Below are 60,948 nucleotides of genomic sequence, written 5' to 3'. Positions count from 1 at the left end.
CTGGACCATGACTCATGATTCCCTGCCTCCAGAGACTAGTATATTCTGACCTTTCCACCTGGAACCCCCTTCTTCCCTTCTCCACATCTCAAAATCGTCTCCATTTGTGCTAGGCAGAAAAAAAAAGTGTCCCCTCCCCAAAGATATATTCATTTCCTAATCCCCAGAACGTTTGAATATTACCTTACATGGCAAAAGTGGTTGAGGTAAGCATCTTGAGAGGCGATTATCCTGGATTATCTAGGGGGTCCTGAGTGCCATCACACGTATCGTTGTAAGAGGGGACAAGGGAGAGTAGGCAGACACACACAGAGAAGGCAACGTGAAGGCGGAGATAGAGATTGGAATGATGAAGCCCCAAACTAAGAAACACCGAGGATTGCCGGCAGCCACCAGAAGGTAGAAGAGACACGGAACCGATTCTACCCTGGACATGCCTGGGTTGTGAAATCTTTAAGCAGGCATGAAGGCTTATGCACCAAAGCATTTCATTTAAATTCACATGTTAAGTATTTAGCATGAGCCAGGTTGTGTTCCAGAGACCAAGCCCTCAGACTGGAACACACATATTTTTCCAGTTTTTAATTTTGTAAGTAGTTCATTTGATCAACAAATATTTATTGAACAGTTACTCTGTGCCAAACACTGTTCGGGGCTCCAGGAATACAATGGTTAACAAAATACACATCCCTTAGTCCTTGATATCCCCCCAAATAGTCTTTGTCCTCATGAAAGAGACAGAAAATAAACACATCTATATACATTTATATGTATTTCATGACAAGAAATGATAAATGTTATAAAGAATTTCATAAGTAATATATAAATACATGCTCATTATAAAAAAGAAATAGAAAAGATAAAGTAAAAAATGAAAGTACACTTCAGAACTGCCTCTAATTCCACACTGCTCCCAGAAGTAACCACCGTTAGCAGTGTGCATCCTTCCTAGCTTCTTTCTATACAGTTATATAAACCTTACAAATCACCTATATGGGTATTTTTTGCATAAACAGAATCATACTTTACGCGTTGCCCTGAATCTTGGCATAGAATTACACACAGAATAAATGTTTGCTCTGTAAAGGCTGATGAGTATTGAGTTTCTTAAACTACTCAAAAGGCCCACCCAACTAATGCTGAGGATCAGGGCCAGGTCCAAGGTCAGCAGCTGGTTCTCCGGCTTCTTCTGTTAGTGGGTGTGTGCTTTGGTGAGCTCCTTGGGTGCAGAGAAGAGATGTGAACAAAGCACTGTTTACCAGCCATGTGGAGGAGGTGGAGGTGACACCTCCCTGGGCACCAGAGTCCAATATGTGTGTAGACAGTCTTTCTGTTTCCAGCCCCAGTGTTACACCTTTTAGTTCTTTTTGGAGATGGAGAAAGGCCTCTTTGCGTTCAGAGTCTGCACTGAAGATTTGGGACAGCCACAAGCCAGATCCCTAACCCTGGTCTGAGAGGTATCTTTCATCCCTCAACAGACATTTTCAGAATAGACTTAAGTACCAGACAGGGTACCAGGCCCTGGCCATGACCACTTCCAGAATAATCCCAGGAATGGAGCGGAGTGGCAAATGCAGGTGCAGGAGTCTGCATCCCACTTGCCTCCTGGCTCCACCTGCCTCAGACAGACCCAAGAAAGAAAACAGTGGCTATGATGTCTGAGGCTGCTGCGATGGATGTGCTCATAGGTGAGTGGAAAACTTTTCTACTCTTAAGTCCAGCCCTGTTCCATGCTGTAGGAAAATTTTCTACTTCCACGTATGCCTTTTGTTCTCTCTTCTACCATTTGCCACAGGCCTGAACGATTACAGTCTGTGTGTGTGTGTGTGTGTGTGTCTGTGTGTGTGTCCTCTCCATATGTTCTGTGTTATCACACCTATTGTAAGATGGAAAGACAAAGACCCTGAAAAATCATTGAGTAGAAAAGGACACTCCAAAAAATGTTTCTCTGTCTCCAGGAAGCCTGTGTCTAAGTCATGGACAATAGCTGGGTGTTTTCCAGCTTTTAAATCTCTTCGAGGAAATTGGAACATGACTGATCCCATCCTGGACCAAATTTCAAAAGACATTTTTGCAGACAAATTAGCTTCCTAGTTGTGTCACCTGAATTACTACTAAACCACCCTGTCTCCTTCCATTGACCACATGGCCCCAAATAAGAGATTTTGCCCTCTCGTCATTACTGAAAAATTTTCAACTTTTCTTCCAATTCATTCCTCATATAGGACTTATTTATATTAGACATTTGACAATGCAATTTTAAAGGAGAATTACAAATCACTGTTGAAATGTATATGACATATTTATTGATTTTTGTTCAATTGTTATTTTAACAAGTTTGCAACTTTTTTTCCTTTTTTCTTCTGTGAAGTGGCACTCTGAAAGCCAGCTGATAGGCTTCTGAGTCAGCGTTGCTGTTTCTAATTATTGAATATCTAGAAGCAGCTCCAGACAACTGCTCAGCATTACGTTCCCACCAGCAAAACCTGAGAGACAGAATTCTTGGTTACAAAATGCTGGAGTTAAGGGTTGAAAGACAACTTCCATTATAACCTCCTGTTTTCACTCACTTAAAATTGCCAAAAATTGTCCTCTTGCTCCAAATCATTTCATGCTCTGTTTCCACCCCAAGGTTGAAATTGCTTGGAAAGTTTGAACAAAAGTGGTTTAGCCAGTTTGGATTCAGGCAATTTGGGGGAGAATATCCTTTTTCAACTGAAAAACAAATATTGTGTATCTCTGGCTATGGACAACCCCAAAGCAGCTGTTATCTTATAGCATCGGTTCTCTTGTGTGGGTGGTCAGATTTATCCAAGAAAGGAAGTGTCTGTGGATACAGTGGAAATCCAGAATCTCAAGGAAGAAATCAGAAGCAATGATGCTATGGAGTTGTGCTTTCTGTTCTACAATTTGGTTGCCGATGGGGAAGGGGGGCAGGAGGAGAAGGACTTACATTATATTATCTGCAGAATAAAGACTGTCCTCTTTTCCTAGAATTAACTGTTTTGTTTGCAATAGAATGCAGTGGCTAAAAGTATGGGATTTAAGTTAAGGCATTCCTGGGTTAGAGTTTGGATTCTGCCCATGACTAGCTATGTGACACAATTAATAATAAAACCTCCCTAAGCGTTGATATCCTCTCCATTAAAATGGGGATCATGATAGTAGCCACTTCATGGAAGTGCACTGAGGATAAAATAAGGTAATGCATATGAAATGCTTGGCCCAATGTCTGGAGTACCATGTGCAGGCAATGTAGGTTGCCTGGTAGTAGAGCAATGCTAGTAATAGAGAAATACACAGACATGGCTGCATGTTGAATCTGTCAGTTGTGTTGACATCTAGATTTTTCCTTTCTGGATCCATTTCTGGTGAGCACACCTCAGTTTTCATTTTAGGAAACCACTCCTTCCCAGGTTCCGCCCATGTGATTCAGATGTTGCTATCCCTCCCACCATTCTCACAGGTGTATCTGGGACCTAATTCCAACCAAGTAGAGCTTGTGAATATCTGCTCCGGGATTTCTGCTGGAATGTGGGCAAAGAGAAGATCTCTCCTCGTTTGGCTAGGGTCACTGGCCCACAAGGATGCCAACTTAGAGTTCCTGGAAGTCACTTTTTGTCAAGCTTATCAAGAATGACTCTAACAGAGAGAAATACAGACCCCAGAGACAGCAAGAGTCCTGAAGGTATCATCTGAGTGCCTGGGCCCTCTGTACCTGGAGCTGGTCCTGTCCTAAGACTTTCAGTTTTGTGAGACTTTTTTACTTAAACCAGATTGAGTTGCATCTGTATTATTTCCATTAGTCCTCTTCAAAAAAGAAGCTCAAGGCTAAAAGCATCCAGCAGTGAGGCAGAACTTTTCATGATGTTTGGAAAACATGTATTTTTTTCTGCCTCTACTTTGCTGGTAGCTTTGGACAAGTCCCTTTGCCTTGTGGGTCTCTAGGACCTCTATAGTTAGATCAGGCAGAAGTAAGAAGGGGCCACTGAAGTTGCAACATCCTGAGCATCTATGATGTGGAGGAAATAGAGAATAGGGGAAATCACAGTCTATACTTAGGTTTTTGGTGACAAGAAGAAATTAAGAGTTTGTGGTTAAAAGTTAGAGTCTGTCTCACTTTAGAGATTAATTTTGACTTTCAGCTTTACTACTTGCTGTGGGACCATGGGCAAGTGACTCAGCCTCTCTGAGACTCCTCTTCAATTGTAATATAAAGATATTAAGATTAGCTAGAGAAAGGAACTTTCTACTCTTCCTAATCTCACATACTCATTTTAGCTCAAAGATGAAGGGCTCCTGCTTTTCTACTGGACATAAAAGTCCTTGATGAAATCCTTTGGCTTCCCTGTCCACACTGTCACTTGCTCTTCCTCATAGGAGAGAGGTGACTAGTCAGATTGGTGAGATTAAGAAAAGCAGCCATTTGTTCAGCCATGTTTCTGCCTTGGGCAAGGTGGAGGGGTAAAATCTTGACCTGTTTCCTGGACCTGCATGTGTTGAAGTTCAGTGAGCCACGTGCTTCCAGGACCCAAGGGATGAATCCCTGAACAGGGGCACTCTCACCACAGAAGGTCCCCATTCTTCAGCTTCTCCACCTGGGAAAGCATAGGTAAGTCAGGTTGGCCCTGCACTGTGGACTTGGACATCTGTAATTCAGGAAGGGAAGAGGGTAGAAAAGCCTGTCATGTTCTCCAGTCCAGATCAGTCTCTTACAAAGCAAATACTTTGATCCCCACATGGCTCCTTGAGTCTGTTGTTAGGTTAATGAGAAAATGATTCTGGGACCTTCGGATGAAGGAGGTTCCTCCAACAAGACTCCAAAATTGCAAACCATAAAGTGAGAAACGGATGGATTTGACCACATCAATATTAAAGATTCTGCTGGAGTGAACAGATGGTATTAGATTGGGAAAAAGTACTTGTAACATTTCTGTTATAAAACAGCAGAAATTTCTCATAGTTCTGGAGACTCGGAAGTCCAAGATCAAAGGACTAGCAAGTCTGGTTTCTGATAAGGGCCCACTTCCTGGCTCATAGATGGCCAACTTCCGATTGTGTCCTCATGTGGTGGAAGGACAAAGGGATCTCTCTCGAGTCTCTTTTATAAGGGCACTAATCCCATTCTCTGCCTTCATGATCACCTATCAAAAGCCCCACCTCCCCCATTGCCTTAGGGGTTAAGATTTCAACATTTGAATTGGGGGGGAGGGACATAAACATTCAGTCCATTGCAATATATACTAAGCACTTGCCTCTTCTAGGCCAGGCCTAAATTGTAATTCTTTTAAGATAAGCAATAGAACACACATAAGAAATCTGAATGGCTAATAAGGAAAGAGGAGCTCAATCTTTCTAGTAATAAGAGAAAGACAAATCAGAGAAAGACTTGGTATGAAGCACACTGACAAAATTAGAAATTTGAACTATAACAAACGCTAAGAAGGATGTGTGGAAATGAGACCCTTATGCACTGGTGAGAGTATATACTATATATATATTGGTGCAAATGTTTGGAAAACAGTAGGAAAGTACAGTGAAACTGAGTATGTGGATACTCTGCAATTAGGCAAGTCCTACTTCTGGGTATACACCCCAGAGACACTCCCATACAGGTAAGCAAGGAGACGTATGCAAGAATGCCTGTCATGGTAAAGAGCTGTCAGCCATCTATGTGTTTACTGAAACACTGTGCAGCAATTAAAAGGAACCGGCCAGAGTTACACAGAGCATTGCTGATGGATGGCAAAGCGCAGTAACGAGAGAAACAAAGAAGAATGGATAAAATGAAACTGATACGAAAAAAGTCATTCATATACAGTTTTAAAACAACAAAATAATACCATATAGTTTCCATGGGTGTCATATGTAGAAATAAACCTGTGGAAGGTGAATTTTCAAGGACCTACTAGAAAAAAAATAGGAACTTGGAATCTTTGGGGAAGATTTGGATCTGAGATAGCAGATGACAGGAGAAGAATAAACAAAAGAAGTAACTTGGATGGTCTGTTTTGCCATCAACTGAGATAGATAAACTCAATTCTGCTCACCTGGGATTAGAAACCATCTTTATAAATCTATATCTTTTTTTTTTTTTTTTTGAGACAGGGTCTCACTCTGTCACCCAGAATGGAGTGCAGTGGAGCAATCATGGCTCACTGCAGCCTTGACCTCCTGGGCTCAAGAGATCCTCTCACTTCAACCTCCCGAGTAGCTGAGAATACAGGTGCACACCACCACACCTGGCTAATTTTGTTTTTTGTATTTTTTGTAGAGATGGGGTATCGCTATCTTGCCCAGCCTTATAAATTTATCCTTTAACAGCACACTAAACCCATAGCAGGTGTTCAACTCATAATTTAATAATTTTTTAATCTGTGTGTTTTATCCTTCAGATCCTGGGCTTTCTAAGGAATAGGATTTTTTCAGAGTTCTCTCTGAAACCGGTGCCCAGAGCTTAGGGTGAGCTCCTGCTTTCATGTAAGGTAATGAAGTAGAATGTCAATCTATCTCTAAAAGATATTATTGATCTGATGAGGTAGAAAGAACTTTAGAGATTATCTGGTTAGAATCTTTGATTTTACGGAAGAGAAAGCTGAAGGCCTGAGAGGTTTAGAGACATGCCTAGGTCAGACAACTCACCTGCCCTCTAACTCCCTGTCCCCTGGTCCTTCCACCAGGCCACCTGCTATCAGCATTGCTCCTCCTAAGAGCACTGCAACTTCAGCTTGCTGTGAATGCCCACATCTGCCTCTGCAAATTTGGGAAGGGCTGATCTGGCACTTTTGTACATTGCATGGCAACCAGGAAAAGAACAACAGAAAATTTCCCTAAAACATCTCGCCATTAAAAGCTCGCATTTAGCCATTCTCAAAAATCTCAAATTCTACCTGTGGGAAAGAGGTTTGACTGTCATGTTGCTGTGGGAACAATATTGTTGTACAGAGTGGTCACCAGCTTTGAAGAACCAGTCCTGATGTGGCATTAGCCTTCGCCTTTGTATGTGATGCCAGTGAATTGGCAGTTACAGACCTGTGTTCCCTTTAGATAGTGGTGTGGCTGACAGGTGAGGAGGAGGTTGTTCTTTCCCAGCCTGAACCCGACTCCTTTTCATGCATTCTCTATGGGATGCTCCAACCATTCCCCCTTGAGATTCGTCTTCTAAGCCCATTTCCCTAGTCTGAAGTAAACACTCCATTGAGTGAGTATCTGGCTAAGGGTACCCTTTCCTCTGAGTCTATTTGGGGTTCATTTCTCAAACTACTCTTTTTGTTTTCAATTTTTAAAATCCCTTCCCTCTCAGTCCTCCTGGAAGCTGCTTTCTCGGGGACGTGATGCCTTGAGCGGACAGCAGAGGGCGCCCATGCCTAACAATCTTCCCGCACAAAGTGTGCAGCCGGGAGGGGCAGGTTGCAAGCATCCCTCGCAGCTGCACAATCCAAGATGCCTCCCCTGGGAAGGCCGGGCCGGGCCAATTCTTCTGTGGTCTGTGGTCTGTGGTCAGAGATGGTTGTGTGCGCCAGCACTGTCACGGGAGACATTTCCATGGAGTTTTCTGTAGAGGAGGGTGAAAGCTGCTCTTCCTAGCTGGGAAAGAGTTTGGGTCTCCAGTTCTCTTAAACTCATAAACTAACAAACCTCTTATTCCAATCTGCCTTCCCTGCCTGCCTTCGGAGAAAAGGGGTTTGTGCCTTCCATTCCACGCCTCACTTAGCCCCTCCCAGTAACGCCTTAATTAATCGTGTAGCTGCCGCCCCAAGCTTTCTCCTAGTGGAAAGGCATTGTTGATTTATTGCCTGAAGCCTTGAGATCATTTGGCTCCAAGACCCAGTTCTTCCAGAGCCTGAGTCAGTTTTTTTAAATTACAGAAGTGGTGGCAAATTTTCATTCATAGAGGGTAGATTTGGTTTTTAAAAATAATCAAATGCCATTCAGTTCCAAATCTCTTGAACAATGTAGGAAATAAAGCTGAGAATATGAATGTGCCAGCCTGGGGCCTGGTGTATGCTGGGTTCCGGATTGATGAGCATGTTACATGAACCTGGACCAGGAGAGATGTTGTAGTTGTTGTTATTTAATAAGTCTTTACTATAGAATCATGAGATCATGTATCTTAGGTGGCCTTAAACCAGCTCTGAAGACAAACGTGAAAGGGAACTATCCAAGGAAAATATCACTGTAGTCAAACTCCTGAAGGAGATGTTAGCTAAATGTTGGTTTGTTTATCTAAGCTCCACATTTATTAAAAAACACCATCCCTTATTATTTTATGTTTGTTCTTCATGTATACCAATCCCTCAACCTACAAATATTTCATGGGCACAGAATATAAAAAGTTCACTGAGGGCCGGGCGTGGTGGCTCACGCCTGTAATCCCAGCACTCTGGGAGACTGAGGCAGGAGTTCAAGACCAGCCTGGCCAACACGGTGAAACCCCATCTTTACTGAAAATATAAAAATTAGCTGAGCATGGTGGCACATACCTGTAATCCCAGCTACTCGGGAGGCTGAGGCTGGAGAATTGCTTGAACTCAGGAGGCGGAGGTAGCAGTGAGCCGAGATTGCACCACTGCACTCCAGCCTGGGCTGAGACTCCATCTCAAAAAAAAAAAAACAAAACAAAACAAAGTTCACCACGGTATAGGCCCCAAGGTATTGAAGTTGAGTGGCACTGGCTCTGCATCTGCCGTGAGAGTAGCTGAGTTCCTCATGCTACCACCGTGTGTGTCCCAAGACAAGTCATTGAATCTCTAGAGTCTCAGTTTCTCATCTTTAACATGGAGACCTCAACAGCTCCCCTGCCCAGTGAAACCCCATCTTTACTGAAAATACAAAAATTAGCTAGGCATGGTGGCACACACCTGTAATCTCAGCTACTCAGGAGGCTGAGGCAAGAGAATTGCTTGAACCCAGGAGGCGGAGGTAGCAGTGAGCCGAGATCATGCCACTGCACTCCAGCCTGGGCTACACAGTAAGACTCCATCTCAAAAAAAAAAAAAAAAAAAAAAAAAAATTCACTGAGGATATAGGCCCAGAGGTCTTGGAGTCGAGTGGCACTGGCTCTGCATCTGCCGTGAGAGTAGTTGAGTTCCTCATGCTACCACCACATGTGTCCCAAGACAAGTCATTGAATCTCTAGAGTCTCAGTTTCTCATCTTTAACATGGAGACCTCAACAGCTCCCTTGCCTTCTTCTCCAAGGCCAGATTACCACCACAGATCTTCGCGTGTGCTTTGTGAACTTCAAAGTGCTGGAGGTGTATTGTTGCTTAGGATACCTTGATCCTTGTGCTTTCTGCTTTTTTCCATTGTAAGTTACCTGAAGGCAAAGAACATGCCTCAAGTTCTTGGGCCATTGCCCACTGTGCCCATGAAGAGTAACTTGGCAGGCAGTGGAGACCTCATACCTTATCTTAACATCCTACCCAGGACTGGTTTTCTGGTACAGGGCTCCAGTGGGGAGGCTCCTGGGCTTGCTATGGGAACACACCACTTTCAGTGGGCTGCCGTGTACTGGGAGTGAAAACAGAGGTGCCAATTGCACTAACATGTGTTGAATGCCAACTTTGGGCTGGGCACTCCATTCAAAGATGTTGTGGATATGCAGTTGAATCAGACATGATCTCCTGCTCTCAAGGAGTTTACAAGTAAAATTGACAGCATATACAACGAGTCAATAATGCAACGTGCAGTGCTGATAATGTTACGAAGATGGAGAGATCAGGAAGAGCTTCACAGAGATGTGGCCTTTGAACTGGTCTTAAAGGATACGTAGGACTTGGGTAGCTACAGCTGGTGAAGGAGTCATGCCAGGCAGAGAGAGATATCTGAGCAAAGACGTAGACAGCAGTTCATTTGAGAAATAGCTAAATCAGCTGGAGGTGTGTGTGATGTACAGAAGGAGAGAGCTGGGAACTTTTTCTTTGGGGCCTAGCTATGGACAGCCTTGATTGCCCTGATAAAAAGCTGGGGCTTATCTCAGAGGCAGAACTAAATCATAACAGCTGATGCTTTGGGCAGATGGGCTCAGACAAGCCATGTAGGCTATTCCAGGGGCAGAAGTGAAAATGATGTTGCTAAGTCTGAGAGACTGGTAACCAAAGAAGGCAAAGTCAAGCTGGTGCATGCCTGGGGCCTGGGTTTTTACTGGTGCACCTGGTATTGCAAAGCCTCTACAGTCAGTGAAATGCAAACAGTAAAGCTTTATTCTTTTCCAGCCAGTCTTCAAACCAGCTCTGTGCCATTCCCACTCCTTGCCTATTAACAGTACTTCAGGCAAAACCCAGAATATCTCACTTCAGTAGTCATAAAGTCTGGTCTTAACCAAGCTTAGTGGTCAATTCTTTCTCTCTGCTTCTACCTTCTTCCCCCTCCTTCCTTTTTTGGGTCTTCCTTCTCTCTCTCTCTACCAGGGAATTGGGCCCTGGAGAAAGGTTGAGAAGAGAGAGAAGTGCTCTTAAGCACGTGGTGCTGTTGATGCCTTCCATCTGGCAAGTACCAACAGGTGGCTCTTCTTAGTGCACATGGTGAGGTTTCGGGAAGCCCCATGGGGAACTCTGTGCTGCGAGCTAACAGGTATGGGCAGCGAATGCTCTGCTTGACCCCTTAGTTCCTGCCCACAGCAGTTCAACCCACAGCCTACTACTGCGGGAGTCTGCTTGCCTTGAGAGGCCACTCACTTGGCTTGGTACCTTCAGGGTACTCTAAACACAACTTTTTTCCAGGGAATTCACTTGGCCCACAGAAAATGCCACATCCTGGACAAGCAAAGTACAGGGAGGGGGGCGGTGGGATACACTGTATGTGCTCTCCCTTTCCTTCCGCACTTACACCCTCACAATGGGCCCCTGTCCTCAGAGGTCTCTATCAAGAAAAAACATCCATCTCGATGCTCACGGTAGCTCAGACCACTCCCAGCTCTCTCTCCCCACCCTCTGTGGCAAGGTGGGGCAGTGGGTTTCTGCTGCTAGGCAAGCATCAGCCAGGATGCCAGGTGCCAGCCTCCCCATTGTGTAGGTACCCACGCCCACTCAATAAGTGGCTCTTTTCTGCCCTCTTCATTTGCCACAGGAATGGGGATACCCCCTCTCACTGTATACCCTGAAGGGGTAGGGTAAAGCCATGACTCTACTCCCCAAATACTCCTTATTCTACGGACTTCTCTCCTTAAATTCCAATCTTCTATGAATATTGGCTCAAGAAGAGGAATAAGTCACAGAACCAGTTCATCTACCTTCATAAGTCCTTAGAACATGAGGGGACCTCATGACCTCACCTTGGGGCTTTAGCCAAAATTCCAAAACGACAGGAAAATACTATTTGGTATTTTATTCCATTAGTGACACTTTGTAAGAGAGTTTCACAATCTCAGTACTTTTGACATTTTGGGCCAGATAACTCTTTGCTGTGGGGCCATCCTGTGCATTATAGATGTTTAGCAGCATCCCCAGCCTCCATCTAGAAGAACTCCCCCGTCATGACCATCAAAAGTGTCTTCAGATATTGCCAAATGTCCCTGGGGGTGGGGAGGGACACGCTTGTTCCCTGGTGAGACTGTTTTTTTTTTTTTTTTTAGACCAAGTTTTACTCTTGTCACCCAGGCTGTAGTGCAATGGCGTGATCTCGGCTAACTGCAACCTCTGCCTCCCAGGTTCAAGTTATTCTCCTGCCTCAGCTTCCCAAGTAGCTGGGATTGCAGGTGCCTGCCACCATGCCCAGCTAATTTTTGTATTTTTAGAAGAGACGGGGTTTCACCATGTTGGCCAGGTTGGTCTTGAACTCCTGACCTCAGGTGATCCACCCGCCTCTGCCTCCCAAAGTGCTGGGATTACAGGCATGAGCCATCATGCCCAGCCTGAGACTGCTTAATAGACTAAAGGAAGTCATTGAAAGTTTTTGAACAAGAAAGCAGTATAAAATTATAAACAAATATTTGGTTGATTTCACTAAAGGATATGAAAAGAAATGGCAAAGGCCAAGAAATACTTACTGTGCAAATGACATCCTTTTCACAGTCTTTAATAGTGTACAAAGTGCTGTCATTAAATTATCTCACTTAACTTTCACGCCAACCATGTGAGGAAGGGCGGGCCCACACTGCACGGGTGAGTTGTCAGCGTGGAGGATGGGGGCTAAGGTGCGGAGAGCTCTCAGGTTAGGTAGGGTGTGGAGAAGGAGTTAGGTGTAGGGTGGGGCTTTTCCATGGAGTCTGGACTTTCTTTCCAGAGCAGGAATCCTGTAGAAGATATTTGGATGAATAATAATAATAATAATAATGGTGTACTAAAATTAATTGAGAGCTCACCACGTGCTGGACATAGCCCTGTGTATGGTTCATTGATCATCTCATCTGCTTCTCTCAACAGGCCCCTGTGGATAGGTACTATTATTTTTCACAGTTTACAAAGTAGAAAACTAAGGTCTAAAAGGTTAAATCACTTTCCCAGGGTTATTCAGTGATCAGATGAGATTTTAATTGAGGCCGACTGGGCTGACTCTGAGCCTGTGTTTGTAGCCATGGCCCCTTCCTGCTTGCATTTCCTCCAATCTGACTCATAGGCAGGCTCCACAGTCAGCAGCGCCCTGCACTCGCTTGGTCCCTGCAGCTCAAACAGGCTTTCCTGTTATCATCACTGTTTGTTAGGAAAATTGGTTGGTTCATTGCCATTTGCCTGCTGAAGATGTGACCTAGAATAAAAGTGTTAAACCAAAACTAGAAACTAGAAATTTTTTGTCCCTTTTACAGTATGTTGGATGATCCAAGCCAGGCTGTGGCATAGAATGTTCTGGCAATCTCCTTGAAACTCCAAGATTATGTTTTAATTGCAATCTCACTCTTCAGCAGAAAATAAATTAATATTTTTGCCCATCTTCCATGCCAGTCACAGCACTAAGAGCATTAGCTTATGTAATCCTCACAAGAATCCCATTTTACAGATTCGGTAATTGAGGCTCAGCGAGGTTTAAGTCCATCATGAATGACAAAGTCAGGACTCAGAACCCAAGTATGTCTTATGTACGTTCTCTTACACTAGGCTTTACGCATCCTTCAACTTTTTATCCTTATAAGGTGTGTATTATTATCTGACCTTTACAAATAAGAGAGGGAAATAAAAGGCAGAGAGGGTGAGTAACTTTCCCTAAATCCAAGACTACTGCTGGCAGAGCCAGGAGCCAGGCTCTGGCTGCCTAAGTCCAGAATGACAAGCTTTTCACCCCAGAGCCGTGAGCTCAGGCTCTTTGAGAATTTGTGGAAAACAAGGCTTCATTCCTCTGTTTTAAGTCATCTACGTAGTACAGGGTGTGGGACTCCAAAAACATTCGTCAGCCTTGACTGCACTGTCCCCTCACACAGCTGATTCCGCTTGTAGGTGAGGCATGTGGAATGAGGAAAGCTTTTGCTCTTCAGAGATGTGGGGCCCTAGAAGCTTGTCATGGCTTCTGTGGAGCCAGGCCTTCAGGAAGGTGAACCTCAATCCAGGTGGGGCTGAATATCCACTCAGTTGCTCTTCCTAGGGTATAAGGAGGACCAGCTCAGGAAGGAGGTGGCCTTTGAGGCCCTGAATCTCATGGGACCAGCCCATGCAATGAAGACACCCGGCTCCTGCCAAGCTTCTGTTCAGGCTCAGTGAGGCTCCCTAGCAGCAGTTCAGGAGACACTGCACCTGATGGATGTGCAGCACCTTGCTGGGCCCTGACCACCCTGTGTTTTGCTGCAGGCAAGAGCTAGGGTTGGCTGGAAAAGGGATCAAAGATTGGAATGGGGCCGGGTGCGGTAGCTCATGCCTATAATCTCAGCACTTAGGGAGGCCAAGGTGGGCAGAGGACTTGAGGTCAGGAGTTTGAGACCAGCCTGGCCAACATGCAGAAACCTCGTCTCTATTAAAAACAAAACAATTAGCTGGGCACGGTGGCACACATCTGTAGTCCCAGCTACTTGGGAGGCTGTGGCAGGAGAATGGCTCAGACCTGAGAGGTGGAGGTTGCAGTAAGCCAGGATCGCACCCCTGCACTCCAGCTTGGGCGACAGAGTGACAGTCCATCTAAAAAAAAAAAAAAAAAAAAAAAGGAATGGGACTCAAGTGACCACCAGCAGTGGCGGTGAAGTGAATTTTCCTGGAAGGCCCTTGTTACCTGTAAGGCAGTTGAATGTGTCCAGTGAATTATGCTGGCAGAGGGACGAGATCAAGAAAGCTACAATTAAATTTTAACACCCACCTCCAACCATTTTCATCATAGTTCACAGTAAATGCAGATACACAAGTTAACGGAAAGAACAGCAGAATTAAGATTTTCATTCCATTGCTTAATGTCCAAGGCTAAGAGATCCCTAGATTTTTCCTAGTAATAAAGCAATGTTAGTTTTTCTACAATTGTATGATCACTGAGGGATGTATTTGGACTGGAGAGTTAATCATGGGGATTTTGAGGGGACAAGTTATTGATGGGGAATGAGACAAATTTCATCCACATTGTCCTTAGGTGATTCTTTCTAGTTGTGTGGAACCCAATTCAACAACACAGATTACTGTGTGCTTTGTACACCAGGCCCTGGGTCAGGTTCTGGTGGTATAGAAAAGGTAAAGCAGGACTGCCATGTGCAGCTGTTCAGGCTGCACATTTACATTTACAACCCTAGGGGGTACCATGTAATTCATAGCATACATCGATTTGTGTATCTGTTAAGCCCTATTCCTGCAGATGGCAGGAACGTGAGTTGAAAACAGTGAGCTATATGGGCTGTCTCTGGTATCAGACACAGTCTATACCTTCAAGGAGCTCATTGTCCAGCCAATGATTGGGATTCAAAAACTAGGTAAATCTGGACATCCTAGACTAGAAGGTGGGAGAGGTTTTCTCTCTTTCCCTTTTAAGAACAGGCTGCACAGGGTTAGATAAGGTTAGAAAATAAATTTGGTGTACTCTAGTCTTTTGACTATCTTTGCTAGCTCATGATATAACAGAAAAATCTGTTCCTTTGTTACTGCCTTCCACCAACTCCCAGAACCTGAGATCTTCCACCAACTCCCAGGACAGAGAATATCTCTCCTTTGGCCTTACACTCAATTGCCTCCAATTAGAATAAGTCTTTTTCTGCTCATTATTCTTAGGAGAAAAACAAAAACAAAAAACCAAGTTGATTTTTGAAAGACAGCATCTCTTCCCAGTCTCCCCAGAATGTGCCCTGGGGCAAAGTTGGCTGTGCAGCAAAGCCTAGCTTAGATTCAAGCATTGTGCTCTGGGATTTATGGTCTCAGGACCCCAGCCCCAGCCTCGACCCCAGCCTCTGATATCCCTTCTCTGTGTCTGAGACGACTTCCCTGTAGCACAATAACACACCCCATGCTCCAGCAGTGCCAATTTCACATATATTATTTTATTACTCATTTGTTTGCTTTCCAGGGCAAGTGAAAAAATAATTTAAACCAATTGTATGTACAGAGGCTTGATTAGGTTTCCCAAGAACTTCCAGAAAGTCCCCCAGCCCTGTAGACAGCAAAGCGTATTACCTTTAACATCTATACAAAAGTCCACCTATAAAAGTCTCATGTGTAGAAAGGTTTTCTTTATTATAAGCATCACATTTTGGGGACAGGAAGGGGGTTAGGGTGGGAGGTGAAGAAAGTGCAGGGTGGGGGTCCACACACACCTGCCCAGGGGTCATCCTGGGTGGGGAGGCTGTGGCTGGTGGGGCTCAGGTGATCTGCAGCGGGGTCTCCAACATCTCCATGAGGAAGGTGTCAATGGGGGTGTCCCCGATGAGCTTGAAGAAGAAGAGGTGCTCCAGGCATTTCAAGCCAATGGAGCGCAGAGCTGGGAGGCGCAGCAGCAGCTTGGCAAACCTGCAGGGAAGCCAAGAGGCATCAGGGATAGGGAAGGGCATGCACTGCACACCTGCACCTGCTGGAGGGTCCACTTGGCCTTCTCGACCCATCTGTGATAAAAGAGCTGGAAGGGGAAGACAAGGGAGTCACAGAATCTCTAAGCCTAGAGAGCTTCAGAAACAGGCTAGAGGGCTTGTCAGCCTTAAAGGCAGAAGCTGGAGTGCATGACCCTTCAAGAATCTTGAATTCTGTAGCCATGTCCCAGGACTGCCCTCAGCTCCCCTCATTCACAGTGGAGAAGAGGAAGAACTAGATGACTGTGCCCACTCACGTTGCCGGCCATACTGGCTCCTCACATTCTCTGTGTCCCTCGGGTACCTGCACAGATCTGCTGAGGCACTTAGAGCCAAGTGTGAGACACTGAATGTGCTTAACCCATGGTAGCTGTCACCGTTAGATGACACGTTTGAGAACATTACTCTAGCCATCATGCCATCAATTTGCTTTAGTTTCCAGCCCCCACAAAAAATCTTTTTAAGAATGGGGTCTCACCATGTTACTCAGGCTGGACCTGAGTACCTAGGCTCAAGCAATCCTCTCGCCTCAGCCTCCCAAGTAGGTGGGACTACAGGCACATGCCTTGGGGTCCACAGTTACCAAATTTTTGTTGCCAATTTGTAACCAATTGTTACCAATTTTTTTTTTTTTTTTGAGACCGAGTTTCCCTCTTGTTGCCCAGGCTGGAGTGCAATGGCCCAGTCTCAGCTCACTGCAACCTCTGCCTCCCAGGTTCAAGTAATTCTCCTGCCTCAGCCTCCCAAGTAGCCGCGAATACAGGCTCCCACCACAAATGCCTGGCTAAATTTTTGTATTTTTAGTAGAGACAGGATTTTGCCATGTTGGCCAGGCTGGTCTCGAATTCCTGACCTCAGGTGATCCACCCACCTCAGCCTCCCAAAGTGCTGGGATTACAGGCGTGAGCCACCGCATCCGGCCAATTGTTACCAATTTTTATGATCAACTTATTAGTCTGTGCTTACCCTTAAATTAGGAAAAGAGGAGAGAGAAAATCATAGTCTCTGCCCTTGAGGAGTCTATGGTCTGTTTGGGGAGAGGATACATGCACACATGCATACACACTGACCCACACATTATCATACACAATCGCACATGCTTCACACCCATGTGCCTGCACACACATCCTCACCACTCACACACGCACACTCACACTCTTTTACACTGTCACATTCCCTTGCATACCTGCACTTACACACACACCCTGACACATACACACATGCCCACTCATGTACACTTTCACAGGAACTCACAACATGTGCCTGCACACACACCTTCACACACACTCATGCACACACATTCACACACTCTCATGCATACACACCTTCACACATACTTCACGTGTTTACACACGCATCCACACACTCATATGCTCTCACACTATATTCATGCATATTACACGCAATACACATACTCACACATGTGCACACACTCATTCTCACATATCTCATGCCTGTCGTCTCACATACATACACATGCACACTCTCACACACACGTGCATGCATGCACTCACACATACACACATGCAGACACACTCCACACTCACACTCTAACATGTTCTTACAACATGCACACACACATACCCTCACACACTCACTCATACACACCCTCACACACATTTTTCTATAACTGAGGACATTTGTTGTGAGGTTCACAAAAGGGAGAAAGACCAGTATGTGAAGGAATTCATCTCCCATCTGCATGTCCTTTCGGGCACCTCTCTCTGTGACATTTTTTACTCTGTCTGTGTGACCCTCTGCACACAGTGCAATGCCAGCTCATTTTTAACGTTATTAATGCTACTAGACATAAAGTCACTCTACTCACAACTTCCAGTAAAAAGCTCAAGGACCAAAATCACATTAGTCACTGTGGCCCTAAGTCAAGAGATTTCTGGTTCCAGATGAATCTTTACTGAGTGTCACAACATTATTTCATGAAAAAGTTACAAATCAGAATTTCAATGTTCCTTGAAAATGTGTATATTTCTATACTCATGCCACATGACATTTTAAATAAATGTAGCAATACAAGGAAAATAAAGTGGCACCATCTAAAAAAGTAGAAATTGCTTCCCTACATGGAAAAATTAAAGGTCTATGCCAATGCCACACATTACTTCAAAAGCCTCCAGTGGTAAAGCCCCTGAAAGCATTTGAGTGGCATCACCATTCAGGAAAGAGGTAGTTAGAGAATAAGGAGGCTGAACTCCCAGCCGTGCCTCTGCCGTTAAGCTTTATGGAAGTAGGCAAAGGAAACGGCTTCTCTGTAAGTGCAAAGTTAGACTGGGATTAACTTTAAAAAATTTTTTTAACTCTAAAAAGGCGAAGATTTCACAATATCTAAAATTCGAAGTATGCCGTCATACTATCCTCTTTGTTGTGTGACCTGGATTTAGGAACTGAGATCAAGGCTAATAGAAATAAACACACCCATGAATGTCACAGCACTCCTCGCCCACAGGTTAGCAGCAAGGGGCATTTATGCCTTTGAAGGTGTCTGCTGTGCGTGCAAGAGAGTGTGTGTGTGAGTTCTGTGACCTGACTTTTGATCTCCGCTTTCTGATCAGAGCGAAAGCAGAATGTGGCCCCTGTGACATGCACTTCTGAAATGTTTCCACAGAGTGGCAGCATTCTCCCGCTGAGAAATCTGCCTCTACCTGGCTGTGCCAGGATCCCCTTCAACCAGGTTCTGCGGACCAGAGGTGACCAGCCCTCAGCACACCCACATGCCTGGCCAGTGACACCCCTGATGTACCTACTGAGCCAACTATGAACACTTGATCAGGGCAGTCAGCCTCAGTCCAAGCTGTGATGGACAAACCCAGGGGACTCTGCCACCTCCCTGCAGAACTAGGGCAGGACTAGCTCTGCCCTAGTCCTGGCAACAAGTGTTGGCCTCTCTCCCCAGTGTGTGGAGGCAGCCCAGCCCCCTGCCAGCCATATTCTGGCAGAAGAGTCAAGTTCCAAAGTTTTCAAAGTGATATGAATTAGAAACAACCAAAATGTCAATCACGGGGCAATGACTAAATACATTAGGATATGTTCACACTGCAAAATATTACAAAACCATTGAAAATGATAATTTGTAGTTGTCAATAATTGAATAAAATTTCTAGAATAGCTAAGGGAAGAAAATAATACACCAAACTGTATAATTTCATATCTAGAAATGCATACACGACATGCTTAATACATAATAGATACACAAGGATACACACGAGACATAATAGATACACGACAATAATGGAAAGAAATATACCAAAATATTTACAATAAGTTCTTATTACCTGGGTTTTTTTTGTTGTTGTTGTTTTGATGGAGTTTCACTCTTGTCATCCAGGGGCTGGAGTGCAATGGCATGATCTCAGCTCACCACAACCTCCACCTCCCCGGTTCAAGCGATTCTCCTACCTCAGCCTCCTGAGTAGCTGGGATTATAAGTGCATGCCACCACACTTGGCTAATTTTTGTATTATTAGTAGAGACAGGGTTTCTACATGTTGGTCAGGCTGGTCTCGAACAACGGACCTCAGGTGATCCACCAGCCTCAGCCTCCCAAAGTGCTGGGATTACAGACGTGAGCCACCGCATATTTTTTAAAAATATTTTATAATTTTTTTTAACCAAAGCATGCATTGCTTTTATAGTTAGGAAAAAAGTGAGTTGGAGTTTTTTGTTGGTTTTTTAAGATAAACAGCAAGACAGAGACAATTTGAGGAAAATGATATGTATGACACTCATTATTTATAATGCCCTGCACACAATATGTGCTCAAAAAATGGAAGATTTGATAGAAATCATCCAACTCAGGGCTTCAATTAAGATGACTTGCCCAGGGCTCACACCTGACAGAGGCCAAGTTATTGCTGGCAGCCAGGTCCTGACCTCTTGGCCAGGGCTCTCTCAATCTCATCTATAGTGAACTACCAGGTTCACCAAAATCCAATCTTTTCTTCTGTTCTTTGGCATACAGCAGGATCCATTCTCCAGCCTCCTTTGTGGCCAGCTGGGCCACGTGACTTGGCATCAGCTAATGAAAGTGAATGAAAAGATGAGGGCCCTCTAAGACCCAGGTCTGGCCCATATGGCCTAGCCTCTCTGCTCCTCCACCTCTTCCCCCTTCCATCATCTGGATGCAAAACACAGTATGGCTCTGGGTCATGGTGGAGACACAAGAAAAAAGGAGTCTTGGTCCCTGAGTGATGGCATGCAAGACAACCACCTCTCTGAACTCACTGCCCACCCAGATTTGTGAGCAAGGAATAGATGTTTGTGATAAACTGGTGGCATCTGGTGGGTCTATTACAGCTTAATCTCACTAATATACTAGGCCCTGCCTATTCATTGCACCAAAGGGCCAAAACCCACCTACTCAAATTCATCCACAGCCTCCAACAAAAAACACAGCTCAGTCTCTTCTGGACAATTGCTAGAGGTAGGCTTATGATTCAGGATAAACAGCTAAGTAGATATTAGACTTCACAGAGGAATAGAAACCATTAGTGAGCATTGGGAGCATGTAAAATTAATCCCCCAAACAAAATTAATGTCTTTAAGACAGGCTTTTCCGTTTCATTTCCAATTTTCTATGAGATTTGAGGATCATATTTTCTCATTTTAACTGGCATTAGCAGAGAGGGAAAACTCTTTGGCTTAGCTGTACTTTGGAAGAAAGTTTTGAGAATATCTTTTAATAACTCAGAAATACCTATACTGCTAGATGGCCTCAGAGATCTGCTAGACCAACATCTACCTTTCCAAATGAGGAGCCCAGACTCAGACCCAGCACCTTCCCAGATGCCACACATGTGGAACCCTGGGGACCAGCATCCATGTCTTCTGGCTACCAAAGCCTGTACTTCCTACTGCATGGGGGTTTCTATGGGGGCAGACAAGAAAGCAATGCAGTCACACCTCAAACACAGGCTTTGTGAAATCACACGAACAGGGTTCACATCTCACCTCCACCGCGTGCTAGCATTATGGTCTTCAGCAAGTTGCTTAACATTTCTGAGGTTCTGTTTCTTGATAAAAATTGGAGATAATAATTCCCACATTTATTCATTTGTTTGCTATTCATCCTCCATTTAAAGATGTGTACTATGTGTCGGGCACTGTTTTACGTGTTGAGGCTAGAGGAGTGAATGGTGAGCAAGACAGATAAGGCCGCTAGCCCCATGGAATTAACATTTTTGTGGCTTTCAGCTTGTTATGAAGATTAAATAACATTTAAAAACACCTAAACAGTGCCTGCTGTACTTTAGGGTCTCAGTAGATGAAGAGTGGGAGTAGTTGCTGCTGTTACTACCATTCTGCCAGCACTGTCTCACCTGCCTGGCTGTTCTGGATACTTCTGCTTGGTGTAGGCCTCAAGGGTGGCATAAACCTTCTCTCGCAGAGTCTCCACTTCAGAGGGGTTGGACAGGCCCTTGGCATCTAAAAGACATGAGTGAGTTAGCCTTTGATTACACACCCTCCAGCAAAGGCTGTCCCCATTCCCTCTGGCCACCATCTCTAGAGTTACTAGAGACACCCTGGATGGGGACAAGTGTGAAATAAACAAAGCTGGTCATTCACACCCCCTTGCTCTTCTTTCTGTGCCCAATTTACCCAACAAATTCTTGGGGCAAAGATTTTAAACTCCATGAATAGGCAAATGTACCCACCACTGATTCTAAGGAGGAGAGTTTAATTTTATCCGGACCGTTCTCGAAATATTACCTGCACACATTTACCGAGTGCCTATTATGTGCTAAGCATGGACTGAGTGATAAGATGGGGCACAAAAGCTGAATTGGCACATGTCCTGCATTGATGAACTAACTGCCTAATTCTGGAGATAAAGCCTCTGCATGAATGACTACATAATTCTGAAGGTTCATCTTTCTTGACCACAGCAGGGTTTGCTGGAGCTGATCGCCTCCTTCTTGAAAGACTATTTTCCGTCAAGCCTCCAGGACACCACCCTTCTGATTCTGTCCCTATCTCACTGCCTGCCCCTTCTCATGTTCCTTTGCTAGCTCTCCCTTTTCTCCCTGACCTCTAAATGTTGGCATGCCCCAGGGCTCAGTCCCCAGCCATCTTCTCTGCTCTATCTCCCCAGATGATCTCACCCCAGTGTCACAGCCTTACACAGGCAGAGGCTGACAGCTCTCAGATGCACATGGCTTCTCCCATGAAGTCCAGACTCATATGAGCAGTTGCTTCCTGGGCAGCCACTCTTGGATATCTACTACCCATTTCCTATTTTAATGTCCAAAGACAAGATCCCAATTCCTACCCACCCACTGTCAGAACTAGCTCCTCATGGAGTTTTCCCCATCTCAGTGAATAAGAACTTCATTTTTCCCATTGTTCAGGAAAACAAAACTTAAAAAAAAAAAAAACCAGAGACTCATATATAACTCCTTTCTTTCTTTCTCATTCTATATTCAATCCATCAGCAAATCACAGTGGCTTTACCTAGAAATATATCCAGAATGTGATCGCTTTTTACCACCCACTTCACTGCCACCCTGGGCCACCGTCATCTTTCATCTTCCCCACTTGCCCCAGACATGTGCCTGCCACACTCATTCAAAACATTTTCCAAGATGGCTCTAGCTGACACTGTGAGCTCTCCTGGATTCCTGGCTCTGCCATCTGTGTCTCAGCTGAGATGGAGGACCAACAACATGGGAGCACTGGAGGCTGACCGTGGAAGAGGGCTGAACACGCACATCCCCTGGGGTTGAAGGGTGGTTACCTGGGTTAAAGAGCACAATGGCTCGCAGGCACCCCAGCTCTGACTTGTCCATCTGCATGTCTTTCATTTTGGAAACCAGCTCAGTTAGAACTCTGTTAACAGGAAACACGCAGGTAATGAGAAAACCATAAGTAACAGGCCAAGAGCCAATAAAATGAATTCAACCAAAATTTTTATATGCCCACTCTGTTTCCAGATGATGTACCAGTTACTAGGGGTACAGAAATGAAAAAGATGCAACCCCTCATTGCAAGGGGATTACAGTTTAACTAAAGAAACAGACATAAAAACTAGCAGCAGCATGACGCCCAGGAATATAACTGCCATAAGCAAAGTCCAAGTTGGTTCCAAAGAGGAAGCAATGAACTCCAAGCCGGGAAACGGAAAGGCATCATGGAAGTCTTGGAAATTAGAAATGCAACAGGCACAGCAAGGTAAGGGGATTGCATGTCTAGAAAAACACAGCAGAGGGCAGCATTCAGTGAACTGGTAGAAAGGTCCAGTCACCACGAAGGGGGATGAGTCATTCCAAACACCATGTTGGGCTCTACATGCAACATGTGGGAAAGGGCAGGGAAGTAGTAGAGACAGCTCAGTGGATGTGCACATGACCAAAGAAGACCATTTACGATGGAGGTAGAAAGGGATCACGGGGCCCTGGCATTGGACAGAGAGATTAATTTCAACTTAATTCTCCTCTTTATCAGTTCTCCATCCTCTCACTCTCAAGTCATTAACTACTCACTTTATTCAACTCCTTATCAGATGGCTTAATTTTTCTTTAGTATCATTTAAGGTACAGAATTTCTGTCAGTGTATCCCTGCCTGACGAAGATGGGTTTGCTCCTGCTGCAGGCCTCCTTCTGAGATCATCCAGAGCCCAGCATAAACAGTCCATCTTGCCTGGCCTCTTGAGGACAGATCCTGATCCATTTCCCATCCTTGGCCCCTAGGATAAACAGTTCACCCTCTCCACCCACAACTTACTAGTTGATGTCAAGATCTAATCTTTCCTTAGGAAATCCACTGGGAGAACAGGTTCTCCCATCTGCCTGGCAACTGTGCTGGCCTCTGAGTGGCTCCATCTTATTGTGATCTCAATCTTTCTTTTAATCTCTCCCTCATTCCCCAGGTTTATAGTTTCATGTGCCTAGTGGTCTCTGCATGGTCATGTGCAGCTAACTGTTTGGGCTGCCCATCCTCCATCCCAGCACTACCCAGAGGTTCATGCCCACGTGAGAATTCATGTATCTACACATGTGTATACACACACACACACACACATAATACACACAAATACTGGAAGCAGAAGAGAGACACCTGTCAAAGATGGAGCCGACCCCAGCACTATGGGCACTGCTCCTGTGGACATGTAAACCCGTGGCCAGAAGGATGCCATCCTGCACGGAAACTGAGCGGTGGGAGAAAGAGGCAATCAGCAATTCATTCCACCCTGCAAGGATAAGGAGGAGGTCTTGAGGGAAAACAGAACACATTCTTTCTTTACTTATAATCACCCAAGGCATGTACTATTATCCCACATAACACAAGCAGAATTGACAATCTAGGGAGGTTAAGAATTAGTTCAAGATGACACAGTTAATTAGTGAAGAAACAAAGGATAAGACTGGGGTCTCCTGACTTATGGCTCTGCACATCCCCCAACTCTCTCTCAGATGCAACCCAGAATGACAGCTTGAAGACAAGGATTCTTTTTTTTTCTAATCAGTCAACAAATGTGGATTGAACATTTAGCAGATAATAGTCACTATGTTAGCTGCCATGGTGGATAAAGCTAATATACCTTGCAGTTTTTCCCCCTAGGACCTGACAACCTAGTTTTGTTTCTTTGGCATTGTCTAGTAACACCCAACACAGTCTGTAGCTTTCAGCTGACACTCAGTGAGTGCTCATTATCTAGCAGGGATGAATGAGTGGACTGGTTCCCAATGCTCAGCCAATCTTCATGAAATTTCCCTGCTGGCTCAGTGACAAAGAGGAGATATGGCGTATGTCAACGGCCTGCAAGTGTCCCAGAAATAGGAGGCAAAAGAAAATACAGCACACAGAGTCTTAAAATAGGAAGACAGCGGAACCCATCTAGTACAAGCTTGAGCAAACATCTTTGGCTTCTTTGTCTCACCTATGAAATGGGAATACCTCTATTTGCCAATTTCATTACAATAATGAGCCACTGCTTCAAATTATCCTCAATAAAATGATTTAATAGTCTTTTTAAAATGTATGCAAATTATAAAGCCATGGTAAAATTTGCATGGGAAAAGAGTCCCTCTCCTTCATTAACGATGCTTCCTTTGGGAATGAACAACCCCGCATAGGGTTATTTCATCATCAACATGGTACATAGCTTAGACATGTTGCAGCTCCATCAGGTTACTTTTTTTAGGATCCCAAGAGCAATTTCAAAATTGTCCCAGGAAAAAAGGCAGCCAATGTGCTTTACCTGCCCGAAGCAAAATGACCTGGTCCTCCAAGGTGAGGTCAGAGAAGTGGGGAATACGCTTGGCCCATTCAACGAGGGTGAAAAGCTGCTTGTCAGCAGCATGACATATGTTGGTAACAGGGTCATTTGTCTGAAAAAGGAACAAAGCACTGTGAGGCACAGGTCCTGGGACTCAAATACACCCCTTTCTCCCATTTCCAGCCCTACCCAAGAAATGGAACACACGTGTGTCTAAGAGCACATACCGAGTTCTCCATGTTCATGTCACCATAGGATTCTGTCTTTGGTTCAACAGCAAGTTCAGCTTCTAGAATCCTCTCCACAGGCATGTCTTCATGACCACTACTGGCACATTCTGCCTCACTCTCGGCTCGCTCTCGGCTTCTCTGTCTTTCTTCTTGCACAGCTGACATGCAGCAGGACATGCAGAGGTTACCATAATGCCCAGGACAACAGTGGGAAAGTTTATTACCCACCTAAGCCTCAACTTACTCATCTATGAAAGGGGAATCATTATGATCCTGAATTGGGGATGTTGGAATGTTGACAGAGGAAACAAGGAAAGCAAAGCTGTTTGCTTATGCCTAAGGAGAATGAGGGGTTCTTTAGTACATATTCTTTCCAATGCATTATGGTGACAACACTAGGAAGTATGCATTTTAAGCTTTAATAAACTCTAATTATATCCTCTCTTTTAACGGGCCAACCTCTCCTTGCTATCCCTGCAGATCCCCACATTCTTGCTCTACCTGCTGCCTCTAAAAAACTGTGAGCATGAAATAGTTAAGTAACAAGCACATTACTTTAAAAACTCCCTCTGTCAGATCCTATGCATCATCCTTGGCATTCACGTCCCATTAGGTCTGCCCCTAGTGCACCAGCTTGAACACAACATCACCTGATCCGACTTGTCAGGGAAGATCTTTAGGGAGCCAGCTGTGGGTATTTAGTAAGTGAAGGGGTGGAGGGATGTCACCTAGATGACATTTCAGAATCAGTGGCTCATTTTGGAGGTGGGGGAGGGTACATAGGCAAAGGTGTAGGCTGAAATTATCTCAGCCTCTCCAAAGCTTAGGGTTTTCATCAAGGTTCAGTGCAACTCTCAGAACCCTCCATGTCTATACATTAGGATTGAAAGCAGACTGCTGCCCCCTCCAATTCTATGATCTTCATCAGGAGAAGAGTCTCTGTTGGGTTAGTTTCCATCATCTAGAAGGCTGTAGTTTCCATCTTATTCACAGCAGCAATAAACAGCATTCAATATTAGAACACATTTTTTACATCCCCAAAGTCAAGAAAATTATCCTTTAAGCAAGTGACTAGCCTGAAACTCCATGACAGCTACTCCACTAGCAGCTCCTATTTCTGTTTCTCTCCCTTCCTCCCCATAGTCCACTTGCAAGAGTGCCTCCTAATCTCTGAGGAGATAATGAGCCCCAGAGGCTGCAGAATGGACTGGAATCACAATGCCGAACATCTAGTTTGTCATGAGAGCCATATCAGTCTCTCAAGGTAGGTCAGAGAAGGGTATGACGGCAAAAATGCAACTTATACTCCAAAACTTAGTGGAGATACGCCAAAAAGCTTCAAGACAAGAATGGTACTGAGTCACTGAGAGAGAGGCAAGGAGGGTAGAAAGGAGAAAAGGAATAAGGGAAAGAGACAACAAAACAGGGTGAGAAAAAGAGGAAACAGAAGGGAGAGAGAACAGAGAGGAGAAAATAGGGAAAAGAAGCGCAAAAAACATGTGCCTTGGAGTCAAAGAAAATTTTTTCACATATAACTCTACCCCTTCCTTGCTAAATGGCATTGGCCATATGACTGAGCTTAGTAAGCCCCAGATCCTTTATCTGTGAAGCAGGGATTAACTGAGATAGTCAAGGCCGGTACTTAGTTAAGGTTGGTACTCTTCAGTAGTTAACTGAAATAATATCGTAGGGATGAATTAAACAATTATAAAAACTCAATACAAATAGTTATTTCCTCTTTCCTTTTGTGTCTTTTTACCCTCTTGGGCTCATCTCTCCATCTCCGTTTTTGGCCTCTTCCTCTCTCTCCTGTTGTTCTTCCTCCTTCTTTCTCATCCTTACTTTCTGCTCACTCTGTCAGCCTTCATTCACTGACAACATGTAGAAACTATAATATGTATTTTTTATTATATTTGGATTTACTGGGAAATGTTGAATGCTTCTTGTATTAATTTTTTAAAGGTAGGTTATGAACTTCTATTTGTCCTGACTTTAAAAGATGAGGGAAAGCAAACTAAGTTAAGTTTCATTCATGGTCCTCAATCAATGTCTTCTAGAGATTTGTAACACTCAAGGAAAATAACCTTCAAGCTTCAGAGAAAATATCCTTGATGTCAGGGAATTTGATTCTAATTCTGGTTTTGCCATTAACTGAGCAAACCCTTTGCTATTCACTTTTCCTCTTTGTGCCTTAAATCTTCCTGTCATAAATGAGGAGTCATATATTGTTATTGGGGGTAGCTTCTACGTGTCAGACATTCTGAGCTACCATTACGACACACATCAGGGTACATCCAGGGAACCCTGGATAATCAAAAATAGAGCCAAACTTCTGCCTTAGGAAAGGATTTTAACCATTCATCCAACACGTGTTTATTTTGCACTTATTACAATAGCCAAAACTTATGAAGCTCTTTCTCTGTGTCGGGACTTACGCTCAACATTTTAGATAGATTACATTTCATTTAATCCCCACAATAATGCTCTGACATACTACAAGCCACACAGGAACTAGTAACACACCTGAGGGCATGTGGTAGGCCATGATGGAGCCAGCACATGCACCCACAATGGCTCCTCCTGGGCCCATCTCTAACCTCTCAGTACTGCCTCCAAGGTACTGGGCTAGGTCCATTAATAAAGACCACACAGGGCTCACAACGATACCAATGCTGCCCATGAACAGCCTCAAAGGCAATCCATTCTCCAGTCTTGAAACTACATGTATATGACAAGAAATCATGGAAATAGACATTCCGGAATTCCTGAGGTGGCCCACGAATCAGAGGTTCCCAGTCCTATACAGGGTCTGCCATATGCTTGCTGTGTGGGCTTGTGCAGGTCCCTAGGCTCTCCAAACCTCTAATTCGTCTTTCAGGAAATGGACGTGTTACATTAGAGAATAGAAAATGTCCACTCTAGAGCTTCAAAGAACAGAAGTGCATCTGGGTAGATATCCTAAAGACTTGAAATCAGTACACGGAAGAGGCATCTGCACCGCCATGTTCATTGCAGCATTATTCACAATAACCCAGATGTTGAATCAACCTAAGTGTCTCTCCATAGATGAATGAATGAAGGAAATATGGTCTGTATACATAATGAAATACTATTCAACCATAAAAAAGAGTGAAATCCTGTCAGTTGCATCATGGAACTGAAGGACACAATGGAATAGTATTTAGCCTGAAAACAGAATTCATACTCCAAGCCCCAGCACTATGCAATATACCTTTGTAACAAGCCTGTACATGTACCCCCGATTCTAAAATAAAACCTGAATAAAAAGAAAAAAAAAAAAAAGAAAATGTCCACTCTAGCTTTAACATTATTTATCCTAAAAGGGAAACAGGTCCTGGCCCCTGATCCCAGGCAGGTAAATTCTGTACCTACCCCAATTCCATCTCTTTATCTGTGTGATTTCCATGGTCTCTCTGTTATCTGCTCCAGGATGTTATTATTCTTGTCCTCAAGAAAGTGTTCAAACTGAGCCCCAAATTCTATAAATCAAGACCAGAAATGATGGCGGTGGACAGGCTATCCAGTAGCCTTTTGAAATGCACCCTCTTATATAGTCAGAGGAGGAATTGATTCACTTCTTTGCCTTCCCTTTGTCAGGGTAAATGGTGCCAATCTCTTCAGAAAGTTCCCTAAGAGCTCCTTTCCCTCTCCTAATTTTTACTACTCAGCTTTTCACTATTCTTTCTGTTTCTCCACATTCTTTAAAAAAATGCAGGAGCAAAAATTGGGTCCAACTTTCTATTAAAGTACCCAAACCACACAAGAAGGAGTGCCCTGTCTCTTACAGCTCACATGTCCCTGTTTTCCTTCCTTTTTTAAAAACATTTAACGAACCACAGTTCCCAACATTTGGCCTATTGACCACTCTGTCCCTAACTGAGCTGGGGATATTCAGCCTGCATTTTCAGAGATGGATTAGACTAACTCTAGAGAAATAGAAATGATGGTTTCTCTGACTGAGACCATTCACTTTCTTTTAATTCAATATCATGTGCTTAATGAAAACTGTTACTGTTCCAAGTCAATTGGAAACTTATCTCAAGTGTTTTAGGAGGAAAAAAATGACCCTGCAGTCACTGGACTCTTGTTAATGGGAGAAATACTTGTAGTCATTAGTTTCATTTTGATAATCATGGTGGGGGAAGCTCCAAGGAGTATCCAATTCTATCCTGGTGGAAAAAAGATGTTCTTTACCAGCAGGTATTTCATATCGTATGTTCCAATCTGTAATATCATTGATCCCACTGCCACAGCAAGTATGACATAAGCACAGAGTAGGCACTCAGCTAATACTCAATGAATAAATGAATGAGTCATTTTTAGGAGCTCCTGCACTTCTAAAACTTCTGATTTCAGCATTCAGTTTAAACTATTCATTCAACAATTTATTAAATGGCTACAATGTATTAGTCACTGGTGATAAAGCAGTGGTGGAAAAAAGCAGACGAAGCCCCCGCCTTCATGGATACAGACAGTAAACAGGATAAGTACAAGAGTTAGATTATGATAAGTGCTGTGTAAAAGAGACAAGGAAGGGTTGGCGGTGTCTGGTGCAATTTTAGATGATATAGCCAGGCAAGGCTTTACCAAGAAAGTGAGAATTGGGTAAAGATACAAAGGATGAGAAGAAGTGAGCCATGCAGATACCTGAAAAAAAAATCATTCTAGACAGACAACAAGTGCAAAGGCCCTGAGGTGGGTGCATCCCTGGTATAGTTGAGGATCACCAAAGAGGCCAGGAAGGCTGAGGCTGGGAGACAACAGGGCATCCAGACTATGTACAACCTTAAGTCATGACAAAGATGTTTGTCTTTTTTTCTGGGTGAGAAGGAAAGACATTGGAGGATTTTGCTGAAGGAATACCTTGACCCAATCTACTTGTTCAAAGCCTCCCTCTGGCTACTGTGCTAAGAAGAGACCGTAGAAGGACAAAGATGGAAGCAGGGAGATGTCTTAGGATGCTATGTAGATCACTACAAAAGATACAGTTAGCTTGGATTGGGGGGTTAGTGGTAAAAGTAGTGAGACATGGAAAAATTCTGGGCATAGTTTGAGGAAGAGACAAGATTTCCTCACCCACTACATGTGGTGTGTGAAAAAAGAAGGAAGTCAATGGTTTTTGTTCTGAGCAACTGGAAAATAAGTGGCCATTTCCTGAAAGGGGAAGACTGTGTGAGGAACAGGCTGGGATGTGGGGCAGATTTTCAGGAGCTGAGATTTGGGTCTCTCACTTTTGAGGTTGCTGTTAGATGTCACAGCGAGGGCCGTACTCAGTTCCTTCACAACCTGGCGGGGAAGGAGACACAGACTATGGCTGATCTGAAAGTCAGAGACCTGGGGTCAGTTCGTTGCCTGACTTTGGCACCTCAGAAAACTTCGTTCACCTCTCTGAGCCTGTTTTCTCATCTGGCGGATGGTTACAGTTGATTAGGTGACTCTGTAAGGCCACCTCTAGCATCTTGAGATGTTAGGATTACAAGAATTTGTTTGCTCATGGGTGACATTCATTTTTAGCAGGGACACAAAGAGCTTCTCTTCATTGACCCTTTCAGTAAAATGCCCTCTTCCCACAGAAAAGAAGTTCCTCAAGAATGAGGAGCGTGCTGGGCCTGACTGAACTCCTTGTTCTTATTTCCTAAAGAGAGGCAGGACCTTCTTACTCTAAAATCTATTAAGATTCACCACTAGCCCCATGTCCCTGCTTGAGCTCACTAGTTAATTAACTGCCCACTTCAATTTATCTGTGCTACTTAATGGAAAGACTTTTCTGCCTACTAACGGAACAGAAAGCACCTTCTGAGGTTTTTTTCTCTCATACTAGAATACCCGGCTAAACCACACTGTAAATTAAAAGATGTGATGGTTTCAACACACAGTGGTGGTCTCTCTGAATGGGAAGGCTAGGTCTGTCAAACCTGTGTAATGCCAGTAATGCCAAAAGATGATGGAATATACCAATATCAAAGACTTGATGGCAGACCCAGGTAAAAAACTCAGTGAGTGAAATCAAACCTGCAGTTTTCCCCAGAGACAGACCTAAGGATTAGAGGAGAAAAGTCACCTCCACCCTGAAGCTCAGTCTGATGATCTATTGGTAGAGCAGAGCATAAGGACCCTGAAACCTTGGCTCTGAGACTTGCCTAGCTATTGGAAGAAAAAACGAGATGGTCCAGTTTGGGGATAACCATCTGGGCTCCAGAAGAGGATGGGTAAATGTGGAGGAGGAAGATGCCTCTTGCCCTCTCTGCTCTGGAGAGACACATTTCCTAGGACAACGGTACATTCAATTGCAATACACGAGTACCCAAAGTCATCCTAACTTCCTATTCAGACTTCTCTTTAGAGCCCTGTGGGGAAGAAGTTTGAAGTGGAGATTAGGATGACTTTGGGCACCATGACTTCTCGTGTATTGCAGTTGAATGTCCCCTTGCCTAGGAAATGCCTCTCTCCAGACACGAGTATTAAAACTGAATGTGTCTCACCTTCCCTCTTCATGCCCATGACAAGGCACTTCTGATAGCGACAGTACTGGCAGCGGTTGCGCTGACGCTTGTCAATGAGGCAGTCTTTATTATCCCGACACGTGTAGATGAGGTCCTTCCTTATCGTCCTCTTGAAGAACCCTTTGCAGCCTTCACAACTGTATACCCCGTAGTGCTTTCCTGGTTAGAAGAAAAGAACATTCCATAGATTGTTCTTCTGTTTATTTGGATCTTTCATTCAAAAGAACCTCTTGGCTCTTCCCCAGAGAAACAGGCATATCACTTGAGCATTGAGACAGAAAGCAAATAATCACTAGCAGAGAATGCAGGCTTGATCACAGGAACCAAACTAAGACACAGCAAATACACTTTTCCTTGTGTCTTTCCTCTGCATTACTAATTCCAGATAGAATTATTAGAAAATTCCTAAAGCTAAGACTTTCTTTATATTTATTTTGTGAAGGCAACTCTTGGGTTTAGTTAAGCAAATATTCTTTCTCCATTCAAAACATTAGTGTAAATAATAAATAAAAATATATATGTTTGTCACATATTACCTAGCAGGAAAAGAACTCCAACTTAACGAATATTTCCTATAATTCAGACCCAAGTTCTTAGGAAACCTGTTTAAATTTATTATCCTTTACCATAAACTATGAACAGAATTCTGAGTTATGAATTGTTAAGTGTTATTGACTGTTGAGGAAATTAATTGCTGTTTGATCTTTATATCATCATATGACAATCAAGCTATGACATAAAGATCTGATAGAAGCTGATTTTGCAGCCAGGCATGGTGGCTCACGCCTGTAATCCCAGCACTTTGGGAGGCCGAGGTGGGAAGATCACTTGAGGTCAGGAGCTTTTAGACCAGCCTGGCCAACATGGTAAAACCTCGTCTCTGTTAAAATATATATATATATATATATATATATATATATATATATATATATACACAAAAATTAGACATGCATGGTGGCGCATGCCTGTGGTCTCAGCTACTCCAGAGGCTGAGGTATGGGAATCACTTGAACCCTGGAGGCAGAGGTTGCAGTGAGCCAAGATCACGCCCCTGCACTCCAGCCTAAGTGACCCTGTCTCAAAAAAAAAAAAAAAAAAAAAAAGAAGGTGATTTTGCTTAATCCAGACTAATTTGAGGCATATTTCATTGCCCTTATTACCTGCTCCACACATGCAGTTTTCAATTACCCCAGGCAGGGGTGGCTAATTTGGGTCAGGAGAGCCACCAAGCCTATCCTCACACAGGCATCATGAATCAATCACAATCCTTTTTCTAGGTAGAAGTCTTCTCAATACCAGGCACTATGCTTGATTGATTGGAATTGCAGAACTTCAAAAATATAAGGAAACAAATCATTCAAAACATATTTATGTCTGATTCTTTGAATGTAATATGTGATGTCATTGAGCTACAGAAGTGACATGACTTTCTAATTCTGTTTTACTTAGGTTTCCAGCATCTCAGGAGTTTACAGTTCAGAGGAAGCCACTCTAAGATGAAATGATGGTTAGAGATAGCCTGCCTGAAGAAAAGCTAGCCTTTGCCTCATTAGTTGACCATACTACAGGCTGGCTTTTCACATTGCTGAACTCACAGCAATGATAAATACAGGATTTTATCTTGGGTCCAGAAAACCTAGTGCTCTCAGCTCTGAAATATTTGTCTTAGAGAAATATGGGACCAATTTTTCAACTGTGTGACATAGTCATTCCCATGGCTTTTCAATATTTAAATGAACCTCATAGACTTTCAACTAGAATAAGCATAGCAGAGAAAACACTCTGCTGTGCTGTTATGGCAATGGACAAGTCTGCATGATTTGGGAAATATCTTTTGAGAGCAAGAAAACATCAGCCATTCAGCTAGGTAAGTTCTAGGTGCCTGGAACTTTCAATGGAGTGACATTCTTTAGTGGCTTTGGTGGCATTAAGACTGTAAGGAAATATTCAGTTAACCATCATGGACAGCTATAGAAAAGAGAATAACCTCCTCTTATTATTATTCTTCAAATAATCAAATTGGAGATTCGGATGTGTTCAAAATTGGTGGGGAGGGAAATATGGGGCAGGAAGAATGGAGAGGAAAGAAGCAAGGAAAGAAATAATTGAGAAAAGGAGAAGAGAATCAAAGATAAGTTGGTGAAAACACATTTATTTCTGCCTATAAAAACATATTGAAAACCTAGAATGTTATAGCAAGAATATGCTAAAATATTAAAGGGTTTATTTTTCTTGGGGACATTATGGGTAATTTTTTTACTTTTCTTTGCAGTTTTCTAGTTCGTTCAAATCCTCTACATTAGGACATTATTTTTACAATTGCTTATTTGGGAGGGGTTTTTCTTAATACTTTTTTTTTTTTTTTTTTTTGAGATGGGGTCTCATTCTGTGGCCTAGGCTGGAGTACAGTAGCGTGATCATGGCTGACTGCAGGCTTGACTTCCCAGGCTCAAGCTATCCTCCCACCTCAGCCTCCCAAGTAGCTGGGACTACACAAAAGCACTGGGATTATAGGTGTGAGCCACCACACCCAGCAGAAATACTTGATAATGACAACAGCTTCTGTCTCTCAGATACATGTGTAATAGTGTGACTCCAGAGTAGGGTTTCTGAAATGTTTCCTGTAAATCTCATCCTCAAAAAATAAAGCCATCCTTTAAATTCATCAAAACGGCAGCCAGTGAACCCAGTGACAAAAACGTATAAGTGGGTCCCCAGTTAGCCCATCCTAAAGGGCCATTTTCCTTTCATTGAGTACAAAGTATCCAGGCAGACAGTGAGCAGCCCCTTCTCTGTGGCACTTTTCAGGGAGTGTCTGCTTCTGCATGTACCTGAGGATCTGTCTCCACAGATGGCACAGATGTGTTTAACCAGAGATCCAGGGCTGGTGGATGGGTAGTTCATGTTTCCAATCCCGGGAAGCCCTGGTAAGGGCTTGATGTCCTCTGAACTGCTGACACTGTTGACCACATTTAGCTGCAAGAGAAAAAAATACTGTAAAGCACAGAGCCAGAGTAAACTCAATCCCTAAGGCCTAAGGCAATGAGGGCACACTCAAGAAAAAACAAGTTCTATTTCAAGAAACAGTTTCCAAGTACAGAGTATTTGAAACTGCCTATCTGTGAGATGAACTTAAGGGAGGGATAAAAGTGCCATAGGAGGAACAAAATTATTTCTAGAAGCCAAAACCTAAACCAAAAATCATAACACATCTCCATTAGAGTCTCTCTGCTTTTATTCATTTTACTCATATGTTTCATTTAAGCTAGAAATCCATGCCAAATTACACACCCAGGACAATGTCAACTGTGTATTTTAAAATTTTTATCAACTATTGACTGCCTATTCAGCCATGCTGCAAGACGAACTATGACCCTCAGGCTAAAGACTTACACTCTAAGAGAGCCAAGAAAAAAATGCAAATTCATTCATTAGTCAATCAACAGATATTCCCTGGGCACTCAGCATGCCAGACACCGTGCCAGGCTCTGGGGTACAAAGGCAAAGAAAAATACACACCCAGAAGGAGTTCACAGTAAAATGAAAAAGGACATGTGTAATGGTCATCTCTGCAAGCACACTGAAGATGCTAACTCAAATACATCCCTTATTGTAAGTTAATATCAGCTCCCCATCACCATCCCTGTATCTCCCAGTGCTCTTGGTAAGATTCCCCAGAAACTGAGGCTAAGTATCCCCTGTATTCACCAAAGAAAGCAAATTGAATAAATTTGAGCCAGTCATCCAATCAGCAATAGAAACCCAGAAGGTGTATCTCTCATTCCTCAAAAATGTACAATGTCATCAAGGAGTCTGAACATGCACAAAAAAATAAGAACACTTACAAGCAAGTTCAAACGAAGGTGGTGCAGGATATGCATGTGCATAAGTGTCTAACGAGGTAAACGTATAGTGGTTAGGAACCACTGACTTCCCATGGTTTGTCTGAATTTTGAATCATATTGCCTAACCAAAGTGACAATAATTCTCAAACTGAATCAAAGGTACGATTTTCCTCTCTATTCAAGGCCTTTGGGACAGAAGAAAGGTTCAATAAAACAGAAACTACAATAGAGCCTAAGCTAGGTTCTTTCTAAATTCACGAGCTTTTTCGATTCACTGAGCAAATATTCGTTGAGCGCAGAAGGCAAACAGATGCTCTCGGTTAAACACTATGAGGGATACAAAAAAGAAAAGACACAGCCTTTGGTGCTTTGTTTTGAAATCAACATCACTGTTAATTTTTAAAAATTAATTTGCATAATGAATGACACATAATAATATAAGTGATAGAAGAATTCTCTCTTCCTGCACAACCCCTTTTTTTATACAAGGCTATGAGAAGACATGTGGAACTTGTAACTAGTATTTTGCTTTGTTTTCATGTAGTACACTGGTTCTCAACCCTGGGGGCTTTGAAAAAAAACATGGACCCCATCCATGTCTTGAGATTATGATTCCATGAGTCTGACGTAGGGCCTTGGCCTACCTTTTTTTTTTTTTTTTCCTTTTTTTGAGATGGAGTCTCGCTCTGTCACCCAGGCTGGAGTGCAGTGGCGCCATCTCGGCTCACTGCAAACTTCACCTCCCTGGTTCAAGCAATTCCCCTGCCTCAGCCTCCCAAGTGGCTGGCATTACAGGAGCATGCCACGACACTTAGCTAATTTTTTTGTATTTTTGGTAGAGACAGGGTTTCACCATGTTGGTCAGACTAGTCTCGAACTCCTGACCTCAGGCAATCTGCCCGTCTTGGCCTCCCAAAGTGCTGGGATTACAGGGGAGAGCCACCGTGCCTGGCTGGCTCTGGCATTTCTTCATTTCATCAGATGACATTAATGTGCATCCAGGGTTAAGAACCACTGCCATAGTGTGACTTCTAGGCAATAACTTTCCTCAAGTGCCTCAAAGAAACAGAGATCAGCACTTGGATCCGACTCATGAAATGGAAGAACTTTAGGTCAGATGACCCCACAGAGAGAGCCCTCTAGCTGACCACAGCTCTGTCCCCAAGTCCTCAGAGGGACAAGAAAAGTCATGGGAATAAGGAAGAAACCACCATCGCCTGAGGTTCAAGGGGACCTCACCCTTCCTTTTCCTCTTACCCCCAACTCCAGCAGGACCAGCTCCACTGCCCCAGCAGCAACCACAGAGAGTAATGATTGCCATTGCTACCATCTATGGAAAGCTTGCTCACTGCTAATTAATTATGTTAATCCTCTCAACAACCCTAAGAGGTCTTCCTATTTACAGATAAGGACATTGAGACTTAAAGTGGGTTTATTCATTTGTTTATTCAGGAACAATATGGAGATCCAAAACGTAGGGAGATGCAGGCACTGCCTCAAGGAATTGGCCATTAATGTGATTAAAAGTCAGTTTGGATCATTCAGGAAGGAAAGATCACATGCTGTTGAGATCAGGGAAGGCTTCATGAAGGAAGAGGCATTTGAGCTGGGACATGACAGCCTTCAAAAATGGGTAGGATTTGCATGGGCTAGTGATGGGCAGAAGGCTTTGAGAGCAGAGGCGTAGAGGGAAGCCCAAGTGTTTGTGGAGCAAACATGTCCAGTGGATGGATGGGAGATAATGCTGAGAAGTGGGCTATGACCAAGCCTAGAAGCTGAATTGCCTGGCTAGGAGAATGGATTTAGTTTGGGAAGCAATAAGCAGCCACTAGAGGCTTGGAGCAGAGAAATAATTACCTGAAACTATCTCGGTAATATAGTGAATGAGGTACAGCATGAGGAAAGATTAGAGGAGACATCCAAGGTATTGCACCTGCCCAGATACCAGGTTAGGTACCTTACCAGGTCTGACTGCTTGGAGCCAGAACCCCGAGATCCTGGATCCCAGATCATCATTCCCCATTTACCACATTGTCTGCCTTGGGTGAGAGGTGATCCTCAATCCTCAACTGCCCTAGCAGCTTCCTTCCTCATCTCCTTGGCCAGGAGCCCCTGAAGGAGCGGTCTTGCTTTGGGGCACTTTCTCCCCAGTCTGAGCCAGCAGCCCCTCTCCAACACTCCTCCTCTTCATGAGTGGATAGTGGCAGGAGGGGCAGTGAGACAGGTTGGTTGATGTCTTCTCTGTCCATCTCTCTGGCTGGCTTGGGGTTTGTTTTGGGCTCAGAGCAATGGCAGATGTGATCAAAGGCAGCCATCAGAGCATAAACCCATTAGCTGCCTGGTCCCCAAGTCCCCCAGTCCCGGCTGTCTTGCTCCATTAGAAACAGTCTACTGAAATAAGCACTTTAGAGCCGGGATTCACCAGGCAACTCCTATCTGCTACTGCATGCAAGCCGGCTGCTCCCTGAGAACAGGAAAGAAACATACTTGTCTGCTGTATTGTCTTCCCTTTTGCAGACTCAGCCAGGGACCAATTCATTCTGCATGCTTCTGGAGCCATCCTTGAACACTGAGTCCCGCATTTCTGAACTGTGTTCAGCCCAAATCCTTCCACCAAAGATTAGGCTGCAGGCAGGCACTCCCATTCCAGGGAGCAGAACTCTTATAGTGGCACAGCCTTAATCTAGTTAGGGCCTTCATCATGAGGAGTAATAAGCCTGGACCTCCAACATGGGTTTGGTCTAAACCTGCGACTTCCTAATCAGGTCACTTCACTTAGCAAAGACTCTATTTTCCCATTTCTAGGTGAATGTGTGTGTCGCTGGGGGGGTGGGGAGGAAGGTTGAGGCTTCAAGTCTTTTGTCCCTGGCTAAACCAGATCTGCTTTTATCTTTTGTGTATATCAGGCTTCCAAATATGCTTTCATCTGAAGAAAAGACTTGATGACTTAATTTTTTAAAATCATCAGAGGAGATGAACTTTAAGGTCTATTCCAGCTCTAACATTTGCAATTTTTATTCATTTTCTATAAAGATGCAAACAGACTTAAGAGGATAATAATTCAGTTATCAATAAATATCTAAGCAGAAATTAGCAATGATAGAACCCAGGTCAGGCTGCAGAGTTCAGGACGGGAGAAAAGGACAGGAGTATTGCAAAGATCTGTGAGGCCCGTTGCGGAGTCCAGCCAGCAGACATCATGCTGACAAAGATGCAGTATCAAACATACACACACAAACACACTCAGAAAAATGTTTCCTATATCACATTATCTACAAAGTACATAAATATCTTCCCAATGATATATTGATGTCTTTAGAAATTGCATCACTCCACTTAGATGCTCCCCAGGACAGGGATTAAATCTCATACACATTTTTGGTATCTCCAGTGCCCAGTACTGGGCCTGGTTCAATAAATGCTTGTTGAAATGGACTTCTCTAGAACCTCTCAGAAACACAGTACACCTGAATTACCTAAGTGTATAATACTATCACCTGGGAATAATCCTAATAATACCAAGTTACTGCTATAGAGCATTGCATGTCTTGAGAAGTGATTTTTAAATCCACATCTTCTTTGACATGCCTAAAAAAATCCCTGTAGGGTAATCAGGGCAAGTATTTGTAACCCCACGATAAAGAAGAGGAAACTGAAACAGAAACGAGTTAAAGTGGTTTGCAAAAGATTACACAATTCCTGCCTTCATCGTACCAGTTCCAATCTCTTTACTCCTCAAGATCAAAAATCCAACAACCACAAAAAGAGAAGCTCAAACAATGAAATGACAGAGCACAGAGGAGACTGGCCCTGCCTGCTGCTCCCACTCCTAGACACTTCCTCCTCCCTTCACCCCCTAATTGTACTTACAAGAGACCCAGGTCACAGAATGAACATGTTTCCATCATGAATCCCTCTCAGACCAGTCCTGGGTGAGGAAGGCAGGATGCATAGGAATAATCTGCCCAGACGATCCAGAGTCCAGCACACTGTAGCTAACACCAAGGCCTTTTGTCCAGTGTCATCTCGTTAACCGGGCAAAGCATTACTGCAGTGTGGTTCCAGAGCCCAAGCCCAGAACACTGCTCAGGGTCTCAGGCTGCTGAGCTTCCCCAGCACTTGGCAAGCTTAATATAGCTCCCCAAAGCCAAACTTGGCCTTGGACTCTGCACACAGCCCAGTTGGCCAGGACCAAAGCTTCCATCTGACCTTTCAACCCCAATCCCTCTGTACAGACATATGGTCCAGGAATAGCGGCCCTGCTAGTCACACAGCTCTGAAGATGAATTGACTGGCCAGGTTTGGCTCAATCAGACTTGAGTGTGGTTGCTAAAAGCAGCCTCAGAGGGATGGTGCCTTGCCCAATTCCTACCCACAGGATCTGTCTACCACCTCACCCTATTTTATTTCTTTTTAGATATTATGATTTTTATTTGAAACTATCTTGTTTATTCCTTAGGTTTTGGCCTGTCCTGCCTGCTATTGTGTGATTGCCATGAGAGTAAAGACCTTGGCCACCTTATTCCGTGCTTATTCCTAAAACCTAGGACAGTATCAATTAGTACCTGATGCATAGTAGGTCCACATAAATAGTTATTGGGATGAACGTCAATGCTCTTTGCAAAACTGTACTTTCATCCCAAAACTACAATGTACTTTCTGTCTCTAACTACCAGATTTTACTCGCCTTCCTGGACTCTGTTCACAGGAAAGAAAGGAAATAAACAAACCTCATACATTATGAAGCATAGGGTATCAATGGCCCTGCTGATTACAGTGGGTGGGGGTGGCATAAATACATGTACACCCCCACTGCTGCCCCATCCCCACTCCTCTGAGCAGTTTTATACTCTCACTGGGGTTAAGGAATATATATTGAGCAGTTTATAGGTCCCTCTCTTTGCTCCCTTCAGGTCTGCTCCTGCGTCCAGGACAGCACACAGGCAGCACTGAAGTGCAATGGATCTGCATAATGTGGCCACCTCTCCCACAAGATTACCCGGGAGCACTGATTATCCATCTTTTAATCCTTGGCAGCCAACAGGAAGATCTTGGGGTCACTGTGCAAGTCAGCATATATCACAGCATTAGGCAAATGCAGGGTTGTGAACACAGGGCTGCAAGCCAGGGGACAGGTTTTCATTGTGGCTCTGTTTTTGACTGACCGTGTGAGGCTGCACAAGTCACTTGGGCTCCCCAAGTCTTGGTACTTCATTTGTGGCATAAAGGGTTTGGACAGAATGAGTGATCCTCATTTGAGCAAGAGTGGGGCAGTTAGGATCCCCTGTGGGACTTTTGCTACCTTCACAAGGGCCAAAATATGGGATGAGAGAGAAATGTGTACTCTGAAAAAGGTCCTACAGGTGAGAACCATAAGACTAGAAACTGGGGTGAAGATTACTGGCCAAATTATACCCAATAAAGTAGTTTATTTGGCCTGAGGAATGCTTTAAAAGTCTTTGAATTTGAACAGCTTTGAGGGAGCAGGGCAGCTCTCCACAGTCCACACCTGCCCCATTAACTTACACACCCCTTCCTTCACTCACCTGTGTTACTTGACTGGCCCCAGCTCCTGGAATCCCTACACTAGCTGATCTCGAAGGCCGTCTCCAAATTATCTAATCTATGGAGCAATACATTTTTGAAGTCCTTACTGGCTCTATGCTATAACTCCACATGAATTTGCTTTCAGACCCCTAGAATACGAGGTGTCTCAGAGAAGACTCTAGGCATGGTCACTGAAGTTCTCTCTGGAGTAGCAGAAAATGCTGACATAAAAGAAGCCCTTCCTCCTCTCCAAAACTATATTCAAAGGAGGCTTTGGGACTGCATTAGTCAGTGATCTCCAGAGAAACAGAATCTATAGGAGGTGTGTGTGTGTGTGTGTGTGTGTGTGTGTGTATTTTAAATTTTATTATAAGCAATTGTCTCACATGATTTTGGAGGCTGATAAGTCCCAAGATCCACAGGGTGAGTCAGTGAGCTGGAGACCCAAAAAAGCTCATGGCATACTCCAAAAGCCAGCAGGCTTGAGACCCAGGAAGAGCAAATGCTTCAATTCAAGTTCAGAGACAGGAAAAACAATGATGGCACAGTTCAAAGGTCATCAGACAGGAAAGTTCTCTTACTCAGAGGAGGGTGAGCTTTTTTGTTCTATTCAGATCTTCCACTGATTGGATGATGCCCACTCACATTAGGGAGGGCAAACTCCTTTACTCAGTCTACCTATTTAAATGTTCATCTCATCCAAAAAACACCCTCTCAGAAACATCCAGAACAATGTTTAACCAAATATGAGGGCATCCTATGGCCCAGTCAAGTTGACACACAAACGCTCTGACAGTTCTGCCTCTAGGTGTGCTGGTAGTTGGGGCAGCAAAGACTCTGGCTGTTATACAGGGAGAGATGACGGTATGGCAAATGAGATTATTGTTCCTAATACTTCACTCCTTTTAATTCTTCATATTCTTTGCATTGTTTCTCTGCAGTACCTCCCACTAGTATAGACACAGCCTTCTTCCTTGCCCCATCAGTGTTGGAATCTGTCATATGTTTTGTTTTGTTTTGTTTTGTTTCAGACGGAGTCTCACTCTGTTGCCCAAGCTGGAGTGCAGTGGCACGGTGGCACTATCTCAGCTCACTGCAACCTCCGCCTCCCAGGCTCAAGCAATTCTCCTGCCTCAGCCTCCCGAGTAGCTGGGATTACAGGCACCTGCCACCACACCAAGCTAATTTTTTGTATTTTTAGTAGAGACGGGGTTTCACTGTATTAGCCAGGATGGTCTCCATCTCCTGATCTCATGATCCGCCCACTTCGGCCTCCCAAAGTGCTAGGATTATAGGCATAAGCCACCGTGCCCGGCCTGAATCAGTCATATGGTTTTCTTAAGCTGATGGAATATTAGTGGGCATGATTTGAGCACAGGCTTCACTGTGCTTTCTGGATTGGGTTTGGACTTTTGCATTTCTATGATACACCATGAGAAAAGCATGCCCCAAGTAGCTGCTACTCCTACTGAAATATGAGGAGCCTGCAGCTGAGCCCACTCACCCACCATCTGAAGCAAAGCCATCTGTCCTAGCCTAAGGTAGACATATGAGTGAGAAGATAAGTGTTTGGGGATTTTTGTTATGCAGCATTACTGCAGCAATAGCCAAACACTACAAGATGGGAAGGATGATGACCTTAGTGTGGCGTTGCTAGAAGGAAGTAAAGACATCCGGCCATCCTATAGGCTCTGCAGAGTAGCAATCTAGCATGTACCATGCACATACCTCTTCTCCTCCATCATAGCAGAAGGCACTCGAGATTAAGGTAAAGTTTCCTTTCCAACCTCCCATAGTCTCAGAGACAGCATGTAATGCAGTCTGCCTTGTTCTCAATTTATCCATTGACATACCTGCCTATTTCTCCTCTCATTTGTAAGCTCCTGGAAAGCAATGGCCATTTCCTGATCATTTCTACACTGCCTTTAACAAGAGCACGTGGCACTTCAGTGACTCAATAAATGCTCATGATTGAATTGAAAAGAATAAAAGGGGTCCATTCTGCTGAGAGATGTTGAAATCACAGCCAGGGCTGAGCCGCTAAAACTACAAGGGAGGCTCCCTTTTGGTCACAGTCTCCTGGACCATGAGGAGTTGTCAGTTCTTCAGGACTGCTCAGCCTGAGGACACATGCAATGAAGGCCCTGCCTGAGGGACATCTGCAGAGACCATCCAAACCCTTTGGCAAGCACGCATTATGCACCTGCTGAGTGCTGGGGTCTGCTCCAGGAGCAGCCTGGGTGAAACCATGTAAGATGGCTGGAAAGGCCTTGGAGAGGAAGAACACTTACCTGAGAGCTGGGTGGGGCAACCAAGTTGATTCCTGGAGGCGCTGCCAGTGCTCCTGAGGGTGGGCCCATAGCAGAGGTGATGACTCGATATGGAGAGCCCAGGGCATTGAGGGGGGTCCCCACTGCACTCAGAGTCCGTGGGGCACTCACTGGGGTATCCGTGTAGCTGGGGTGGCTGTCCATTGGCTTCGCTGTGGACAAGGCTGCTGATGGGCTCATGGATGTAGAGCCAGTGTGGCCAGGGGAGCCTATAAGGAGAAGAAGAATATAGATGGTGGGAGGTTGGGGAACATGGAAAGGGGCCCTAGGGGACAGAGGCCCAGCCCCACCTTTCTTTCCTGTATCCTGCCCCTCTTTTAGCCACACCTACACACCTGTTAGCCCTAGGTGCTCTCACCTACACTACCCTGGTGGTATAAAGACAAGCTCACTCGAGGGACACAGAGGGGAGAGGGCCTGCCCTAGGACAGAAATAAGCATGGATGTTCTCTGGGGCCTAGCTTGGAATCCACTCTGGACTATGCTGGATCCACAGCCAGTGCAACAAGGGGCACAGCCCGGAAGCCCCTGGCCTGAGTGACTGTGGCCTGGGCCAGCCAGCCAGGGAAGGTGAGTCTATACCAAACCTCGATGCGGAGAGTGAGTAGGTTCCCAGGCTGCTCCAGAATTCCCTGACTAGAACTCATATTGCTCTGATAATTGGGGCAGGGCTGAGATGCATTCATTTATATGCAACAAACATTTATTAGGGTGCCAGGTGCTGGGGATTCAGAGCTGAAGAGCACACAGTCGCTGACGTCAGGAGTCACATTCCATAATAATGATGGGGAAGGCAGTGGCTGTTGTCATATCCCTAGTTTCCTATATCTATTGAAGCTTTATGTACATGATGTTCTTGTTCTGTCCTTCTCTATAGTACAGGGTTAATTAGCACTCAGGGGAGAAAACTTGGAATGGCGAGGCATGGCTTTATGGCCACAGAGGCCCAGGAAGCATAGGAAGGCAAGTGCAGACCAGACTGCCGAGACCATTTCTGCCTCCAAGAATAGAATGCTGCCGCCAAAAGTGTCTGTGGAACAGGGTCTGGGTGAAGAGGTCATCAGTATCACTTTCTTCCAATAAATTGAACCCACATTCCCCTGTAGTCAGTAGCAAACTTGAGATGAAACAGGAGAGTGCCCTCCTGTCATCTTGGGAGCCCCACATGGAACATTCTCTCCAGAAGAGAGGAGCTATAAGCTTTAGGATCTGTAGCAGCAAAGCAGAGACTAGAAAACACCACAGGGCAGCCCACCGTGGATCACATCACTAGATCCCTGTGCAGCTAGCATGCAAGAACAGATGTAAAGAAGCCATGTGCACAGTAGCTGCACGCAGCATATCCATGGCACCCAAGCTGTCCACATGGATAGAAAGGGAGAGGATTAAATGCTCAGTAAGCACGATCTGCTGGAGAAGCTACCCCATTCTCAGATGCCTACTCTGGGTCAGACACCTTGCCAAGCAGATGGGATAAGAAGTGGAGGAACTCATATGCCTGACTTTATGTGGCTCATTATTCATCCAACAAATACTTCTTGAGTGCCTACTACATGCAAGGCATTGTCCTAAGCCTTTGGGCAACATCAGTGGGTGCTAAGTGTAATGTTAGGAGTAGGATGCTAGGGGAAACTGGCTTCTTTCAAGTTCTGGTGGAGAGCAGGAAGTGTCAGAAATATAACTGTGAAACTATTCTTAAACATAAATATCCCACTGGAAAAAATGTCAACCTGCAGTTTCTCTTGGAGCTTCTGCTAGCTTAGTTGAGGGCTACTTGTGGAAGGAAGTCACTCCAAGGAAGCTGTGACCCTCTTGTCATTCTACATATGGAGCTTTGGTCTATCAGGGACAATTGCCTCATAAACAGATAAGTCCCAATACCCCATGTCCTAAGTACCACAATCAAGGAGAAAACACATGCTGTGGGCCCGCAGGGACATGGCAAAGTGGTTAAAATGAATAACTCAAACATTTATTATGTCTCCTCAATAGCATCAGGCAGTTTCCATAACTCTTTATCCTGACAATAAGCCTATGAAAATCATTTCAGCCTTTTGCAGATGAGAAAACTTAGGCTCCATCTAACCCCATACCATTTCCAGTTCCAGGATAACTTACCTCTGCCTCCGTTGTCTAGAAGCTCTTATTCAACCTTCAAGGTCTAACTCAAGTGCCACCTCCTCCAGGAAGCTTTTCCTGGTGTTCCTGGTCTGGTTTCCTGCCCTTTTTTGTTTCCTAAAACTGTCTGTTCCTACTCGTATCTTAGCATTTGTTATACTGTATCACCATATTTGTTTACTCCCTGTCTTTCCCACTAAACAAAAAGGAAAAAACCATGTCCAGTTTTGTTTCTGCATCTCTATCAGATTACCTGGCACTGCCCAGGTAGTTAGTGGCAAAGCATTGATTCAAATTGCCAATCTGAAACCCACGCTCTCCTCTGTGTTTGTTGTCAAGGACAGCAAAGATGATTGGAGAGCCATCTGCACCAAGAGTACAAGATGACTCAATTATGAAGTGATCTCAAGCTGAAAGTTCATCTGAAGGAGAGAAAAGAGGGCAGTGCTAAAGAACTCAAAGCCAAGAAAACCGAGACTCTTCAGATGGCCACTCATTGGAAAGAGCAGTTTTAGACTCTTCTGAGGCCCTGGGGGCTGTGACATTTAACGAGACCAATGTATACCTTGAGTCTGTTACTAAGATAAAGTGTGACAGGTGAGTTAGGAGCCAGCCCTGACTCAATGGGTGAGGAGCCATGAACTCCACTGGGAAGACAGCTGTCCTTCCCCCATGACCAAGCTATCTGAAGGAAATTGACTTTTCCTTCTTGCTTAGGCTTGCCAAAAACAGACCAGACCACCCTGCAACTTTCCTTTTTATTCTGCTTTAAACAGATCTCAGAGAGACTGCGCCTTCTATTTCTTTATCCTCAGGGTCAAGAACCAAAGCCTGACATCAGGCCTAGATTGAGGGCACAGGCAAGAGCAAGAGTTTGCTTCACACTCATCAACCCAAGAATTCCAGGGTGTGGTCCCTCTGCCACCAGTGACAAAGGGCATTTTAAGTGGTATGTCAGCAAAATTTAAAAAAAAATTAATAGTTTTATATTTATGTTTTCTGTTTCCTTTTGTTTATAGGGAGGGACTGAGCTCTCATTTTTTGTTATAAAATTATCTTCCTAAAGATAGCTATTTAAGCTTTCTTAAAACAGTAAATTGATTTAAGAAAAAGGCTAAGCACAGAGGATATATAAAATATCATGAAAATAGTATGCAAAGAAATGATGTTTAAGAAACATCAACCTGCACAAAAATATACAAATATGGAATTTGAAGAACTCATGAGTTGTTTCAAAAATAAAATGAGATAATGATGTGAAAGTGATTTGAAACTTAAAGTACATTTTTGTTGTTGTTATCATTATTAATAAGAAGTAAGTTAACTTGACTACTTAGTGCAGTGGTGAGAATGGTACATTGTTGAGATACAATGAAATAATGAGTTACAGTTTGGTTCTCAATGGCCTTTAAAATATGATTTATTTCTGTTGAGTCAATGACCCAGAAGAGGTGGGCTATTTTATAACTACATTTTAAAAAATAAAACAGAATTTTAAAAGACAAATACATCTTAGACAAATGCATTTTAGTTCTTTGCCTCTCACAATGTCCCAGTAGTTCTTAGAAATAAATAGCTTTGCTTTTAGACAAGTTAGAAAACAATAACTTTTATGACAACAGTGTTTCTCAATGGAAAATTTATCTATTCTCCCAAATAGACACTAATGCATACCTGTCTGTGATGTTTTTGTCAGCCTCTCTCAGTCCTTTTTTTTTTTTATTTTTCCACAGCCCCATGGAAACTGCAGCCAATACCAAAAGGCACCACCAGTTTTCCAGATGCCTGATTATATCTTATTTCTTTTCCTTCCCCACCGAGAGTCTTCTGGTTAAGCTATGAACTGGGCAGAAAACTGACAGGTTTCCCTTCAGCACCAGCTGCAAGTAGGCAGGCTCCTGTTTGAAGGATGAGTGGTGTTTATTGCAAATTTATCCAGGATAGACTCTGTCTAGCCCTCAGCCTAGGATAAGTCTAGTCCAAATCTGAAGTCAAGGTTTTCCCTAATGCTCCCTTTTGGTCCTTGCAATGATTTGAATGGATGTGTCCTTCCAAAATTTGTGTTGGAATTTAAACCGTAAGAGAGTAGTAACAGGTGGGGTCTTTTGGAGGTGAGTAGGCCATGAGGGCTCCACCCTCATAAATGGGATTAATGCCCTTATAAGAGAGGACTTCAGTGAACTACTTGGCCCTTTCATCTCTTCTGCATCAGAGGATGCATGATTTGTCCATTTTTCCATCCCTTCCATCATGTGAAGCACCATCTTTGGAAGCAGAGAGTGGCCCTCACCAGACACGAACCTGCTCGTGCCTTGATCCTGAACTTCCAAGTCTCCAGAACTGTGAGCAATAAATTCCTATTATTTATAAATTGCCTAGTCTGAGGTATTTTGTAGCATAAGACACCAGCAGCACAAATGGCCTGATCCAGTCTCTCAGCCCAATTCACTCTGTGGCATGACGCCTGGCCCCGCCATCCCATCAACCTTGCTCCCTGCCTTCCCCTGGGCCCTCTTGATCTTCCAGCCACCTATGCCAGATGCCTGGAAAATGCAGCAAGTCTGTATTCTGTAGAGTTCATTCTCTTTGCTCAGGCAATGATTTTATTTACAAAATAACTTATCTAATGAAAAAGCACTAATGGATTTCCTCAAAAGGTTTTCTTCTATCCTGGTAACATACCCAAGAATAGCATTGCATACTCCTGGTTTTCATTTCCCCCAGTAAGGAGCTGGCACTCAGTCACCTGAAAGATCCCTTCCAGCACTAATGTTTCATGAGCATTGGGTAGGACATGGCTCATTGGCATTGAAAAGAAAGAAGTGCAGATGTTGGTGGTCTGGAATGGTCTGAGTCTGGATCAGATGCTGAGGGGTACCTGTCACCATCAATTGGACTATGTTAGGCCTTCAAACCATTTGGCATTCCAATTAAAGGTGCTAAGAGTGTCACCAGGAGCCAAAGCTGAGAAGGGAATCTGTACAGTGCATAACTCTACAATGACTCCAGAAGTCCCTGTGTGCATTGATGGCATTATGGCTTCAGGGATGCAGGACTGAGGAGGAGATAACAGCTCAGAAGTCAGAGTTCTAGGTTGAGGTTCTGCCACTTTCCAGCTATGTAAATTTGAGCACGGAACATGACCTCTGTAAACTGCAGTTTCCTCATTCATAAATTGAGACAAATAGGCCTAATTCAGAGGACTGCTGAGACCTCCTGAGACTATGAGGTCCATTAATTTTTTGTTAATTAATGTATATAACTAGGTATAAAGTTTACCAACAGAAATTATTTGCATAAGAAAGCAATGTCCCTGATGTTTACCAGAACCACAATCTCTAAACAATGAATTGCGTGTGTGTGTGTGTGTGTGTTTGTGTCAGAGAGAGAGAGAGAGAAAGAGAGACTTACTGAGAAAGGGGACACAAAAGCCAGGGTACTTAGAACTACAGAATTCTTACCAAGGTAAGGAAGTTGCTTAGCAACCTCATCCTCAGCCAATAAAAGCAAAATGTCAAGCATGCAGTTTTTCTGACTGGCCAGACAAGGGAGCAAATGGCCTGGTGTTTCCACCCCTTTGCTGCTGTGCCAGGAAGGGTAGAGAGTTTGCTCTCCCATTAGCAACCCTCTTCAGGTTGGATGGAAACTTGTAATGAATCATTGATAATGGCTAATGCCCACCCATGGGGAAAGGGACAGAGCTAAAGACCTGGCATTTTTCAGAGTCAGGAGTCTCCATATGAAGTCACGGGAGCACCATGAGGCCCTATCCCACTCTGATCTCTCCCACGGTGGAAATGTCACACACCAAAGCCTGCCTCTGTTCCTCCAGTAGAGGGATATGGTGTGAAGGCCCAACAATCATAGGATTCTCAGACATCTGGCTTGTTTTTCTTTGTCTGCAGCAAACTTACTCATATATCCTTTCCCTGCTTGGCTCTTAACACAGACATGCTGCCAAGCAAGGTCGGCAGGAGATTGCCAGGCACAGGCACTTCAACCAACAACTGACTGTCACCTCCTCCGTTGTGTAACAATAACAATAACTAATATTTACTGAACAATTGCCACAAGCCAGACATGGTTCTAAACACTTTATACATGTTGAGCATCTCTAATTTAGAAATCCCAAATCCAAAATGCTCCAAAATCCAAAACTTTTTGAGCACTGACATGACTCTCAAAAGAAATGTTCACTGGAGTATTTGGGATTTTTGGATTAGGAATGCAAAACCAGTAAGTACATAATGTAAATATCACAAAATCAAAAGAAGATTCAAAATCTGAAATATCTTGATTCACAAGCATTTCCAATAAGGGATACTCAGCTTGGAGTGGCTAACATTTATTAGGCACCTTCTATGTGCCACGCACCCTTCCAAGGGCATGGCATGCCCTTGGAACATATACCTATGGTACATCTTGAGAACATGTACCATATTCTCAAGGGCGCTTGGAAATAAGGTACTATTAGTATCCTCATCCCCATTTTACTGACAGGAAAGTGGAGCCACAGGGAGATTGAGCAAACTGCCCAAGACCCCCTAGCTGGTAAAGAGCAGGGCCAGGATCCAAATCCAGGCAGTCTTGTGCCAGGGCCGCTGTGCTGAACTCCTGCACTGCGCTTGCCACTTGCCAGGGTGGAGGGGAGATAGTGGAAGGTAAGCTCAGATAAGCCCCAAACGGGTGGATTATGTGTAAGAACAACTAAGATACTCAATTCTTACCCTATGCTCTTCACAACTTACTTATGGATCATAATGCATTCTTTTCCTTTTGAACATACATAATTGCACCAAATGAACAAAATGACTAGGGGCAGGGGACTGGGCCCCCAAAGGTGCTAATAAAACAAGGATTAAAATACTTTTCCAGGTGGACCTCAATTTATTTTAATATGTGAAACTCAATTTTGCATTCTGGAGTAGAGGTTGGCACACTTTTTCTTTCAAGGGTCAGACAGTAAGCATTTCAGTCTTGCCGGCTGTACCATCTCTGTGACAACTACTCACAATATCCTCTGTAGTGTGAAAGCAGCCACAGTCAATGCGTAAGCTAATGCACACAGATGTGGCTGCATTCCAATAAGCTTGCAGACCTCTAGGGGATCATTCTGGAGAAGTTTTACTACCATTACCATTTCTGATTGCTCTTCAGTTAGCAGTGATCCCCAACACCTTAGCTCCACACTGCTCTTCCTCCAGCTTCCCTGTCACAGAGCTGGATTGACTGTCAAAGCTACACAGAGGGGCCTGCAGATCATCGAGTTCAACCCCTCAGTTACAAGCAAGGACACTGGGGAAAGGAGGTATGGCTTGCCCATGACCTGCGGCTGTTTGTGGTCTTCAAACTGAGTTTCCCTGAGTCCCCTTGGAGCCACCTAGGGTGGCAGGAAGGGGAGGAGAGGGGGCTGAACCACAGTGAGTCCTCCTCCCACCCTTTGGTAAAATAGCTCAATGCCACCAGCCACATGGGGTAAGGGTTAACCTTCCACGGTGAGAGGGTTAAATAAAATCAAGCCTGGAAAATTGTAAACACATAATAAAAGTTAGTTCCCTTTTCTATAGAAAATCTGGAGACTATGGCACTAAATTTAGCTAGAATTTGGTATGTACCCTTCTTAGAGGAGATTTGCCTGTTCTTAAAGTGTCAGACAGCACACTATGAGATGCTGACAAAGTAAATAAGACATGGATTCTGCCTCGGAGGGAGCACCATTTTCAGAAAACTATGTTTTAACAAATCATCCCAGGGCAGGCACTCATGAGGTCAGACAGAAAGAGAGCCGTGACCTGGGACTTCCAACTCCTATCATTTTCAGGAGACCCTCACTCCAGGCAGTGACCTTGAGAAGTCCTGACCCCCTCCATTTCCTCAAATGCAAATGGAACAACCTGGAGTTCCTTGCCCTCTTTTATCAGCTACTGTAACCAGATGGGGACAGAAGTAGGGGACAGCAAGAGTTTCAAGGTTAAAGATCAATCCCAAACTCCTGGTAGGATTTCAGAATTAACATCCAAACTTGAAAAGTAGAAAAGCCTGTTATCATCTTTAATTCAAAAAGCATTTACAAGATGTCAGAGGAATGGGAAACAAAGTACTTAATGAATATTTTGGAGTGTTTCTTCCAGGCTGGTTGCCTGGGTTTCATCTCTGTGACTCAACATCTCCTTTGCTCCTCCTTTTCATTTTACTGCTCACTAGTGTCATGGGGAAGCAGCCTCCTGGAGGGTTCAGGGCTCACAGTATCTGTTTTCACAGCCCTAGCAATGTGGAGAGCAGAGGTTGGAGAGCAGGGGAAGAACATCCTAGACCGAGAAGAATGCCAGTCAGTCAGTCAGCCAGCATGCCTGGCTAAGCATCTGCTTGTTTATGGGCTGTGTAAGACACCAAGAGCATGAAGCCCATTCCCTGCCCTGGCAGAATGTACAAACTAGTTACAAGCTCTGACGTCTTCAAAATATTTGGAGATTAATTATTTCTGCACATTTTTCTTAGGGCTGAGTTTAAGTGAATGGATTCAAAGAATTCAGAGATTTAGAACCTTAGAACAGATAATGTTCTGAATATTACCCAATGGTAACATGGGACTAGGAATATAGTTCGCTTTATTTTAAGAGACTGCTCTCTTTAGAAGACAATCTATAGAGATTGCCCTGTTCAGATAGAGAGAGCCTATCTGAACAAGAAATCCAGAGAGAGTAATGGACAGAGGTCATGGATTCAAGAGCTGGGTATGCACATAATTGATGTTCAAGGACTTTAGGAACGAGAGGAGAACTGGGGGCACCCTCATTGACATCTGCTTCAAACACTCATTGACATCTGCCTTCGTGGACTAACGGGTACATGATGTACCAGTATACGGAATTGGCTTAAAGGGACAGCCAGTCGGTCCTCGTTAGCAGGATCCCCTGGAGCCTCTCATTTGTTAGGGATGGCATAATGTCCATCTGTACCAGCAAGGTCTATAATTTGGTGCTGGCTGGGAAAGGTGGTGTGCAAGCAAAATGTCATTAATTATATGCAGAAATGTTCACAGAAATTCTGCTAGACTAGACTGAAATTCTAGGTCTATAATAATTTGCAGCAAGCCCTCAAAAGGGCCACTTTATCACTCTAAACCTCAGTTTCCTAATCTGTCTAATGGGAATAATTTCTGCCTTATGGACTACACTGTCAGTTGGAAGTTTGAATGAAATAGACGGTGGCCTCCAGGAGGGGCCCCTCTATCTGTTGTGCTGAGATTGACTCAGCCCTGGCTCAGTGATCCTCAGAAAAAAAGTGAAAATACAGGTTGAGTATCCCTAATCCAAGCATCTAAAATCTGAAATGCTTCAAAATCCAGAACTTTTTGAATGCCAATATGATGCTCAAAGGAAATGCTCATTGGAGCATTTTGGATTTCAGATTTCTGGATTATAGATGCTCAATTGGTAAGTATAATGCACATATTCCAAAATAAAAAAAAAAATCCCAAATCTAAAACACTTCTGGTGTTAAGCATTTTGGATAAGGGATACTTAACTTGCATCAACTCATTTCATAACTACAACACCACTTTAAGGTCGGTAGTTTTATTATCCCCATTATATGGGGATTAAGCACAGGGCTTAGCACAGAATAGGCACTCAACAAATGTTTTTTGACTGATTACCCAGTGATTGGTATGGAAATAAATAGCACATATTTATAAAGAGTTTTAGGAATGTAAGGCATTTTGTAGCAGATGGAATAAACTTGGACCCAGGAGCCAGAAGACCTGCTGTTTTTGCCTATATGGCCTTGGGCAAGTCTCTCAACCTCTCTTCTATAAAATGAGGTGGTTCTTCAAGTTCTAAAAGTCTGGTTTCTAAACAAAAACAACCGACACGGTCTTATTAATTTACAACATAATTAATTCAGAGTGGTGACTAAATTGGTCACGGTATAAACTAGTTTGTATTTGTTCATTCACAAAATAATAACAAAAAAGGTTTGTTAAGCAAATAAGATGGTAGAAGTGTTGAGCCTATTTAAGATACATATGTTTTCAAGCAATTTAAAAAGCATAGTAGGAGCACATTGGCATATTAACGGGGTGTTAATTACAAAAGAATCTTTTAAAGCAGGTTTTCTAAAATCCCCACTGAGTAACCATTAGCTTGTGGTACTTGAAACACAAACTGTTCACATGTGTTACTTAGAAGTAATAAAATTGTAATTTAAAAGTAATCTGCCAACTTGTCACGAATTTAGACTGATTTTTCTCTCAATTGATCCAAATGAGTGAGGTTTTGCTATAATTATATATAATGCTGGTAATAATGAGGCTGATTATCAATCTTTCCCTGCTTTTCACTACCTCCATCATTACAGATTTTAGGGGAGGGGGGCGGGGGTGGAGGAAGATGGGAGGAGTGGGAGCGAGGGGAGGAGGGGGGTGGAGGAGAGGGAGAGAGGCAGGGATGCCACTCTCTCCCTCCCCCTTCCTTCAAGCACTAGAAGCAACCCCAGCTCCCACCCTGAGCAGCTCGTCAGCCCTTCTCTGGGGGCTACATGAATCCAGGTGGAACTGCCCTGTGCGGCTTCGAAAGGCTAGCCAGCTGGTCCGAACTGGGGTTGCGTGAAGCATGCAGCAGCGTCAACCCATCAGCTAATGCATGTTTTCATTCTCACATTCCCACTGAGAGGCTGAGAGGGCTGAGCCTCCGGGGGCAGAAGGAGGGCCTCTTCTACATGCTCTCCACTCTCCAACACATTCCCTGATTTTCCCCCACTGAGGAAGCCAGAAAGGGCTTCCGTAGCAGAGAAGGTTTCCTTCCCATCAGAAGAAAGCTTCTCTCTGCTCCCCATTCACAGGAAATTTAATGTCTAACATCTTGTTTTCTACATCGGTTAAAATGTAAAGCTTCGCACCAGTAAAACAGTTATAAAATACCTTCCCATTCCATCTCAGTATAATGCAGTTATACTCAGTGCAGCCTAAATGTTTATGAGAAAGTACCCTTGAATATGCTGATAATAATTCAAATATAAGAAATGCATATTAGCTAATCCCTGGTGTCTGAGTGGCTCTTATGTGGAAAGAGGAGGGAGAAGAAGATTAGGCTAGGCTGGGAGCCCTGAGGAGGGGAACCCAAACTGGGGGTTGAATTGTGAAGAGCTAGAGTCAAGATGTGGAGTGTTCTAGTTGGCCCAGGGTCAAAATCCTGGGAGAGGCCAAGTATTGAATTGGGAAGGGGCAGGAAGGTCTGTGCTGGGTAACTGCTGTAAGAATTTACAGAGTAGTACAGTATAGTACATGGTAGAGCTGGGATTAAAATCCAGATCTGCTGCTTTTCCTCATATTCAAATGCCACTTTTATCATTTATTAGCCAAGTTCCCTTCGGCAAATTATTAATTTCTCTGTCCCCCAGTTTTTGCATCTGTATAATGGGGGTAATAAAACCACCGACCTTAAAGTTGTGTTTTAGTTATGAAACGAGTTGATACAGGTTAAGTATCTCTTATCCAAAATGCTTAGCACCAGAAGCGTTTTGGATTTTGGATTTTTTTTGGGGGGGGGAATATTTGCATTATACTTACCAATTGAGCATCTATAATCCAGAAATCTGAAATCCAAAATGCTCCGATGAGCATTTCCTTTGAGCATCATATTGGCATTCAAAAAGTTCTGGATTTTGAAGCATTTCAGATTTTAGATGCTTGGATTAGGGATACTCAACCTGTATTTTCACTTCTTTCTGAGGATCACTGAGCCAGGGCTGAGTCAATCTCATGAGAGCCACCAAAGCCCATGCATTCTAGAAAATTAACTTCATTCCTTGGGCCTCTGTGTCTTCTACTTTTAAAAAGAGGAGAAAACACCAGCTTCCTGTGGGAGCCCCTGGCACACCCGCCATCCAAAGCTGGTGGCTAAGTTCTCTGCAGACCTAGAAGCTTCATAATGAGGGGAAGGAAGAGGTGGGGCATTTAGATTACTCTTTGCACAATTTCTTCCCCCAGTTGCTATTCAGCTCTCTATCTCTTGGTGAGATTGTAAATGTTTTAGAAAATAGTTTATACTAAATATGTTCCTTCGTAAATCTCATAAACAGTTACTCCTTTCCACATAAACCTTAACCACTTATGCCCATGATAGGTTCCAATTAGCCACCCACGTATCTGTGGAGGGGAAAAATATGTTCTAGCATATACACACATGTGCACATGCACACATACAAGCAGGTCCAACTCAACCCCTTCTCTATGGCTATTTTCAAGTGAAAAAGCAACTATTCTACATGAATGGTCAGGGTCAGTTGGACAGGACTCTTGCAAATAAGTATGTACCCAAGAGAAGCCACCAATTAATTCTGCAGAGATCACTGTTGCTCTTAACCTATCCGGTGGCTTATTCCTCAATGGCCAGCCCATTGGGCCTGGAACAACCAGTCAGTGCTGAGGCTGCATTTCTGAGGTTGTATTGGAGCACCAGGAGCTCCCTGGGGGTGTGCTGCTGCCCCTGGCTTTGCAGAGCAAATGTGTCACTCACAGAAGCTGTGAGAGGCAGCTCAGCAGTGTGAACTCTGGGAGCTAGTCTGCCTGGGTTCAAATCCCTGGCTGTGCCATTTTCTAGCTAAAAGACCTTAAGCAAGTTATTTCACCTCTCAATTCCTCTGTTTCTTCATCTCTAAAAGGAGTATGAGAACAATGGTAACAGTACCTACTCTTAAGATGGTTATGAGGATTACATGAGCCGAGGCTGGTAAAGTGCTTACAATGGTAGCAAGCATTAGTGTTACAGTGTGTTTGTTAAATGAAATGAGAGAAGTCCTCTCTCTCCCTGATCTCCTTCTCACCCTGAGGATTACTGCACAATTGGATGGGGGGATTACAGGCTTTGTTTTGCCATCTTCTAAGAGGCAGCAACTGTCTCATCCCAGAAAAACAAACCTATTACTGAGCAGCTGGCAAACACTGGACTTGGCAGAGAAGGAGAAAAGAAGGTTTCTCTCATCATCACATGGTAGGGCCCAAAGCTGGGAGATTGGGCACCTTCGTGGAACCAACAGGTAGCCACCACACTTTGGCCAGTTTGAACAATCTGTTGCTCACTGATCAGATGATGCTCTGACATCTAGTAAGCATGATCCCAGACAAAAATCTCAGGTGTTATTTCCAAAAGGTGACTTTTCTTCCCTGGAGACTCTTATACGAATCATGGGGGCCCTCTGTAATTCCATGTGCTAATATGTAACAGGGCAGGGGGTTATATACCAAATATTTTAATAAGTGCAGTGCAACTTGCTGCACTGTGGCAGGGGAGGTTAGAGGCCAAAGGTGACGTCCACTCTAATCCTGCTTTCCCCTGTGCCTGCTTGTGAGTCCTCTGTCCCTCTCCCTCATCACAGAAAGCTCTCAAACAGACCTCCCTGCAGATGGGGGCAGAGTCCTTTGGCTCAGCATTTAGGCCTCCTCTTAACTGGCGCATGCCAACAAAATGGAAAACCTCAACAGAACTAAACAAAATAATTGTTCTCCTCCCTCAAGAATGACATAGAAAAGCAGCTTTAGAGGAGACATGTAGACAACCTACATGACCCTTTCCCCTCAAGTTCCCTATACTATACTGAACTATTTCCTTCCATAGCTGAACCATTGTGTTTCCTTCTATCTGAAATCTAATTACACTAAATACCAGAGCCCCCACAATTATGAAAATCTGTGCCAGCAAAATATGAGGGTCTTTGTGGATTTAATTTTACTTTCCCAGATTCCTTATTTATTATTTTACAATAATGTCTGATTTTTAACTATTTTGCATGTTAGTCCCTGAGTAAAATAGAGGGGAAGAAAATATTGTATTAGGTAGCAAATATATGGACAACACTATAGCAGCTGTTTTTCACATGCTAGCTCATTTAATTTTCACAATACTCTAAGGATGAGATTATAAATCCCATTTTAGAGAGAAAGGTGCTAAGGCTCAGAGAGGTTCACTAGCTTGCCTAAGGTCACACAGCTAGTAAGTGAAAAACTGGGAACCAAACTCAGCACACTACCTCTTCCTGCCTCCTCTTCCTCCTCGTGCTCTTTTCACTATATTAAAGCAATAATATTATAAATTTGAGTAAGGGACTTTTCTGGAAGTGTTCTGCAGCTCAGCCCCATATAAATTTGGACTAGTCCCTGCCTTCCTTTGAGCCTCAGTTTACACATCTATAAGATGAGAGCCTAAGATGCTGTTTCAGGTCCTTAGGATGCTAACAATCCAAGATTCCAGACCCCATGGAATTTTAACTAGATCTTCTTTCTCTGGCTCTTACTTTAGTTCTCTCCCTAAGTCTTTCTAGCTTCAACCCTTTTATTCACCCCAACTATCTCCAAGGGTCTCTTTGGCATTAATGAAGCCATAGTCTCACAGACCTTGGGGGGCCCAAGAATCTGGCCGAAAATGAGCATGCACCTCTTACAAATGAACTAAGATGTAAAGGAAAAAGCAATTCTCAGCTCTGAATGGGACTGAGGTGGGAATTGAAGAGGGTTTTCACATCTGGAGCCCAACCATAGACTAGAGATCAAATGCCCAGTTCACAGCATCGGCCACCACTCTCACTCTGTCATCAGACTGGCCCAAAGAACTTGAACACCACCTCGGGAACATTTCCATGGCCCTCACCCCAAGTCCAAGTACAACCTACGTTTGCTATTACACACATCATGCAGTATTATAATGTGTCTGTGTAACAAGCCTGTGCCAGTCCCAAAGAGCAGAGACTGTATTTCATTCATATTTGTATTCCCAGTGCCCAACACCATGCCTGCCTCATAAAAACTACCCTGAATGAATGTGCAAACTCCCAGGTCTAACACCTCCTGGTGACAGAGATCACTTCTACCTTGCAGTGTTTCACCATGCCTCCCAGAGGGTTCTGCCCAGCCAAGTTAGGTAAGCTTTACTCCCAAGCCTTCAGATGAATTGGTCCACGAAGGAAGTCTGGAGAGCAGGGACTTTTCAATTCTCAAGACCTTATAAGAATTTCTGCTGTCTTGCCTGCCAGAATCTTCCTTTGGCTCCCAACAACATAAGCTACATGCCTCCAACTGACAAGCGAGAGGCCAGTTGGTCAGCTGTTGCTTCCATTTACTCAGAGCTGGGCGGCTGTACTGTTTCTGTCACTAAATCAGGGGATCCTTGGGACGGATGTGCTTGGGCGTTAAAGCAGCCTGAGGACCTAGTCTCCGGAAGCTTCTGTGAAGTGTGACTGGGCTGCCCTGCCTGGCACAGTGACTTGAATCTTCAGTTTGCCAATTCTCTAAGTGCCCCAACCCCCCATCCCCAGATCTCTACCCCCAGAGTGGAAGTGATTGCAGCAACCCTTGCAGTAGAATTGGGGGCAGCAGCAGGGGAGGAGAGAAGAGGCTATTAGCAAATCAAAAGGAAAGAAAACAGGGGAAGGAAAACACAGTAGCAAATTAAAGCACTATGTTTTCTTTTTAAAAATCCAATTAAAGGGAAATCTGCTTTTGAGTAAAACAATCATGCCCTTGTTACAAAGTATCCCAGGAACCCTCAAGATAAGCAAAACCTTTTTAATCACATTTTTTTCTCATTACAAGTTGGCTAATAGGAACATCATAGTAATTCCCTGTTAACTCTTCCACTTTTCACACCCACACAAACACACTGAGTTATAACAATGCTCTTATTCTATCTTTGTCTCAGACACATTCTCAAGCATGTTGGTTTACTCTCTCCTTAGAATATCCACATATCCTCATTCTGATATGCAAACGTATCCTCACCTACAGACCATTCTCCTCTCTCTCTCATGCACGCGTGCACACACACGCTGAAATGCTATATACACACTATATATGCATATAAACATATATGTTCTCCTTTTAATTCAATACTAATCCAGTCATTCGTATTTCCCAATTTCTTCTCAGTCTCTCATACAGGTCCGCGCAGTGAAGCCCAAGGGAGATACTTACCTCCATAGCCTGCGGGAAACTTCATGAAGTGAGAATAATTTCCATACATGTTTACTCTTCAGTTCATGTTCCTCTCCTGTGCAGCTTCTAAATATTACTGCCTCGCTCGGCTCCCAGGCACAGCCCGGCTTTCTTCAACTTGGGCTAACAAGAGTGGTCATCGCTTCCTAGCAGCCCGGGGAGCACAGGCTGGGCCAACCCTCTGGGATTAGTCAGGAATCTGCCTCTAGATCGGAGAGTCCACATAGTGCGTTTGAGACGGCTGTGGCGGCAGCAGCTGGTGCCTGTCAGTAATCACGCATAATGCTGCCGCCGCCGCCGCCGCCGTCACCGCTACTCTTGCCACCGCCGTCGCTGCTGCTTGAGATCCTGTTGCTAGTTTGATTAACTCAGGGTTGGGCTGCTGCGTGCGACTCTTCCAGCTCCCAGCGCGTCCCCAGAGGTCCCTACCGGGTGGCACGATCTATTATCTAGGAAGCCAATCGATGTATGACCGCCCGGTGTAGGTCAGGAGAGAGGCGGGAGACGGCAGGGGATGGAAGACTCTTTAGGTGCCTGTTCCTTGACTTGCATCCACAAAAATCAATGGGATTTTATTAAAAATGCATTTTCTCATTCGAGCTTCTATCTGTCCAACGTACTTGGTATTCGATCTGTGAAAGGAGGAGGGGATAGGGTTCAAGAGAGAACAGGGCCATTTCAGAAGCACAAGATTAGAAAAGCGTGATACTCAATCTCCAGCTACGGAAAACTAAAACAGAGCAGCCCTTAAGTTGAGGTGGGCCTCTCCTGCTTGGGTGGCCGGAAGCATTTATCTGTGCTCTAACAATGGGAGTTTGACAAGTGCAGTTGGAGCCAGAGCTTACTCAGGTGGAAAACTTACAGGTAGGGAGGAGGGGTTGGCTTGATGTGGAGGCCCTTCTCTGCATTTATTTTATATACCATTGTTATCCTGCCACCTGTTCAAAAACACCACTGGGTCCTCACTGACACAGAGCCTGTCTTGTGTGGAACTGACCCAAGATCAAAGAATCTAAGCACCCCGTTGATGTTTGGGTCTGTCATACAGTATTCGTGATAAGTCACCGCTCAGCCTGTACTTGAACACCTCCAATAATGGGGCGCTCACCACTTTCTCATTCCATTTCTAGACAGTTTTCACCACAAGAAAGTTTCTTATAGAGATAAAATCTGCTCCTTTTCCCTACAGCTTCTGCCCACAGGTGCTAGACTGATCCCAGGGGCCACACAAGAGAAGCCTGAA

The 60,948-nt window shown here is 44.0% G+C and overlaps 1 protein-coding gene across 1 annotated transcript; it reads right to left on the bottom strand.

The window, feature by feature from the left end:
* Positions 1 to 15,353: 15,353 nt before the first annotated feature.
* On the bottom strand, positions 15,354 to 60,009 carry RXRG (retinoid X receptor gamma). Its single transcript, XM_054492456.1, has 10 exons — positions 59,685 to 60,009; positions 43,565 to 43,812; positions 34,713 to 34,857; positions 31,861 to 32,040; positions 25,355 to 25,515; positions 25,110 to 25,239; positions 23,966 to 24,098; positions 22,646 to 22,737; positions 21,231 to 21,336; positions 15,354 to 15,841 (listed from the first exon to the last, which is right to left on the bottom strand). The coding sequence occupies exons 1-10, from the start codon at positions 59,731 to 59,733 to the stop codon at positions 15,694 to 15,696; spliced, it is 1,392 nt and encodes a 463-aa protein (XP_054348431.1). The 5' UTR covers positions 59,734 to 60,009; the 3' UTR covers positions 15,354 to 15,693.
* Positions 60,010 to 60,948: the final 939 nt, after the last annotated feature.

The sequence above is a fragment of the Pongo pygmaeus genome, chromosome 1, assembly GCF_028885625.2.
Source record: "Pongo pygmaeus isolate AG05252 chromosome 1, NHGRI_mPonPyg2-v2.0_pri, whole genome shotgun sequence".
Taxonomy (NCBI): domain Eukaryota; kingdom Metazoa; phylum Chordata; class Mammalia; order Primates; family Hominidae; genus Pongo; species Pongo pygmaeus.
This window is presented reverse-complemented; position numbering and strand designations above follow the sequence as displayed.

Coding starts and splice junctions, on each gene's coding strand:
- RXRG (XM_054492456.1), bottom strand. CDS start 59,733: ATGTATGGAAATTATTCTCACTTCATGAAGTTTCCCGCAGGCTATGGA. Junction 34,858..43,564: donor TTGCCCCACCCAGCTCTCAG/GTAAGTGTTCTT, acceptor TTTCTCTTGCAG/CTAAATGTGGTCAACAGTGT. Junction 24,099..25,109: donor GGTCATTTTGCTTCGGGCAG/GTAAAGCACATT, acceptor TTATCCTTGCAG/GGTGGAATGAATTGCTGATT.